The 72,089-nt window shown below is 38.0% G+C and overlaps 2 protein-coding genes and 1 long non-coding RNA gene across 4 annotated transcripts; 1 reads left to right on the forward strand and 2 right to left on the reverse strand.

The window, feature by feature from the left end:
• Positions 1 to 23,403: 23,403 nt before the first annotated feature.
• LOC110696560 (probable protein phosphatase 2C 12) lies at positions 23,404 to 29,171 on the reverse strand. 2 transcript variants are annotated; one of them, XR_002506326.1, is made up of 11 exons: positions 28,946 to 29,171; positions 28,542 to 28,850; positions 28,120 to 28,291; positions 27,695 to 27,848; positions 27,544 to 27,607; positions 26,432 to 26,539; positions 25,149 to 25,274; positions 24,609 to 24,841; positions 24,291 to 24,490; positions 23,937 to 24,199; positions 23,404 to 23,833 (listed from the first exon to the last, which is right to left on the reverse strand). XR_002506326.1 is itself a non-coding variant. In XM_021873899.1 (10 exons), the coding sequence occupies exons 2-10, from the start codon at positions 28,737 to 28,739 to the stop codon at positions 24,174 to 24,176; spliced, it is 1,281 nt and encodes a 426-aa protein (XP_021729591.1). In that variant the 5' UTR covers positions 28,740 to 28,850; positions 28,946 to 29,171; the 3' UTR covers positions 23,404 to 24,173. The 2 variants fall into 2 exon arrangements, 1 of the variants encoding a protein (XP_021729591.1); XM_021873899.1 differs by having other exon boundaries at positions 23,404 to 24,199.
• Positions 29,172 to 32,658: 3,487 nt separating this feature from the next.
• On the reverse strand, positions 32,659 to 35,367 carry LOC110696774 (B3 domain-containing protein At5g42700-like). The gene is made up of 6 exons (XM_021874116.1): positions 35,231 to 35,367; positions 34,977 to 35,075; positions 34,858 to 34,889; positions 34,583 to 34,745; positions 33,636 to 33,842; positions 32,659 to 33,544 (listed from the first exon to the last, which is right to left on the reverse strand). Exons 1-6 carry the CDS (start codon positions 35,354 to 35,356, stop codon positions 33,500 to 33,502), a joined length of 672 nt encoding a protein of 223 aa, XP_021729808.1. The 5' UTR covers positions 35,357 to 35,367; the 3' UTR covers positions 32,659 to 33,499.
• Positions 35,368 to 61,187: 25,820 nt separating this feature from the next.
• On the forward strand, positions 61,188 to 64,549 carry LOC110696561. The gene is made up of 3 exons (XR_002506327.1): positions 61,188 to 61,563; positions 62,494 to 62,581; positions 64,093 to 64,549. It is a non-coding gene; the product is annotated as an uncharacterized LOC110696561 (long non-coding RNA).
• The last annotated feature ends 7,540 nt before the right edge of the window (positions 64,550 to 72,089 follow it).

Raw genomic sequence — 72,089 nt, forward strand, 5'->3', positions numbered from 1 at the left:
TTATGCTCCATACTAAGTTTGAGAGAGTGACTATGAGTTAACTTTGGTGTTACTCAGTCGTTGTCACTCCTGTTGAGTGGTAAAGTACCAGGCGGCGGAGGCCGGCTGAACCTTTTGATTCGCCAATGTTTGTTGGTTATTAACTCAAGAGGTACCCCCTGCATTTATCCCAAGTAATACAGGCGGTCATCTGACTCAGATGTCAACTGCTACCACTGGTTTGGTTAGTGATAGAGTTATCCTTGTCTCAAAAACGGCTACGTGGTTGCCCTTGGGGACAGTCGTATAGGTGCCGTGTAATTAGTTTATAGAGCAATGTTCCACCCAAAAGGGAGCTGCTCTCTGCGACGAATTTCATCCGGAGGATGCCGCCGGACGCCTGCTATGATGTTGGGACAGGTCGTATTAGTTTTGAAGATTGGATCAGTTGGCTTGGCGCCTGGTCTGATCATTCGGCCTGTGGCCTTGGTTAGTTCTTGGTGAACGTAGGTGCTAAGTAAAAGAGGTAGCCGCCTGTTTAGGCACAGGGTCGGCCAGGCCCTGATCATTTTTAGTTAAGTATAAGGGGGGTGGCTGTGTGTTTGGAACCAGTCGGCCCTCTTCTATGGAGAGTAGCCGACTATATGTCCAGACGGCATGCCCCTATGGTAAAATACTCAATGGAGAGTAGCCGACTGTAAAGGTACAGGCGGCATGCCCCTCTGAAGATAGAGTAAATACTCAATGGAGAGTAGCCGACTGTAAAGGTACAGACGCATGCCCCTCTGAAGATAGAGTAAAATACTCAATGGAGAGTAGCCGACTGTAAAGGTACAGGCGGCATGCCCCTCTGAAGATATGAGTAAAATACTCAATGGAGAGTAGCCGAGTGTAAAGGTACAGACGGCATGCCCCTCTGAAGAGAGTAAAATACTTAATGGAGAGTAGCCGACTGTAAATGTATAGGCGGCCTGCCCCTCTTAAGTACAAAATTAAACATGGAGAGTAGCCGGTTGTTTGTTAGTAGGCGTGCCCCTCTTAGTACAAAATTGAATATTAAGTATGCAAACTTTTATTAAGTAGCCCTTGACTATTTACATCATTCAAAAGAAATATTTCTTAAGATTATCTACATTCCAAGTTCGAGCAACGGTTGTCCGTCTGGTATTCCCAGACGGTAGGTACCGTCCCTGACCTCTTCACAGATTCGGTAGGGTCCTTCCCAGTTGGGAGTTAGTTTTCCAGACTCATTAGCCCTTACCAACTGCTTCCATTTTTCTAAGTACAAAGTCCCCCACTTTGAGTGGACGCCTGTGTACTTTTTTGTTGTATGATCTAGTCATTCTCAGGCGGTAAATTTCATGGCGCAAGACAACATTGCCCCTCCTTTCAGGAAGTGAGTCTAATGCCAGGCGCATGGCTTCCCAGTTTGCCTCTTCGTCATATAGCATTACTCGAAGAGTCGGCTCGCAGTGTTCTATTGGAAGAACAACTTCCGCACCATAAGTTAGGAGGAATGGAGTTTCTCCAGTCGCCCCTTTTTCAGTCGTCCTAATGCCCAGAGAACATGTGGTAATTCATCCGCCCATAGGCCGCCTGCTCGTTCAATCTTTTTCTTGAGACCGTCTGAGATGATTTTATTAAAGGCTTCTACCTGGCCGTTTGCTTGTGGACGGCCGACAGATGCAAAGTAGTGTGAAATTCCTTGGTCACCCAACCAGCTTTTGAGAACAGACGTCTCAAATTGGGACCATTATCAAAAACCATAGACATGGGAACCCCGAACCGAGTGATGACATTTTTCCAAATGAATGAAATTACATCCTTCGTCTTGATTCCCTTTACAGCCTCCGCCTCTACCCATTTAGTGAAGTAGTCGACAGGCAACAAGTATGTACCTCCTTCCGCCTGTAGCAGGCGTATATGGACCCAGAATATCCATGCCCCACTTAGCAAACGGTAGTGGGCTATGAATGGTAGTGAGGTCAGTAGCCGGACGGTGAATTAGTTTGCCAAACCTTTGGCACTTGTCACATTTTTTCACCATCACCATCGCATCTGCTTCTAAAGTAGGCCAAAAGTAGCCCTGCCGCCTTGCTCGTTGAGCAAGCGTCCTACCGCCTATATGGGAAAGCACAGTAACCAGAGTGAAGATCGTCTAGTATCTCTCGTCCCTTTTCTGGAGTAACACACTTTAAGAAGGGTTGAAGGTACCCCCTTTTGTGAAGTTCTCCCTTTATTATTTCAAAACTGGTTGCTCGTTTTTTCAGTGCTGTCGCCTGTTGATGATCATCCGGCAGGGTACCGTTTGTCAGATATGCCCTGATTGGATCCATCCAGGTTGAGCTTCTGTCTAGGATTCCAATAGGGTCTTCCTCGATGCTTCTCTTCTCCATTACTTCCCAACAAACAGTTCGAGGAGTATCACAGGAGGTGGATGATGCTAATTTTAAAAGTGCATCCGCCTGGATGTTTTCCGATCTAGGCACTTGGGTCAGATGGAAATCCTCAAGGGAGCCGACTGCTTGTCGGACCGCCTGTAAATACTTGATCATGGCCGGATGGGTTGCTTCGTATTCTCCATTGTACTGACTCACTATCAATTGTGAATCGGAACAGGCGTCTATTTTTCTTGCTCCTGCCGCCTTGCACATGCGGATTCCGGCTAGTAAAGCTTTATATTCTACCTCATTGTTTGAGGCCTGAAAAACTGAAGCGTAGAGCATACTCGTACCTGTCGCCCTCTGGCGACTGACATATGACGCCTGCTCCACAACCATTTGAAGTAGAGCTTCCGTCCACATATACCTTCCAGACTTGGTCTGTAACTTGAGAGTCCGGAGGACGAGTCATCTCAACAATAAAGTCAGCAAAAGGCTTGCCCCTTCACTGCTTTTCTAGGCTCGAAAGTAACTTCGAGGCTCTGTATTTCTATGGCCCATTTGATCATTCGGCCTGACGACTCCATGATGGTCAGTGGCCGCTTGATAGGTTGGTCTATATACACGACGACTGCATGTGCCAAAAAGTAGGGCTTCAATTTTTTAACAGCCATGAAGAGTGCAAGACCAAATTTCTCCACTAAGGGATACCTACTCTCGGCATTTTTCAGTACGTGACTGACAAAGTAGACCGGGAGCTGCAGCCGTCTCTTTCAGCAAGGAGAACAGCGCTTAACGCATGATCAGAGACGGCCAGGTACATGTAGAGTACTTCTTTGGGCAAAGGCTGACCAGCCTCGGCAAGGAATGCAAGTGAACTTTCAATTTCTTGAAGGCCGCCTCAGCATCCGGCCCCCATTCAAACCTTGCCTTTTTCTTAATTGCCTGGAAAAAGTATAGGCAATTGTCGCCTGATCGGCTTAGAAATCTTCCCAAGGCCGCCAGACAACCTGTTAACTTCTGAACCTCTCGGATGGTACGAGGCGACTGCATGTCAATGACCGCCTGCACCTTCTCACGGTTCGCCTCTATTCCTCTCTGATTGATAAGGAATCCGAGAAATTTCCCAGAATCAACTCCAAAGACACATTTCTTGGGATTGAGCATGACATGGTGCCGCCTGAGTGTGGCGAAAGTTTCTCGGAGGTCCGACAGATAATCTTTTTGAAGTTTTGACTTGACAATCATATCATCAATATATGCCTCGACATTTCTCCCAATCTGATCAAAGAAACACAGTGTTTATCATTCGCTGGAAAGTGGCCGGGGCATTCTTAAGACCAAACGGCATGACCGTGTAACAGTATAACCCCTGATCAGTGACGAAGGCCGTCTTCTCCTGGTCTTTCTTCCATAAAGGAATTTGATGGAAACCAGAGTAGGCGTCCATAAAGCTCATCAAAGCATGGTCGGCTGTTGAGTCGACCAGGTTATCAATTTTAGGCGGAGAGTAACTGTCTTTGGGGCACGCCTTGTTTAAGTCTGTGTAGTCTACACACATTCGCCAGGTGCATTCGGCTTTTTAACAAGCACCACATTTGCAACCCAGTCTGGGAAGTAACATTGCCGAATGAACCCTGCATCAAGTAATTTTTTAACTTCGGCGGCTGCCGCCTGACTTCTTTCTTCACCATGGTTCCGCTTCTTCTGCCGTACCGGCTTCTTTTTCGGATCCATGGCCAGTTTATGTACCGCCAGATCAGGACTAATGCCTGGAATTTCGTGGACTTCGAATGCAAAGATGTCCTTGTATTCTTTCAATAGTGTGTGAAAGTCGTCACCCAGGACTCTCAGAGCAGTCGTCCCAACTTTGACTATTCGCTCAGGACGTGAATCGTCTAATATCAAGTCCGTATGCTCACCAGCCGGCTGAGGGCGGAATTCATCCGACCGCTCCTCTGCCAATGATTGCTATTTTATGTCTTTTCGTGCGGCCCCTGTCTAGGATGCCTTTCTCTTCTTGCCGCCTGCTTCTTGAACAGGAGCACTCTCCTTGACATTGTCAAGGTCTATTTTTCCACCACTCGACCCAGTGGCCATAACAGTGGGCTTGACATCCGAGAGATAGCACTCTCGGGCCATTCTCTGATCTCCCCTTAGGGACCCGACTGTTCCATTATCCCTCTCAAACTTGAGCAACATAAGAGATGGGATTATAACAGCCTTGGAATTATTCAGGGTTGGTCGTCCCAGAATCATGTTGTAGCCGAGAGTTCTTCTACTACCAGGAACCGGACTACCATGTGTCGTCCTTCCCCTTTTTCGCCCAGGCGGATGGGTAAATCCACTCGTCCCACTGGGTGGACGACTCCACCTCCAAACCCTACTAAAGGGTGGGATGCCGGATGTATGCAATCAGTCTGATATTTTAGTTTCGACAGACATTTGCTACTGATGAGATCTGAGGAGCTTCCGGTATCTATGAGGATTCGGCCAACTCTCTGGTTGGCCACTTTACATTCAATAACGATAGGGTCGTCATGCGGCCCTCTTACCCCTCCTAGATCTTCTTCAGTGATGACAATCTCAGGAAATGAATATTTGGAGGGCCGTTCTTGGTGAACGGAATTTACAACTAACCGTCTGATATTGTCTTTGTTGCCCCTAATAGTGGGGCCGCCTCCTGAGAAGCCGCCTGCAATGGTGTAGACGACTGCATCATCTATATCGGAGCTGTCGGCCTTTTGATTCTTTTTTTGCCGACTGCTTTTTTGAGGAAGTGATCCTTGTAGATTTCTTGACATAAGTGTCAAGATCACCTTGCTCAGCCAGGCGGTCCAGATACCGCATGAGACTGATGCATTCATTGGTGTGATGAACCAACATCTTCATGATAATCACAGAATTTTTCTTGGTTCCGACTGTTTGCAGAACCCTTCATGGGACCGGCTTCTCAATTGAGATCCGTCCCTTGATTTCCTTTAGGATAAACTGGTTATCCTTGTTAAACGCATACTTTGGGGAGTATGGTTTGAATTCTTTTTCTTTTTTCTAGGCCGGCTGTTTAGAGGAATCAGCCGCCCAGACCTCTTTTCTCTTCTCGTCTTTGTTTGACGACTGTTTCTGTCATCCTTTCTCTTTGTCGGACCTTTTCCCGTCTGACTGTTTTACCGTACTACAAAAATCAGTCGCCTGTATATAGGCTTCCGCTTCAATCAAGGCCTCTTGAAGAGTCGCCACCCTTTTTCGGACCAAATCAAATTTGAAGGTCGACCCGTCTTTGAGACCTCTGAAAAAGTCAGTATAGGCTACTTCATCCGGTAACCCTTGAATCTGTATTCTCATCAGGTTAAACCGCCTGATGTAAGAACGAATCCCCTCCTTCTCGCCCTGCTGAATTGTTCCTAAATCAAGGGTCGTCTTCTTCGCAGGGATGTTCATGGCGAAGTTGGAGGTGAATAAGTAAGCAAGCGTCTTGAAGCTATTTACACAACCAGTCGGCAGGTTGCCGAACCATTGTTGTGCGATTCCTTTGAGAGTCGCTGGGAAACACTTGCACCAAGTGGGATCATCTAACCCTTGAAGGTACATCAGGTTGGTGAATGCCATCAGATGGTCTTCTGGGTTAGTAGTGCCGTCATAGGCGCCTACTAATACATTTTTCACTTTGGCCGGCTGAGCGGCTTCAGTAATTTCCTTGGAGAAGGCCGACGGCTGTTCACCAAGTCTAAGCAACCGTAGCTGCCAGTCGATAGGTTGGACATTTTTTGCTGCATGTCCACCAAACGGAGGTGGCTGTAAAAAATACTGTTGTTGCGGTACAAACTGTAAGTTTGGTACCGCTTGGTCGCTATGAAAGCCGGACTGACGGGAGGTGCCGCCTGACTGACTCTCATGATACGACTGAGTATGCCTCATTGAGGTATTTCGCAGACTGTCTTGGAAGTTTGAAGTAGAGGCCGACTCTGACAATCGGCTACTCTTCTTCTGCTCTAGCAGTAGCCGAGCGTCTGTGTATGTTTTCCTCGACTCGTCCGCCTGAATATGACGAACAGGTTTCCTATTTCCTGGAGTAGGAAAACGGTATTTTGTGAAATCAAGGGCAGGTGGCTCCCACTTCCTAGATTTAGGATGAGGGGTCGCCTCTCGCCCTTGAACTGGTTTCCTCTTCAGTGATGTGGAGAGTTTCTTAGCCGACTGCTCCTTATCCAGAGCAGGCGGCTTCTTGTTGATCAACTCTTGAATTTCTCCCTTGAAGTCCTCATGAAGGTCATGAGTTCGTTCCTTGTGATGGGAGCAGACCCATTAGTCGGCTGCTTCCGAACACGCGGTGCGCCTGCTGGCTCACTTCCAGTTTGAAGATGTTCCCGTTCCCTCCTTTCGGTATGACGGGTACGTCGGGCCCTTAGGGTCCCGTCTGAAGCTGTGTGAGCTTCAACTTCAAATTCATTCTCAGTATCGTGGTCCGACTGAACTTGAGGGTCGTCTAGGGGACGCCTCTCTTCAGGAGTCGGTACAGACGTGGATGCCATCTCAGAAGTACTCTCCCCACAGACGGCGCCAAATGTTTCGGGGTTTTCTGATTTCCTGCGGGAGAGTTACAATTCCGAGACTGGAACCGGACGCCTGTACCTGCAAAACAAACGGATGCTCCGGATGGTTGGAGATCCGCCTCCGACGGTCAAGTTAGTACTTGATTAAGGAGTGAATAATGCGGATATTAAAGTGATTGGGTCTCTCTAGGTGAGAGTGTTTAATGAGTGTAATCTGCTTTTTAGCGTGTTCTCTCCCTTAATGAGGATTAAGGGAGGTATTTATAACCTCGGGAAACGTGTCAATCTAGGTTTAGGTTAACCTTGGGCTGATTGGGCTTCCCTCGGAAGTTGGGCCTAGGTGACCGGTTATCCCAGGTGTCATGGGAAGGACACGTGTCGTGTCGTAATTGGTCCATAGTGGACGGATCATTTCTTGACACGTGGCAGGCTCCTATTGGCCCATGTGACGGACACATGGCGGAACCTGATTGGTCCACTTGTCAGATGGTGATTGGTGGGGAAAAATCCCCTAATCAAAAGTCACCTTTTCTTTTTTTGCACATACATTTACAAGAATTCATGCATTAATTCCAAGTCACACTAAACATAGGGTGGATAATCCATTAGAGGGTGTCATTTTTCTCAAAAAAATGATGCCCAAACCATGTTACCTCACAGTAAGTGCACAACACTAAAACTGGAGTAAATCATAGTTTGGACCAATCTTTTAATCAACTGAGTCCCTTCATCATATGGATTATTAAAGGGCATGAAAAAAATGAAATAGGGACTCATTCCACTAGGGACAAATACCCAAAAAAAAGGGACTGACAAAGGCAACAAGGAGGTACTGATTAAGAACTTCAGAGGGACACAATGCAATGCATACTGTCTTGAAAACAGAGGGACTCAATGCAATGCATACTCTCTTAAAAACAGGGCGTTCTCTCAAATATTTTCATCGAGAACAAGAATTAAAATTGCTCATACACATCATTCAGTCAATTACAGTCCCTCATATGCAAGGCATCAGGCATCAGGCAACTAACATTGATCACATTGATCAGGCAACATTGAACACTATCAGGCAACATTGAACACTACGTAACATGCATTCAACAGTAGGCAATGAAACAAAAACGATGCTCAACATGCAACCACAACGCCAGGGGACTCATTCATTCAACAATAGGCAATGAAACATAACCAACCAACAACAGATTAATCCAAGCATAACAGCAACATCAGCATAATCCAATCATAACAGCATAATCCAATCATAATAGCAACATCAGGATAATCTAATCATAACAGCAACATCAACATAATCCAATCATAACAGCAACATCAGCATAATCCAATCATAACAGCAACATCAGCATAATCCAATCATAACAGCAACATCAGCATAATCCAATCATAACAGCAACATCAGCATAATCCAATCATAACACCAACAACAGATTAATCTACCACCCTGGCCAGCTTAGCCTATGCGCATCAATGCGCCTGTAGTGCGAGGCTGCTTGTGCAAGGCCTAGCATCATGCTGGCGCCCAGGCTCTCGCATGTGGTGCGATGCTTGGTGCTGCCACGCGAAGGCTAGCACACAAGCATCCACGCACATGGTGCGCCATTGCCAGGCAGCCAACCATGCTAGCACTTGGTGCTTGCGATGGTGCTGCCATGCCAGGCACGCACACACGCAGCACCCAGTGCTTGCCATGGTACGCCTGGTGCCTGCGATGGTGCTGCCATGCCAGGCACGCACGCACGCATCACCAGACCCTGCGATGGTGCGCCTGGTGCGCCCATTGCTGGCGATAGGTGTCATATGCACCCAGGCACCCACGCTAGCACGCTGCTAGCTGCGATGGGCTGCCTGGTGCCTGTGTGGCTTGCGATGGCTACCATGCGCACCCAGGCACCCATGCTAGCATGCTGCTAGCTTGCGATGGGCTGTCAGGGCGCGCCTAGGCTGCGATGGTGCCTAGCACACCATGGTGCGCCTAGCACACACATGGTGCGCCTAGGCTTGCTATGAGCTAGCCTAGCCTAGCTACGGCTACGCTCATACTTGTTGCTTGTGATTTTGCGACGCTCGGTCTCGACGCCCTAGGCTCGATTTCCGACGTCTGTATTCGTAAAACTCTGTCGACTCATTAAATCCTTTCGGATTAATTCGTCTTCTCGGATCGGCAATTCGATTGGGTTCGACCCGAAGGGTTCAGTTAAGATTAAGCTGTAATATCAATTGTACCTCGATATTACTGATCGGAAGCGGCCTCCACCTAGGCATTCCGATCACTTGACCTTACTGAAGAATTAGCTCTGTAATAATTTTGAACCCTCTATCGGAAGAATACACCTGTTGGAAGGACACCATTCCTTTCAGTAACAACACACAAACAACAATCCAAGACCAATCTTAGGAACTTGAACAGACCATAATAAAGGGCAATCCCCAAAAGTACCCGAACCCAAACACCAATGCACTGTAAGAGGAGGCTAACACACCCCCTAGCTCCCTTAAAATCAAATTAAACAACTTGAAGTAATACAACTAGACCCACCCAAATAGGGCAACGACAAGAACATCGAAGAACATCAAACTTCTCAAACTTACGACAGAGAACCAAAAAAGCAAGGAAACCCCAGGACTTACTAAAACACGAACCTACCTCCTTTAAACTAAATATAGAAATACTAAACACAAAGGAGCATAACATGGCCAAAGGCAGTGTATGATAAAGACTAAAAAAACCAAACAAGAAATCATAACCAAGCCTTTACCTTTACCGTATACTTTCGTTTAATGATCCAAAACCACACACGGCGGCGACGTAGTTAGCTTAAGTATTAAAGCCCCAAACCCACAACAACCAAATCCTAAATCAAAGAAGAAACCCTAACCCTAACCTTTACCTTTACCGGTGAAGTTATCAACGGCGGCGGTTGAGGAAGCTTGAAAGTGGACCCCCAAGGTAGATGAAACCCACGAACCTCCTTTGCGATGATAAAACCGGCGAGAAAGGGGCTAACTCGAAGTGGTACCTCTTCACCGCCGGGAAAACGAAAACGTCTGGTTGTGATCTGATACTAATCATCAAGTAGAAATAGAAACCGTTCCCAAAATTGAAACCCTAACCCTAACTTTACTCCACCGAAGCGTTCGAGATAGCTTTGGGAAGCCAAACCCTCGACTAGATCTTCAACTTGCGACCTTAAACGGGTGCTCGTTGGCGACCGTAGATGAACAACAATGCCCTGGCAACCGGCGGCAGGAAAAAACAGAGAAAAGGGGAAGCGGTTTTGTAGAGAGAAGGAGGAGCCTTTAATTTTTAGAGAGAGAAAGTTTCAGTTTTTTCAGAGAAAAGAAAAATAAGAGAGAGGAAGAGAATTAAGTTTTAGTGTGAAGAATATGAGGGGTAAGAAGTAGGGATGGCGGTGGGTTATGTTAAATGGGAGACTTGCCCCGTCCCCGCCCTATTGGGGCGGGTATGGAGGGAGGTTTGGCAGGTAATGGGCGGGGATGGGTATTAAAAGTGTAGCTGCCATGGGTGATGGGGCGGGTATTAATTTTAGAGTAGATCAGCTCCAAACCCGCCCCGACCCATACCTGCCTAATAACCGCCCTAAGAAGAGTCTAGAATTTATGAAAGGCCCAAGCTCAACTGCCCAATTTCCCAAACAATAAGAGTTCCTACCCTAATTTCCTTATTCATTCATTCATCTCAAATAGCCGCTCTCTTCTTTTTCTCTCTAACCTACAGAGTCATTCACTCATTCTTTTTCTTCCTCAGGTTTAAGTCGGGTCAATAACAGGTTAGGTTTTAACGGGTTAAAACGAGTTAGGGTCATTCTCAAGTTCGAGTCGGGTTCGGTTCAAGTCAATAATTTGCGGGTTATAATCAGGTTAGGTCATTTTCAAGTCGGGTCATTTTCGGGTTCGGGTCTCAATATTGGGTTAATCGAGTCTCGAGTTGATTTCAGGTCCAGTCATATTGACGTTCATGTTTATTCATTATTAATTTCTTCATTTATTGTAAGAGAAATAATTTCAGATAAGTTCATATTCGAGCTAATAAGTTTAAACTACGTTTTTTCACTTATTTTAGGATAAATAATTATTTCATATTAGTTCAAATTTGATAAATAAGTTCATATAAATTTAATATAAGACCTCGATAAAAAACGTTTAAGTGTGTTGCCTGCCTCAAATTGTTTTTTGTTTTTTTGTTATATTACTGTCTTTTTCAGAATTCTAGTTTAAGCTCTTAACTTTGTTTAGATACTTGTTCAAAATTCTTTATTATTAGCTTTATGATTCGGATTACAATCCTTCTCAATTAACTAGTTTCATTGAGGAAAACATTTTAAAGTATTAATGTGCTAAACTAGATTACTAGCTATATTAGATAAGAGTATAAGAGTTAAGATATGTGTGTGGTGTGGGAAAGTTGATTTAAGAAATCAATGTGTAAGCAATGTTAAAGGTAGATTTGTCAATTTGAGTGTGGTCGAGTTATTAGTTCGGTTCAGGTCAATTTGAGTTAATTGCATTACTATTTGGGTCGGGTTACATCAAGTTTCGCTCGGGTTAAAAACAGGTCGGATTGAATTCGAGTCGGATCGGTAACATGTCGGGTTGAATCCAGGTCGGGTTTAATTCGGGTTAGGTTAGTAACAGGTCGGGTTGATTTCGGGTTAAAACGGGTTTGGGTCAATCTTGGGTTCAGGTCGGGTTTGGTTCAGGTCAATAATTGACAGGTTATGTTCAGGTATCAGGTCATCTCAAGTCGAGTCATGTTCGGATTCGGGTCACGAATCCTAAGGTTAACTCTGGTCTCGAGTTGGTTTCGGGTTGGGTCATATCGGGTTCGGGCCACCAATTTCTCAGGTTCAAACAAGTCAGGTCATGATCGGTTTCGAGAAAAAATTTCGGGTCGGGTCAGCTTTTGACAACTCTACCGCGACCTTGCCTCAAATATTCATCTCAATCACCATTTTTGTTTAGTTCATCTTCTTCCCTAGATATCTATATATCTTTCTGTCTCTCTTTAAATTGTCGAATTTATTTTGATTTTGTGATTTATTTATTTGATAATTTTAATTTATTATGGAACAAACTCATTTAAATTTTTATTCTAAAATTAACTCATGATGCTGCACTTTTTTTTTTTTTTTTTTTACGAGGTTAAGACCTGATTAGTATGAATATATTTGACAAATCTTTCCTGTACAAAGTAATAAAGTTGGTAAATACAGTAGATATTTGTTGCCCATTTTAAACTTTCGCAGAAGCTTGTGAAAAATCAGTAGCTAGTGATTCAAAAATTAAGGAAAACCCCATCTGAAGACTATTTCATTCTTTAATTTGTTTGATTTTTGTTTTGTTATTTTGTAATTATTTGGTGGAATATATAATAATGAAAGTATGAAAATCAGACATTGTTTTGTAGGTGCTTATTCGTAGTTGAAGGAAGTGCAGTGCTCTAAATGGTTGGAGGAACTAGAAGATGAAGTGATACAGAATTAATCAGAGTGACCGATTTATTTTCATGCATTGAGAATTTTGTAACTTTGTATAATTTATTGTATTTGTGGATTTTCTAAGTAAGAATTTGTATAATCAATGAGTTTGTAATTTTGTTGTGGCATACTTTGTAGTGTTTGTGATATAATTCAACATTATGGCAGCGGGTTTAGGGCGGGTATGGGGCAGCTATGGATATCCAAGTGGGTGATGGGGCGGGATAGATCTTAAACTATACCCAGCTGGGCGGGTATGGATGTGGGTATTGTACACGCCATAGGTGGTGGGGAGGGGATGGATATAAGATTTTTAGGCGGGTACGGGTGTAGAGGTACCATCCTCTGCATCTGACCCGCCCCATTGTCATCCCTATCTATTTATAGTTGTAGGATAACAAGAATTATAATAAGCTCATGAAGGAAGAAATATGGAAAGTTTAGATTTAAGGTAATTAATTGGATGGAAAATAAAATTAAGGCATTCGCTTGCTTGAAAAATAAGTAGGAACTAGTTATGGGAAGTACTAAATTATAAGATGATCATGAAAACAGTTTGAGGAAATAAAAGCTTGCTTGGAAAATAAGTAAGGAAGGTTTTTTTTTTTTTTTTTTTTTTTTTTTTTTTTTTTTTTTTTTACAATAGCAAAGACAAACACCAAACTAACTACTCTACTAGTAATCAGTGAGGTTCATACGGCATTGCCTAGCAATATCGTGTGCCCTTTGTACCTGCTTTCTTTGAACTTTAATTATTGCACATTTCTGAAAAGTCGCCCCTATTTCCTTTACCTCCTTCAGAATCCACACGATCAAAACATCTTTACCTAGGTCATCTTGTAGGTTGTTAAGGAGCACCACAGAGTCACACTACTAGAAAACAGGTGATTTTCGACAAAAAAAATTTGTCAAAAATACCCTGTTTTCCGTCAAGATTAGCCCACGCTTCACAATGCAAAGTTGAAGAAGCCGCTCCATACTTGCCTCCACCATTGAAGGTGTCGGCCTGCTCATTGCCATCTACCACCCAGCCAATGCCAGCCCTTGTAGTGTTATTATCCCATGCTCCATGCACTTGTATAATGAAACTATCATAACCATTATTCTCTCTTCCTAGTTGTACATGGTGAAAACCTGGTGGGATAGTAAAGGAGATTTAATATCAAAATATATATGATCAAATATAAGTAAGATATTATTTAATAAAAATAGGAAAACCTAGGAATTTAATTAATTATAAGTTAAGATAATTATTTTATATGAATCCTAACAAAATCTATTTATTTACTCAATTATGGCCGAAAATCCAAACTTTCAAAATCATTTTATTTTCTCAAAATTCCGAACCAATTAAAATCATATTTTATTTTTCTTGAAATCCGAAAATTATATATTAATTTTCGATTTTATGAAAACATTTAAATTGAGAAATAATTAATAAAATTCAGCCAAACTATATAATTAAAATCAGATTTTAATATTATATGAAATATTCAAATATCTTATATTATAAGTATATATGTAGGGAATATTTCAAACATCAACTTTGAGCCCCTCTGTGATCATGTATTTAAGCATGGTGGCGTCCAAAGGGAAAGAAGCTAGAGATAAAGGAGTCGCCAACAAGTTTTAGGAACTTGTAAACCGTTCACAGGTGTAACCTTCACACCCCATTCACCCCATTGACCCCATTCACCCCAACGGGTGTGAAGGTTACACCCTATTCACACCCCATTCACCCCATTCACCCCAACGGGTGTGAAGGTTACACCCCATTCACGATCACGGAGATCGCTAACTCCATAGTGGTCCGGAACCATGACTGGATATACGGGGATGATGGTACGAATCCAACCTAAAAGAGATTGAACCCCACCTAAATTGGCCTCTACTTAATTCTTATGATATTCATGCGCGCTTTCCGATCAACATACATACAACAAGTTAGCCCTAAACATGTTTAATCTACGTTGGTTGATTATTAATGCAATTTATCTATTATTGGCGATCACTTGAATTGAAATCATATTAAGCCTAAATCAAATTATTAATTATCTTATTAGGCGTGATTTCAAGTATCAATTCCCTTTAAACCTGCAAAAGAGGGCGTGATCAAGCAATAACAGTAAATCATGAATAATCAAGCAACATATGGTTATTGACACAACAGTCATCATCATAATAAAATCATCATAATCAAAATAATCATAATCTCATCAAAACTTGATTAATAGCAAGATCCTAGACATGATACTAAACGGATTAATAACAAACCCTAATATGTCACTAAAAAATAAAGATCAAAGTTTTAAACTAAACATGATACTAAGAATCAACATGATATTAGGAATATTAATTAATGCCCTAACATGATACTAGGAAATTAAAATAACAATCCTAACATTATACTAGGACTTAAAATAATATTCTAAGCATGATTTCTATATCATAGGAGTAATTAAGTAATCGAATTACTTATTTTGATGCCTCGTATCTTTTTCTATCAAAAAAATACACACGTTAGTAACTTCAAGAAAGATATAAATCAAACAAATAAATCAAATATGAATTGAAATATAGATTTGGGACCAAACCCTCAAAACTATCAACCTTTCACGTCGAGGTCGAAGGCAACTTCGAGATTGGCTAGGAGTATTCGAAGCTCGTAATGGAGGTATGATGTGTGATGTCAATAAGGTGTTGGGATGTGTTTAGGCTAAGTCTAGAAAGATAGAGAGAGAGAGAGAGAGAGATAGAGAGAGAGAGAGAGAGAGAGAGAGAGAGATAGAGAGAGAAGCTTTTAGCTTGAGAGAGAATAAGACGATGATTGTTGGTGATCAAGCTTGTTGATGATTTAAAACGGGGTAAAACGACCTCTATTTATAAGAAAAAGAGAGTCCAAATATCAAAAAAGAGTCTGAATCTAACTCGAAGTAAAACAGGTTCCATCGCGGCGCGATAGACGGCAATTTTTTGCGGGTTGTTTTTTATCATAACTTTTGATCCAGAAATCGGAATAAGATAAATAATATATCGTTGGAAAGCTATGGAATTCTAATTTCCAACCCAATTAGAATCAGATTAATATATTTTAAAGAATAAACTATATGGCCGAAATAGTGGGACAGTGTCAGTTTTGGATAGAGTTTGGTATTTCATGCATATCGTTTTTGTTATAGCTCGGAATTGGGATTATGATATATTCATTGGAAAGATAATTTCAAGGGCTATCCAACCATTCAAGATTTGGATAAAAATTATGAGGCACGAAAATCATATCTGAACATATTTGAATCCGAATAGAACAAGGACTTTCAAAAAGAGGAGTTTCTTTCAATTTCAAACTCTTTGATCTTTATCTTTCAAAAAGGATAGATTAGAACCTTCTAGAGGCTTTCCAAATGAACCCAAGTTGGTTTAGGATTGGGATTAAGGTTAATGGACCCTCCACATGATCATTGGGTTGTAGGTAAGGTGGACCTAGGTTCGGTTTGGGCTTGGTTTAGTATTTTGGCCATAACTTATTAGTGTTAAGTCGGATCTGGGCTTATATCATTTGAAAGCTCTTTTCAAGCCTCATCCAACTAAACAATAATTGGACTAGGATTATGGACCAAAACATACTGGTTTGGACGTTTTTATAAAGAGGACACAAAATGAACGATTTTCAAAGACACGAAATGAATGATTTTGGGTTTAAAGGCACGAAATAAATGATTTTGGATTAAAACTCTTTAGAAAAGGTTAGAAATGGTTAAGGCTAAAGGGAAATTCATGAGACTCTTCAACTCTTTACCTACCTCGATAATCAAAGACGTGAAAGGTACTCATCACTGAGTTTGGTTTTTGGGGAGACACAATCAGGATATTTTTGGTTTTTTTTATAATCAATGGAAAATTAATTTTATCCAAAATCCAAAATAATAATTAGGTTTGAAAGTAGACTTGGCACCAAAATTCGAATACTCTTTTGGCTCCAAAATTCGAATACTCTTTTGGCTTCAAAATTCAAATAACTTATTAAATTATCAAAATACCCCTTTTAGGAATTAATATAATTAATTAGAAAATACTTATAAAAACGAGGTATTACATTTAGGGGGAAAATGGTCCGATTAATTGACGAAAAACTGATAAATACTAATAATACAAATCACAGAAAATTTTAAATAAATAAACCATCAGTCCTAGAATAATTGACACATTTGACTTTTTTCACTATTTTTATATGAACTTTGACCATTGGTTTTTTAACCTATTAAAAAACAAATTTCATCAAGAAATAGGTTATTAAATACGTATTAATGTAAAATTTTATAATACCAACTTTTTAATATTTGTCTATATGTAATTGTATGTATCTACAATCAAATTAGGCCCAGTTCATTTCACATTAAAAAACAATAATATTCAGTAAAAATAATTTCAACTTAGTAAAATTAAGTTCGGTTCAGTAAAGATCAGTAAATTTAAAGAAGAAATATACTAGATATTAGTAAAAATAATTCAGTTCAATGTATAAAATTAATTTCAGTTCAGCAAAAATAAGGTGAAGTGAACAGGGCCTTAGTGCAATGGTATTGATAGGTTGTCATACACCTGTTAGGGTAGAATCTACAGGGATATGACTATCCAATCTAACTTCTAAAGATTTGGAAAAACTAAACAACTTCATGAAATTTAGGAAAGAAAGTCTAAATTAATGAAAATAAGATTACAATTAGTAAGCATGAAATAAATAATAAAAACTAGATCTAAGAACGAAACCATAATAGAAAGAAATAAATGGAAATAAAATAGCTCAGTATAAAATAATAAACTCAAGAATCATCTAGAAAAAATCAAAACGAAGATAATTTTTTTTAAAAAAAAAAAAAAAGGGAAAATAGCCTTGATTATTCATAAGCCTCCTAAATTCTAATATAAAAATTATTAAAGAATAGAAATAAGAAAATAAAGAAGAGTACATATGCATAGCGATTGGCTAACGATGATGATGAAGCGATGATAATGAGCAAGCACACGAGGCATGGGTGTTTGGCGGGCTGCAGGCACAGCAAATGTTGTGGGGGGGGGGGGGGGGAGGAGGGCAAATTAGACTTGGGCATTGCTTGCAGATGTTGCGGGCACAACTCCTCTTACGGGCACATGACAATTTTGCACATGCTATATATCTTATTCTAAGAAGCGTATATGGGCGTGTGACATATCGTTGGAAATCTCTTCAACTCTAATTTCCAACCCAACTTGAATCACCTCAATCTTATATGTATAACTCAAGTTATGATCAAAAGAGTGAACAAAGGTCATATTTGACACTTCATAAACCATCGTAGAACTCAATTCATAACTCAAATTCATTCCCGAAAGGTCCTTAGCAACTCTCGTCAATGATATTTTCACTTTGTATGCTTATATATCTCAACCTAAGCTTTTACAAACACATATCCTTCATTGAACGACATCGATTCATCGACATTTCATCCTTTCATCGTCTGATTCTTCCAAAATCACTCCGAAAAGCGTCCAAATTAAATAATTATAATATTACCTTAAACAATAGACAACACAAACGAAGCGTATAGAGAACAAAACGGTAAACTTATGCAAATGTGACCCTAAAAGCGACTAAAAATAATGCAACTATAAAAGTAGCATAAACGTGCTTATAAATCCTATAAAATATGACTCATCGGGTATATGTGTCATACTTGACCGTGTCAATTATTTTGAGGAGGGAGTATCAATTGACACGTTTGACTTCTTTCACGTACTATTCATATACTTAGTTTAATTTTACCATCGTTTTTTTTAATAACATATAAAAAAAAAATTATCATGAAATATATAGTTAAATATGTATTAAAAATAAAGTTTCATTATATTAAGTTTTTTATATAATACGTAGTTTACTAATATTTAATCATATACATCTAAGGTCAAACCAATGATGCATTAGCATGTATCATGTTAACCATGTTAATTATTCAAATACGGAGGGAGTACAAATTTGCTGCTCCGGACTATATTCGTTAAAAAAACTACTACAATCACCATTCATAAGAGTTGTTAGTAACTTTGCATACTACAATCACCATTCATCTGTCTTAAAATAATTGAAACGTTGACTTTTTTTCACTAGTCATATACCAACTTTGACCATATTTTTTAAGTAATGTAATACTCTATATAAACAACTTTTACCGCGAAATATGTTGTTAAATATGAAGTAGGTATTAATATAAGCTTTCATTAAATCAACTTTTTAATATTGTGGGATAGAGGGAGCACAATAAAACAATCATATAAGAAATACTGGAATTTCATCAAAAATAACAACCCTAAATTCCTTTTTATTTTAAAAAATTTATTAGAATTTTGCTTACTTGACGTTATATTTACATGTCATACAATGTTGAGATGTCATCAACATAGTGCGACATTTGGTGAAAAATTGAAATGACATCGGATATTCGAATTTATTTTACGTGTTAGTGATATGGTAAGTGCTACGTAATGTGGTTTTCTCAACAATTGACATCCAAATGTTTCATCCAATAATCCTTAAAAAAAGAGAGAAAAAAAAAAAAAAAAAAAAAAAAAAAAAAAAAAAAAAAGAAGAAGAAGAAGAAGATCATCAACCAATCACTTAGAATCAGGAGCATGTTTATTAATGGTATTGTTCTACTTTGAAATGGATTGGAATGTTTTAATTTGTTAGAAAGTTTGGGTAACAATTAATATTACCTAGGTATATGTGTATATATATATATGGCTCTCGTGAGAAACCTTTCTTTATGTGAGAACTCTTATCTGAGAACACTCTGTATGTTCTAAATTTTTACTCATATGTTTGAAACTTTAAATCCATTGTTCTATATTTTTACTCAAGTGTTCTAAATTTTAAATTAAATCAAATGTTCTAAATCTTAAAGTTAAATCAAATATTCTAAATAATTACTCTTATGTTCTAAACCTTAAATGCGTTAAATTTGATGTTATAAATCTTAAATCAGTTATTTTAAATTTTAACTTATACTTTCTAAATTTTAATCGTGTTCTAAGATTCTTAACCATATGTTCTAGATTTTAAAGTATATGTTCTAAATTCTATATCATATATACTTGTATGTTCTAATTTTTACTTCTATGCTCTAATTTTTTTACTCGCATGTTCTATATTTTATATTAGGTGTTTAATTTGTATTAACATATTCTAAATCTTAAATCAAATGTTCTAAATGTTACTCATATGTTCTAAATTTTACTCATCATATGTTTTAAACTTGATAAATCAAATTTTCTTAATTTTTACTCACATGTTCTAATTTTTGAAATCAGATCTTCTAAATTATTACTCATGTATTCTAAATTATGAGTCAAATGTTCTAAATTTGTCATCATATATTCTAAATTATAACTCATGTATACTTTTTTTTTTGGTGAACACTCATATATTCTAAATTATGAGTCAAATGTTCTGAATTTTTAATCATATATTCTAAATAATTACTACATGCTCTAGATTTTAGATTAGTTTTCATATAAGTATGAATTCTCACATAAGGACCTATTTTCATGGTCTGATCCAAACTTGCACTTAAACATGATGCTCATGCAATCCAAACTTTACAATAGTTGTATGATGCACCTAGATTAGGTGGACCACGCCTATAAAATGAACATGTGGTAAAAAAACAAAATATATATATGAGCACGTTGAAAAAAATGAACATTTAATAACAATATATGAACACATAAAAAATTAAAAATTAAAAAAAAATAAGCATTTAATAAATAAAATGTAAACACGGAAAAAATGTAAATCTTTAAAATATTAGAAGTGAACATAATTATCATACAGTTATAAAATGAACTGGACCTTTAATTTTATATGCTCATTTAATGTTCATTTTCAAAAATTATAATTTAAATTTCATTTGTATAATTGTTAAACAAAAAAGGATGAAATAAATCATTTTAATTCATTATAAATTCTTCTATGTTCATTAAACCCCTTAGTATTTTCTCGATTCAGACAAACCCTTATGAATAAATTGAGGTTCATATTTCATTAGCCCAAATTAGCTGATGTTCATATATGAGATATCGATCCAACTCAAATGTTCATAATTACAATTTAAAAAAAAAATAATTAACTTAAAAATACATATATCGGAACAAAATAAACTTTCATATGCAAAGAATCAAATGTTCGGATATAAATTATATTGTATAGAATTCCAAAAACTTTAAAATGATAATTAATACATAGATCTAAAACAAGACAAAAAAACTAAATAAATAAATAAATAAAATAAAATAAAAAAGGTTCATAAAAAAGTATCAAATGTTCATATCTATAATTAAGATGTTCAAAATTCCAAAATATATGTTGGTATAAATATATATTTATAGCAAACGTATCATATGTTCATATTTTTAACTTTAAATGTTCAAAATACCAAAATATAACCAAATACAAAACTATATCATACAAACTTAAGCATTGATTAAATTTAATTAGATCAATACATCATAAATAATTTTGACTTAGCTACACCAACTATATGAAGAGGTCAAAGATGAATTTGGCATATCAACTAACAAAAAAATCAAAAAAAAAATGAAAACAAGATATTCAAAAACTCATCCTCTAACCTATCCATGATGATTTAAACAATGAAATCTCATCAAAAAAATTATCTTCTCACCATCTTAAACACCTTCTCGCCGAAATCGTCATTTTCAACTTCACTTTATTGCAAAAACTCCATTGAAAAAGCTTCAATTTTTCAAATCAAAGGTTGAACAAAAAGAAATTTATATTTGATTTCTAGAAATTTTGGCGATAGAAAGAAGAGAACAAAAAAGAGGAAGGTTTTTAGTAGTGAGGGAAGGAGAGAGAATTGAGGTATGAAGGTGTAAAAAATCTAGAATGTAAATTATCAGGGTGGAGGAGAAGGAAAAAAAACCCCAAATTATTATATAGTGTAGTTTTGGAGTGGTGTACCACATAGAACTAGATGAAGCAGGATTCATCTAAAAATTTGCGCAAACCTTATCCATGTACAATATAAATAGATTTTCAAAAATATTCTATTCTCAAACTGGTGAAAATCAAACCCGAGAGTGAACTGTATCAAATGGATCCGAACATTAGCAAACTCGAGAAAAAACTTGCGTGGACGTGGTCCACAATAATTTATTGTGGACCACTTATACGCACGCTACTAATGTTATATTGAACATAGTGACTCTAATTTTAACATAGAAACCCCAATTTTTACATAGTAACCTTCTTAAAATTTGTGTGACCTTTAATATTATTGTGGACCTGAAGTACGACGTTATATCAAAAATAGTGGCCTTAATTTAAATGTAATTACCTTTATTATTCATATTGACGAATATATAAGTAATTTCATTTAAAAATAATAATAATTAATCTCTTATAGCCTTTATAATATCAAAATGACTTTTACTACATCCGTTACATATTATGTGCAACTTTTGGGTATTATTTGTAAGATATAAAAAATTCAAAAGTTGCACATAATATGTAATAAATGTAGTATTTCAACATAATAACCTTTATTTTAACATAGTGACCTTTCTTATTAATAAAACAACCATACTGTCTATAATATCAGTAATCCACAATAAATTGGTGTGAAGAAGGTCCATTTAAGTATTTGTAACAAACTCGAATCCAAACAATAAGTTATCCAATACCATCCATATTTAAAGTGACCCAAACCGATTCAGATCAACCCAAATAGATACAATGTGACATTACCTGAATTCGATGTTACCCTTCCGTTCCTAATCCCAACCCAAAACCCAAACCACGAATACAATTTGACAGTTCTAATCCATCACAACTTCTTAATGGATAGTTTCACTGCCTTGCCTGGCATTTTGCAAATTTGATAAGCAACATTTCACTCTTGGCTTTCTTGCTAATCAAAACAATGACTCTCATGGCCCGGTAATTAGTAATAAATTGCAATTATATAATGTGAATTCTATCTATTAACCACATTTTAATTACAACAATTTATTACCATCCATTACCAAATAGATCAAATTATTATGGTTGCTTTTAATTTTATGAACACCTCAAAACAGTATTTTTATCCGCAGCAAACTGCAAAGATTCAGGTTGTGAGGAACTTGATACCGCCAAAGATTATTACGTATGTTCAAAATTCCAGAAGACAATGTTTTATTAAGTACTTCATGAAAATTGCTAACCCTGCTCTATTTTCACAACGTAAACAAAAAAAATAAATTCTAAGATGAATGACATAGGTTTAGAAGTCTAATAAGAGGGCGTTTGATTCAAGTAATATATGTATAGGATGGGTTGAAATGAGTAAAACCAATATTACCTGGTGCTTGTTTAAGATAAATTCAATTCTCAAACCCACAATGTACGGGATTTAAGACCACACGGAGGAGTCCTATAAAACATTAAAACCTATAGGTATCAAATAAAAGAAAATTGTTCAATTTCATACAATACCAAAACATATTATTAAGTACTACCTCCGACTTTTATTAGTTGCAACTTTGGGGTATTATTTGTGAGGAATAAAATATTCCAAAGTTACAACTAATAAAAATCAAAAGTAGTATTAAGTTTTAACTCCTTACCACCTTGATCTCATTTCTAATTCCAAACCCACGCCACTCTACAAACCAAATGACATCTATATCAATGGCAGACATTAGAGCTAACCAATAAGCTGGGCCAGAGTGGGTCAATCTGGCCAAATTTTCGAGTAATGGTTGGTACTCGACTACTTGTTCTCCACAAGAAAAGAAAGAGGGAAAAAAATATTTGTTACAGCTGGCTATGTGTTATACATGTTGCCAATTAACAAGTTAGCTACTTTGTCTTAGATGTCAAACATTGAATTAATTCAACTAAAAAATAGAAGGGGGGAAAAAAATCAAAACCTAAAATTTCAATGGCTCAAAAAAAATTCCATAAATTAAAAATGTTTGATTAAATTATTGCACATGTCTAAGCTGACTGCCACCTTGCATAACCCAATTGATTACATTAACCACAAATGATTTAACTTTCAGAAATACAATAAAAACAAGATCAGTTGACAGAAAGAATATGATAAAACCATGAGCTTTCTATTTAAAAATTCACCACTTTCCTAGTTGCTTAAGAATCTTAAAGAAAGAAGCTGCTATATTTCAACAAATTGGTTGAGTTAACTCAAATAATTAATTTTGCACTATAAAGAATCCTATGTGTACGTCCGTATAGATAGTACAACCCGAATGACCCTTTCGGAAATAGTATACAATGGGAATTCTATGTATGGATGTAGTATACAGCTGAATTGACCAGAGAAGCAGAAAGAAACCTGAATACTCCCTTCAGCTGAGCGACGGAGAGAACAGCAAGCAGCAAGCAAATAGGTTTATCAGACCATCCACTAAACTTCCAACGGAGGCTCACGTAATCGAGATAATTAAACACTCACCAGTCAGGGGAAGATGCTAAATTAGGTTAGCCACTTCTAAATATGAGATTCTGACTTGAAATAACACGAGGGAAGAGGTCCAATCAGCAACGCCATACGAACCTAGATATATGCTTCAACTCCTTTGTGAGTCAAAGAAATAAATTCAAGCAACGGAACAAACCTCCAATTTTCAATTCTTCCATCATTGGCATGACCTATCAGACTTTGCCAACCACATTCCGATATTACTGCCAGCTAATCACTATCACTGTTATATCTATCTGCAAGGTAGAAATGCAATAATTCAAAGATTAGGTTCATTTACAACTACTCGTGAATTATAAGCAGATATCTAAAGACAGCAAAACATACTTCCAGACGGTCTTTTCCCTTCCATTGCTTCTCTCTTTTCTTGGCAACTTTGGCACAAGAAAGGGCCATCCCAGGGGCGAGTTTTTCGATTGGAAGAGCCGGCATGTATTGAAATACCGTCTCCGGGTTTAATCTCGGCTTGACAAATTGCACACATGAACAACTTGAACATATTGCAAAGTGGATATTTGGTATCAAGCCTGCAAGCCAAAATTTACTACTAAAAACAGTGCTATAACACAAAAGTTCACAATTGTTGAGTCACAAAGGAACAAGATGGCTCAAGTCACAATGAGAAATGATCAAAAGAGATAAAACCTTTCTGTAAGACATGCAGATCCATCTTCAAACATCTCCTCAACCACATCTGGTTCCAAGTACTCTCGTTCCGCTTGAGATGTTGACTCAGCTGACTTCTTCCGGAAAATGGCCTTAAAAACTCCTTTTCCTGGTTTTTTTGGGGCAGGAGAAGGGAGATTCTTCTCTGGTGGAAAAATGTCAACCACAATACAGGTTGTATCATCCCTGATACCTTTAACCTGCACTGCTTCCTGAAATTGGTACACAAAATATAGGAATAAAATGCTTTATTAGATACAGTCACAGACTCACAGTTAAGTAAACACAAATGGCTTTTACACCCACTGATCCATATAAAGAGGCAACTTCCAGATCTATTAAATTTTGGAAAATTATCCACTGTATCTAATTATTTTTCTACATCATCTATAAGGTTTTAAAAAATAGGGAAAAGGAATTCAAATAATAATAGAAATTAATAAATAAATAATAGATTACTACTCACAAAACACTATTTTTGTATATGGGAGTGACAAAGCACACGACTGCTCAGCATACCTTGACAATTTGGACAGCTGCCGTCTCTGCTGCCATTGTTCGACTACAATCAAGTGCTGCTTCAGAACTTATAATATCCCACACACCATCACTGGCGATAATAAGCCTACCACCAGCAGTCGACAGCTGCAAAATTCACAAGCAGATCATATCAGAAACTTAATACACATAAATATCCAGATAAATTAAACAGATAAAAAAAAAAAGTCTCATTGAGATTGCCTTATGCACTTAATACGAACATTAGACATAAAAATAAATAAATATATAAATAAAAAGCAGCCCCGAAAAGGTAGCAAACATCTCTAAAAAAGGAAGTAAGTATCATCAATGTCTCACATTAAGCATTTCTGAGGTAGTCTCATACTAGATTAAGCCCAACAGATGTACATAATAGAGTTGACAACATTCACAAAGGGTAATGAAACAAGGCAGTTTCAGCTTTGTCCACAGATACCCACCCTACTCCCTCCATCACATTTTAATCTTTATGCTTTTGACCATTTCTCTCTCACAAAAACATTCCAATGTAAAGATTAAAGAGTGAGAGAGGAAGTACAAAACTACATAGATAGGTAGCCAGTTACAACTTGTATACCTTTTGTTTAAAAAAAAAAACTATTTTAAAAGCAGTTTCAGGACATTGATGGCTAAGGGGGATGTGAGTGTTTATAACCAGAAAGCTTGATAATTGCAGATAATTTACATTTGCTACTTATAGTTGTAGACATGTTGTCATGATGTACTAGAACTGACAGCAGCAATAGCTATAGTTGTATCACAAAAGATCTGAAAGACTGCATCATTGTCTTGGTGACTCTTTGAAAGCCAATAATATCATATTAAGCAAGATGAGTGCCAACTGCCCATCATAACCTAAATAAGTACATTATCTGAAACTTTGATTTGACTGAATGTCTTTGTTTGTACTCATACTTCATATAAAAAGGCATCTAACAAGATAACAAGAATTCAGTGGACTTTATTTCTCTAAATTTATCTATCATTAACTTTGCTCTAATATATGATTGAAATCATCTCAAAGGTAGTCAAGAAAGTCTAATTTAACCATGTCTAAGATATATATACAAATAAAAAAGGAAATGTGAACAAATCTCAGGAACTTCAACATAAGACAAGTAAATTATTATTGACCATTCATAGAGGTCAAGGATGTGCATTTCATAAAAGCGTAATTAAAAACATTAGGATAAGCAAGCTTTTCCAAAACAGTAACGATAATCAAGCAAAAAATAAAAAATATTGGTAAAAAGTCTACATACCCTCACTTGTTTCACATAAGGGACTGGAACTATAAACTCGCCAACATCCCTATCTCCAAGGGATCGAGATAGGCAAAGGCCACCAGGCCAACATCTCAACGGACCAATCTGTATATGCATTAAATAACATGCTCCAGTTAGTAACAAAATAGAAAAACAGTGAAGCTGAGGTCAAAATGCTTAAAAAATATGCATAACACATAAGATAAAATCTGGTGCACAACATGCTCCAGATTTTAGTACTAATTCACTTCACTGGAATTTCCTGTGAAGAAGAGGCATCCGGCAAGCGTTCAATAAGCCTTAGGCATACATTCAGCATATCCATTATTGAATGATAAAAACCGATGGGGTAGACCAAACAATGGATTGTCCACTTTTACAGTCAGTTATAAAATGATCTATTGCCCATGAAGACAGGATTGTAAGCAGATGATATCCAGCACTGTATCCCTTTATTACTGCAGATTTACCGGAACTTTTTCATCTTTTCATTGAACAACCACACAATTTAAAATGTAGATAAACAGTTTACAGGTAAAAGAAAATTTTAAGTGGTTAAGCATAGAGATTCACTTATTCAAGTTCGAAGTACCCCTACTCTTCATTTTTGCCATAGAAAACTATTTTGGACAAAACTTAAACAGTAACATCTTATAATAACAGAGGAATATGTTTTCACCAAATCTCTCTAAAACCTTAATGGTGTATATGTGTTCAATCTATCCAAAACTCTTCATATCATACTTTTCAAAATCTAAAATAGCTATAACAAAAAAAGATAACTACCCAAAATAAATATCGGACAAGTCTCTGCCTAACTACTGTATCATTTTTTATGTTTATTTGGATTTTCGATATACCCAGTGCACTAACACGAGAGCATACTCTGGTATATAGGATAAAACAAAACAAATAAAAAAACATTAACCTCAAATACATATATCAGGCATATGTAATAAGTCTGACACATTAGGCAACAAGATGGATTCCAGTGAAAAAAGATAGATTAAAAACACTATATCAATTCAAGCAAGAAGATGCAGTGAATGACCAGCAAAATCAAAAGAGAGGGAAAAATAGGTTTCCAAGAAGAAAAAAAAAAAAGTTACCTCTGTTCCACCACCAGTATTGAGACGGCCAACTTCACCTCCACAAGCTGTAACACGATCTCTCCTGATAGAAAGTTGAACTAATATGTTAACCTCGACAGTAGCACAGAACTAAGATGACTAATAGAACTATGTTGTGCCTACGACTTACTCTTCCTCATTGCTCTCAAGCCTGTGATCAGCAGATAAACAAATTATCTCACCCTCAGCGGATTCAAGTATGCAACGTGAGTCCCCTACTGATGCTACAGTTATAGACCATCCTTCAATAATCGCAAAGGTAACAGTAGTTCCCGACGCTTGTCCTGTAAACAAAACTACCCACTCGTTACTTATCACGCCTCATCACGAAATCAAGTCTTTTAAAAGATTACAAAATACACTCTTTCAATTAGAGAAAAAGATTGTCATATCAGTCAGCCAAGTCATAGTCAAGGCGTCAATATCCAACTTACCAACACCCAACTGCTGAGAAAATCGACCCAAAATAATTGTCGAATACTAGTCAAACTCTTCAAATTTTAAATACATTAATCTAGAGCCAAGTAATAACAAAATTCACAATCATAATTTCACCTTTCTCCAAAAAATCTTTATCCGTTTTGACAAATCCAGCAACCAAAGCCCTTGGCAGCGCAGCAACCCAATCGTCTCGATTAAGATCCGTTGGCATCGCGCTTAAAACATTACTCAAAAGATGTTCTTTGGCATAGATAGCAGCAGCAGATCCATTATGTCCATCAAACAGCTGCAATTACAAACTTACTCCCATCAATCAACCTCATTCAACACAACAGTTTGAGGCCCACATCAAATACCAACCAAATTGACAATAACAAACTTACTCCCATCAACCTCATTGATTCATAATCAACAAATCAATCAATCAACACAATATCAATTCAATAAAGATCATAAATTCCATTAAAAAAAATCAAAAAAAAAAATCAAAAACTCGAAAAAAATCGACATAAATCATCGAAAAATCGAGAAATTACCCCGAAAACGGAGAAAGTGGTAACACCATCACCAACAATACGCTGGCATTCAGTCTTCAAAAGGGTATAATCTTCGCCTTTCTTACTTTGATTAGCTTGACCATAAGAAAGTTCTGGATTCTCGATTCTCTCACTATTCTGCTCCCTCCTTAACAACACCGATAAAGGAACCGTTTGATGGTCGCCTCTCGACGACATCGTTTTGGGTTTTCCCCAATTTTCACCCCCAAATCAAAAATCGAATCAATCAACTCAAAATCACAAACACCCTAATCTCTAAATCGCTCAACAGTGCACATAAAAAAACCTCTGCATTAATCAAACAACAATGTAATCAAAACATTAACAAAAAATAATCAAACAAAATGATTTTGAACGGATATTGAAGAGAGAGAAAGACGTACAGAAAAGGGGGAAGAAAGAGAGAGATCGAGACGGCGGTTAGACGGAGAAAGAAGGAGGAGAAACGGCGGTGAAAATGGCGGTTTGAAGTGATCGAGAAACGCGGATCCCGGCGAAGAGCAGAAATTCCATTGTAGAGAGAGAAAGAGGAGAGAGAGAAATAAGGGGGGAGTGCGGAAATGGTGGTGTTTCGTTTGTTTTTGTGTGTTTTTTTTTATCTTTTCGTCTTCTTATTTGGATTTTTTGTTTGTTTATTTTTTTATTTTTTTATTTTTTTTGGAGGGTTTACAGATGATTATTACTCGGTGTTGTGGGTAATGTGTGATGTCTAATGTGTGTGTTTGGTTTTACATTTTCTTGTATGGACCAATTCTTCACAATTTGATGATTGTCCATGCTAAATTCTCATTCAATTTATTGCTCAATTTGATATCTGGATGATTAGCTAATTTAGTTGGTTAAAATTTTGAGATTTGATATCTGATATTCAAATAATATGACTGGTTTTTGACACAAACTAGGAATTGACGGATTGTTATTATAAACTTAGGCTAACTCTTGTCCTTTTAGATTACTACCTTCGTAAATGTATATTTGAAATTGCGTATTTGGAATAATTTTTTCATCTAACAAACGTCCGGAGGCTAGATAAGATAACTAAAACTAGAAATATTAGATTAAAATGAATATTAATTACACCAATCGACGCGTGATTTTGGCATGCATTCCCAAATTAATACCAATTTAGGAAGTATTTTAAATGTAACACCCCGAGGGCATTCGTTAGCATGATCCTTTTAAAAATATCGAAAATAAAATTTAGACAAGTCTCTCTCTCTTTATATATTTATATATATATTTTTACAATTTTTGACGAATCAAATAAGACCGCATATGACTACATTTTCATTACATGTAACTAGAAAACAATAGTCGAAGTGTAGATTATGAATCCCTACCAAAACATTTAACAAAACTCTAATGAATAGTGCATGGACATTCATATCCCTAAAAATGTTCTTTTAATATTTGCCCCCATTTGATTTCAAAAACCCTAAAATTGTCTTTTGAATCCCTTAAATTAATTATGTGTAAATAAAAAGTTGTGTTTATTTTAATATTTAAAGCCATCTTTTACTCCATTTCTTTTTGTTTTTTTTCTATTTGGAATTTAAACACTATTTAATACAAAGTATTCTAAAATTAATTTTAATGTATACGGAGTACAAAATTTACGGAGTATATAATTGTATATATATATTTTTTTTTAATTATGTATGATGTCTTGTTTAATTTATTCTATTTCGGTTCAATACGCACTTAAAATGTAGACATTTATATTTCTAGAACTCGATTTTTTTTTTACCATTCCCTCGCTAAATCAGAGTAGCTTTACTAAAAACATTGCACAACTACACAACATCCAATATAAGTATCACCTATATGCAAATAAATATAATAAAATATCATGCAAACATGCATAGGGCATAAAGGCTACCGGTTATATTTCTTCTCAAAGGGCTAGCCATATTGCGCACATTGCGCGTGGTAGAATCCCTAGTTGTTTTAAAATTCTAAATGACAACATTAATATTTTATTGAAATATTTAATGACTTACATATTACGGAGTAACTAGTTTTGTACTCCGTATTGCATTTATAACTAATACTAAAATAACAACCGCTGATATCATTCTATCATAAAATTAGACACATGGCATATTGCCATTAAAATTTTTCCCTCTAAAACTATAAATGATGTCATCATTTTATGTTTTTTTTTTTTCAAAATTCTGGTTAGCTATATTATTACTCTGTATTAGTATCAATTTCCGAAAAACAATCTAATTCTCTCTAATAATAATAATTTAATTATTTTTCCTCAGGTATCCATTTCATCGTTCAATTTTTCTATGACCTCTAAATTTTTTTTTAATATTTGATGTTATTTATTTTGAGATTTTTTTTTTAATTTTGATAATAAAAAAAAAAATTATTTGTTCAAATCGTGCATCGCCACGAAACTAATCTAGTAAGGACACTAAACTTTACTACTCCGTAACCATGATATATTTTTAATAATTAAAATTGATTTTTTTAATTTTTAGTAATTAGAATTGGCTATGTTTTACACCATTCTTCACTTCCCATCAAAAAATAAATAAAAAAAATAAAACCAAAAACAAAAATACACCGTTTATTAGTAATAGAGTCTCTCATTGAAATTTTTTCATGATCACCAATACACATCTTTAAATACTTTGAATTTCATATACAAATAAACATACTAGAATAACGTACTCAAAATTAAAATGTTAGCTTATTTGATAAAATTCTAAACTCAAATTCCATCAAAGTTTTAAATCTAAACATACAAAATTAAATGGGTTAATCTTTAAGGTATGAGTGAATATAATGCGTGATGCAAAATTACATTAGTTTCCAAATCTTTCCCTTTAATAAAGACTTTAAACTTCTCTCTCATAGTCATACAATATCATCACTACTATGAGAATAGAGATGTCAAAAAAACCACAACGACAACATCGAGAATTCGGCGCTAAATCCAGCCGTATATGAGCCGGTGTTTACCTTGCAAAAAATGGGACCTACACCAAACATACCATCATCCTTTTTTTTTTTTTTTTTTTTTTATTCTTCAATATCTTCATCTATATATCTACTCTATTCTTACTCTCTTGACTTTCTTATCATTTGCATGTTCATGGTCCTAACTTATAGCGTAGTCTTAGGGAATTATTGGGAATTATTTTTTAAGCTATTCGAAGAATTATTGTAGATAATCTTAATTATTTTGTAACAAATTATTAATTAGGCTTAATAATAATTATAGTGTGTTATATGACTAAATATATAAGTATCATTACCTAAATTGAGTGCTTTATATGATGATTAGTGGCTTTATAACAAAAGGCTAGAACATGTCAATGTTCTAGATTTAGATATTAAGCAAAATTGATTTTGTAAAGAATGTGGAAATTGTATACACGTTAAGTATTCTTTCAACCAAAAGGAGATAATTTTCAATCTACTTTACCACTTTATAGAATATCATCATTAATTTAATAGGGATACCAAATGGAGGTTGGATTTTGCTTAATATGAGACATTTTTTCTATATTTTATTTTAAAAAGCGTATACCATAGTTTATTGATACTAGCTATAGAGTTTTCAACCACCAAATTTAAATAATGGCCGGTAAGCCCCTGTGTTAACTCATGTTTGAGATGGCAATTAGGTCATTAATTAAGGTCATTTAGGTCGGGTTTAGATCGGGTCATTAATGGTTAAGGTAGATTTTGGGTTCAAGTTTGGTCAGATCATTTTGATTCTATTGTCGCTTTTTATAAATAATACTAATATTAGGAACATTGATTATCTGATCAGATTAGGTTGAGCATGATTGGTCAGGGAAAGACATGATTTCATGTAAAGTGTGAGTCTCAATTTGGGTATTTTAGGTTAGATAATTAGGTATGAGTCAGTTTTACCAATGTCTAATTTAAGTGACAATAAAAATTTATTTTCTCACTATAGTTGGTGACTTTTTTCTTCCGATTTAATGCTAATGTGTAACTTTAAAAAACATAAAAATTAAGAGAGCATATAGATACAAATTGGAGAAATGATGAGAGAAGGCCGGATAAAATGAAAGAAGAAAAAGAATAGTGATTAGTTGTTTACAACTTTTTTAAGCCAGCATTTGTTGCTCTTTTGAAACCAACGTTGCTTAGTTAAAGATGACTTTGGGTCGGTCAGGCTAGACCATTAACCCAAAGGCTACTCAATGTGCTAGGTCGACCTGAAATTACAAAACCATGACCCAAGCATGGCCCATGAGCCTTGTGGACGTGCCAGATAAGGCCACATGCTTACCCATGACAAAGCCCATGGGCTATCCTAAAAAAATCCAATAATCCGTCTGCGGAAAAAAAAAAAAAAAAAAGTCATGAAACTCACTTTTATTAATTCTCGTGCTTAGGAAGCGAAGCTTATAACATGTTGCAAGTCAACTAGTGGTTAGTTCAATGTTTCTTTTATACTTTGGTGTTATAATATTCTTGTGTACTTAGTGTTTGTTTATACTTCATATTACGATTTGTTGTTAGTTTATGTCTTTCACGTGTTAGTTTATATTCTATAGTTCATTATGCCATGAAGGGAGTAATAAAAATGTGCAATGCAAACCAGAATCACTATGTTGGCATTCATATTAATCATCTTCAGCAAAAAGGTTTCACATCCATGTTCAGGTTTTATAACAAAATTATGATATGATTTCATAGTTCATGAAATTGAAGTACTCCCATCCGTACTAGACTAGCTCAGCTAAACGCGCCTAGAATATTAACAAGAAAAACTTTGATTCATGGTTTACACCTGATATCGAAAAATTGTTACATTAGCTAACAGCCTAGAGTATTAACAAGGAGATGCTTCAGTTTTTTGATCAACTTTAGAAAAAGACTCAATCTAAGCACTAGACTATAAGAGCAGATTTGTTTTTCTGAAAGATGTTTGCAGTTGCAGCTAGTTATCCCTCTAGAGCGACATCGTCGCTTCTCCTTATAATGTATACCTGCAGCCCCATATCATACAAAATTACGCATCAGACATAACAAGTAAAGTAGCTGAGAAAATAACGAAGCAATCGTAGATAAATTCTTCACCTTAAAAATCGAGTGACTGATCACTTGGAAAATGACAGTATCCCCATCAACAAGTTCATGAGCCATAGCAAAGCCGCGCCAACCTCCACTTAGTCCAGTTTTGCGTGCTAAGTAAACAGTTGGGTACTCATCGCCCTCTTCGTCTACCAGTGTTATTGCTGCATCGTTATTAGGTAAGCTCGTCCTGCAAAAGTCACTAGGAAGACCCTGCAGCTCAAATTAAGGGGCTCTGATTAGGTACAATGCTTTAGACAATAGTCAGAGAAATTTACATGAATATAGCTATCTGGTGAAATAAAAGATCAAAATCCGGATTGTAAGATTAAATGTAATAATTAACTATGAACTATTTTATACTCCGTATGAAGTATACATATAGCGTATAAATGGGATATATCATGGTGCTGACATTAATTTTTTAATTAGAAACTAATAAAGCTTAATTAAGCTACTCAAATGGGCATGGTATTATTAAGTACGATATATGAACCATAATTCTTAGGCTTGTTATGGGGTTAAAATTCGAAAGTGTTTCTTAACCACTCGTATCAGGTTGAAACATGTTAATCAACTATAAAAACATAGATTAAAAAGCAAGTGAAAAATTCCTGAGAAGTTAAATTGAATTTAAATACTTGTCATTTCCCTCTTAAAAAAAAAAATATCCTTGTCATTTCCAAGTAAAATAGTCAAATTCAACACAAGGACATATTCGTGTCGCGTTCGAGTAGTTGAGTTAAATTACCAAAGCTTGTCACCTATCAAATTTACCAATTCGAACTAAAATGATCAATATGGAAATTACTAGGCAATTAGACACTTGGACCCATACTTGTCTCGTTGAAATTTCAAGTCCGAGTAAAACAACTCATCAGCAACCCATTTACCATAAAAGACTAAATTTTTCTATAATTAGATACATATAATGACAAATAAAAAGAAATTACCAGCCAAAAGCAGCCAGTGACATGGGAAGGAAGCATTGGTCTAATGACAGTAGGGTAGCCCTCCTCCTCAAGCTTAGCAACCAATTTCTCTGCTTTCTCAATTGTAGATGCTCTTTCTTCTTCTGTTGCTACTCCATAGTTCCCCCTTACTACTCCATAGGTCCTACAACCCAGCAATTTTTCATCCGAAATTAATAGTCACGTTGATAGTCATAACATGACAACTACATTTGAACAGGTTGGGTATTTGAATGAATGATTTAAAATAAACTCACTTTCTAGGTGAGGACAATCTAGGCAAATGAACCTGTACCCAAAAAAAAAAAAAGAAGAAATTTAATAAATGTGAAGAATAAAAATTAAGGGAAATTAAGGTAAGGAGAGGAGAACAAACTTCAACATAAACAGGGGCAGGATTTTTAGCAACTCGAGCGGATCGTCTAACGGCCACCATTTTCTTCTCTACTGTCCGAGGCTTCCAAACCTTCTTCATCTTTTCATTAAAATGTTATAAACATCACATTAGCTAACTCATTCTGTCCGACATTAATAGTCACGTTGATAATGTAATTTTTAACGAGTACTAATGTATTGTGACAACTAAACCCGAACAGAAAGAATAGATAAGAGAGAAAGAGGGGTAGTTACCGGAGACGATTTGGGGGAAAGGTTTTTGAGAGATTGAGAAAGATGAATGAGATTGAGATCTTCCAATCGTTTCTTATTTTCTTCAACTCTCTTTTGGCGACTTTCTTCATACGACACTTTTCCCATTTTTTTTGTAATTAGCTATTTTTTTTAGTATTGAATTAGGTATTTGTAGACGTTGTACTGTATTTCAATGGTGGAAAGGAGAGGTTAATGAAATTAGGGAAGGGAGATGAATTTGAATTAAATAGGTGAGAGGAAAGGACAACAGTCGACCGTTGGAATAGCACTGTGTTGGAATAGGTGTGTCAGCTGAGAAGAGTAGTCTTGGAGGAAGATTTTGAGGAATGGGTTTTCATTGCAAACCTTCTAAATTCGAATAATACTCTGTCCAAAAAATCTGACACATCATCTTTTCACACATAGACAATGCATCAATTAAATTAGTTAAATTCCCGCGCAATTGCACAAATTTTACTAAATTATATAATGAAATACAATATTAATTCCTGTACAATAGATGCACGGTTGTTTAATATAGAGTAATTATAATACAACAGAATAATAATACAACAGAACTATAAAACGACATAAAAAAAATACTTTTGAAGGGAAAATACTCAATACAAGACTGCCAAGTGTCAATTTAGGTTCGCCTTTAGTAATATGTAATAGATATCAATGAAAATTATTTTAAAAATTGTATTATGAAATTTATATTAATACCTATTTAACAACATAATTGGTTTAAAAAAAATTATGATAAAATATGATTTTATTATATTAGTAAAAATTATGGTCAAAGCTAATACATGAATAGTAAAAAAAAGTTCAAAGTCTCAAATATTCTATTACGAAGGGAGTATTTGAGTTTCAGAAGTATTACTAGTGTGTGGCCCCAGGTGTTGCAGCGACTTGCTACTTTGATTAACCTTTGTGATTATACATGTTTTTAACATTTATGAGGTTTTTTTTACCCCCTTATGTAATTAGACGTGATTTGCAATTATATTTATTTATTTTCATGTTTATAACATGGTTGATTATTGGTTTATATGGTTAAAATAATCATCCTTGTTCAAATCTCCGTATCCTTATATTTTTATGCGGAATAATATTGATTGATTGGGTGACGTGGCATAATGATCAAGGTTGATTGAATAGTAATGTGGCATAATGAGAGGTTAAGTAGGTGACGTGGTGCAATAAAAGGGGTCTACGTGGCATGTAATACCCCGTATTTTTGAAACGTATTTTCTAATTAATTAATAATTATTTTCTAAAAAGGGTATTTTAGTAATTTATTTTACTATTTGAATTTTGGAGCCAAGATGAATTTGAATTTTAGCGCCAAAAGTATTTTAAAACTTTGTTATTATTTTTGGATTTTGGATAAGATTTATTATCCATTTATTTTATTTTAAAAACCAAATTATTTATATATATTTCAGATATTTTAACTAAGCAAAATTATATTTTATTATTTTATTAAAAGGTCCAAAAATTCCTATTGATTTGGCTATGATTTTTGGATTTTCCTAGTGTGGAAAAGATGATTTTCTTAGCTAAATTATTTAGTGAATAATTGGTACTCTCTTAATTAATTATTTTATACAAAATATATTATTTACACAATTATTTTTAATCCCTTAAATCTAGCAAAATATTTCCCTAAATACTACATAGGGTGTCCGAAATTTTGAGCTATGGAAGCTTAAAAATTTCGGCCACCATGATGGATTTTTGGGTGAATTATTTTGGTAATTTGTATTTTTAATTATCTCCCTTAAATTTGTTATTTTCTTTAATTCTTATTTCTTACCTTCTAAATATCTGATCATCTTATTTCCCAACTTTATTTCATCCTTGATTATTCCCCAAGCAAACTCTTTTTGCCATATTTATTTTCATGACAACATACTTTCCTTAATTATATTATTCTTAGTCACCTTAATATTAAACTTTCCATAATTCTTAATTAAGCTCTCTTCTCCAAGTAATTTTTTTAATTCTTTTTACCATAATTCTTCCTACATTCTCCTACCATAATTCTTGCATGAGCTAGCCTATAAATACCCCTTGATTCATGGCTAAACACTCACACCAAATCCTCTAATTCTCTCTTAATTTCTCTTCTCTCATTCTCTTGTTCTTGCGCCAATCACCACCACCAAACACCACAACCACCACCGATCACCACCCTCGGCCATTGCCACCGCCGGCTGCCACCATCCGCCAGCTGCCGCCTTCCTTGCGCCACCTCTCTTCTTCTTTTTCCTTGGTTTTCTACTTCTTCTTCTCTTCTCTTAATTAATTAATTATTATTATTATGGGGGATTTATAAAAATTATTAGGAGTAGTTTTAATTAAATAAAATAAGATTTTTATTGAAGTTTATGAAAAATAATTTAAAAGGTTTGTTCCGGGGTTTTCTGTGTCCCTTGGGAGAGTTACAACTTCGAGGCTGGAACCACGCGCCTGTACCTGCAAGATAACGGAGACTCCTTGGGTAGGGAGCTCCGCCTCCAACGATCAAGTTAGTGAATGAAGGAGTTGTAATGCGGAATGTAAATAGGTGCCGGATGCTAGGACGGGTCTAGCAGGCGGTACCGAGTGGTGTGTGATTGTCTTGGGATTTGTGCAATCCGTGTGTTTCTTGTGAACAGTCTCTGTCATAAATGAGCATTTATGACCGTATTTATAGCCTAGGGAAGCGTGCCAGGTTCTAGGGTTTTGGCCAACCCTAGGACTGACTGGGCTTTCTTGGGATTTGGGCCCAATCTATTACATGTTTAGGCAAGGCTGAGAGGGCCACATGGCATGACATAGGAGGTCCATGGTGGACCAGCGGAAGCGTGCCACGTGGCAGGTCCTGATAAGTCCAACTGGGTGACACTTGTCAGGCCCTGGCTGGTCCACATGGCGAGAGGTGATTAAGGGAAAATCCCCCTAATCATTTGCCCCTCACAGGTGGCACGTGACCTGGCACGTGTGACCTGTGAAAAGCGTCGTCCAATGGGGAGACGATAGGTGTCGACGGATAGCTTGACCGAGCATTTTTCCGCCCAAGCTTTTGAATTTGAATGCTCTTCTGCTCATTCTCTCCCTATAGATAGGGCTGGTCAACAAGTCTTTTGTTCACATTTGTTCACATTATTTTCAGAAAGAGATCTCTCGGACCTAAGCTTTTTGCGATTTTACGGAGCAGTCGTACCCCGCCGCTTACTTTCTTCTCGGGCGCCTACTTCCAGTCTACTTCAACTTTCGACTTCAGGTAAACATCCATTCTTTGAATCTTTTCCCTCTTTTATTTTACAAAGTATGGTGTCTCAAAGACACTCGGCACGACCTAGGTTGTCGATTAGTCGGTCACCGGGGACGGCTGAATCCAGGACTAGGAGTGCCGACTCCACTTTTCTAGGACCACCCTTGTCCTTTGCACATCATCCGACTGTTTCCATGTCTGTGCAGGACGTCATGGCAAGAATCAAGACTACTGGCCGAATAACTAACTCAGATGGATCTTATACACATTATGACCTTCCTGATCACAGATCGGGTACCACAAGTACACCTGGCGACTCAATCTTAAATGACTTTGGGGAGTCGTCTTCTGAGAAGGAGGCGGTCCCTGCTGGACCCTCTCAAACCCCAAACAAAACTGAGGAGTCGCCTTCTAAAACAGAGGCGGCACCTACCGAACCTTTGCATTCAAATGACTCGTCGGACTCTAGCGACGAGTCGAACGCCAGTAGCGAGAGCCAGAACTCTCTCGACTCTAAAGAGCTGTATTCTAGGATTCACACAGCTAGAGAGTCTTTAAGTGTGTCGATGGGGGAGAACTGGGCCGAGCCCATGGCTTCCTACCGAGACTTTTACGCCCTTTATTTTCACCATGTGCCTGAAGGGAGGCGGAAGGTCATGATAGAGAGATATGGAGAGTTCATCTCCAAGCATGTAATGGGGGCCGACTACTTAGTGACGGTCCCTGATAGAGAGGATGTTGTAGTTTGGCCGACTGGTTCTAGCTATGGGGACTAGTGCTTTGGTTGTTATGAGGCGGCTATTAAGGCCGGTCTTCGATTTCCTCTTCACCCGGCCGTCGAGGCCATTTTAGACGGATACCAAATTGGGCTGTGGCAGCTGGCCCCCAATTCCTGGTTCAACATACTCGGCTATGTGGCCGGGTGCAAAATGCATGAAGTAGACGCCAGTTTTGAGGCGTTTGCTCAAATGAATTACCTTAGTCGGACTCCAAAAGCAACAGGGTCCGGGTGGTATCAGCTGACATCCCATAGGGGATATGCCATGGCAGAGGGTAAGGAGAACAAGTGGAAGGACTGGCGGACCACCTTCTACATTATCACTTGCCCTGACAAGGCCAATAATGCCAAGTACAATAGGTGGAATAGGGATCCACCCTTCCTAGCCTGCAAAGACCTGCCGCCTGTTCCTTCCAAGGCCAAGCGCGAGATTTTTAGACGCTGGCTTGTTTAAGGTTGACATTCAGGAGGACCCTGAATCTGGGAAGAAAGTTTTTGTTCCCCAACAATATGTTCCCAAATACAACTGGTTGTACGATGGGACGTACTTGGCCGCCTGTGGGCTAAGTACCGAGATGTCTGAAGGTAGCTATCCGCCTGCTTCCCGTACTAACTTTGTCACTTGTCTATTTTTCTAATTCTTGATTTCTTGATGCAGCTGAAGTAATGGAGAAAGTTTCTGCTTCGAAAAAGGCGGCAGCACAGTACCGCTCAGCGGTTTTGGGCAAACGCCCAACTGAGGAGTCGCCAGCCAACCAGCCGGCTGGGGTAAGACTTCATGATGGAATCCAATCTCTTTATCTCTTGTTTTTTAGTGAACCCTACTGACCGACTGTGATGTTTGCTTGTAGAACCGGTCGACCCCTCAACCGCCGCCTGAGAAAGCCAGGAAGCAGACGGGAGGGGACATAAGCACCCCTCTTCGTCCACGAAAGCATGCGGTGCCCAAACCTGGGTCGTCCCCTGCTGCCAACTTCCCCTTAGAGAAAAATAAGGAGAAGGCCAGGCAGCAACAGGAAAAGGACAAGCGTCCTACCGAGAAAAACAAGGGGAAGGCGTCTGATGGTAACTTTGTTTTCACAAATTCTTTGAAAACTTCTCAAACTTTGTCAGTCGGATATTAACCATCCGCCCCTTTTTGCAGGCACTCATCCTCCTCGGCCAGACCTTGCTGCCATAGCAAAGACTATGCTGTAGGCCGTCCCTTCTCAAGAGAAGGAGACGGCTAGAGGGTTCGGCACCCTTAACCTGGATGACATTGTCGCCTTGTTGGCCGAGGTATCTTTAAGTTCTCCCAAACTATTTCATTTTGAGAGACAATCCTTTAGCTGACCGACTGCTCTTTTGTTTTTGATTAGTCGATGCTGCGAGTGCACGGTCTCCGTCGGCCCATCCAAGAAAAGAACAAAGAGGTAAAGTTTGCCAAAGAGCACGCTGCCTCCACCATGGACAAGGCCATGTTTTCTATTTTTCAAAAATTAGTCTTGACGAATGACATATTGCTTGCACAGGCGGCTGCGAATCAGCAAGTCAAGGACGACTTGGAGGCGGCCAAAGAAAAAATAAAGGAGCTCAAGCTCAAAGTCTCCGAGAACTAGGGGAAGGTCGACGCCCATGACGAGGCTGTAAAGGCGGCGGAGGGCCTGAAAACCAGCAACGCCCGCCTGAAGCAGCGCCTGGCCAACCAGGAAAGGCAGCTGGCCAAAACGTATAAGTCGAGGTTTGAAGAGGAGAAAAAGGCCCTGGTCGCTGTCATGATGGAAGATTGTAGCGCCATCATGAAAATGACCTGGGACCGCCTCTACCTAGACACCGACTACTCAACATGGGGGAACCAGTTTTCCGCCTGCACTCAAGAGCATGACGAGGCGGTCATGGGAGGAGGCGACGGCCAGGAGGAGTCCGAGTCTTCTTCTTCTTTTGAAGAGGAAGTGGCGGTTGTTGGGGCTGAAGGGGAATCTTAAAAAAAGGCGCCTGAACAGGAGACTGTTCAGAGCAATCAAGTGTCCCCTCCCCATCAAGAGAAGGCGGGTGCTGAAGGTGAGGTCCCTCCAACTGTGTAAGCTATTCTGTATTCAAACTTGATCCGACTTGCGTGCCGTGTATTTATGTATCTTTACCCGGCCAAGGGGCCGGGGCTTCTGAATATTTTTCCAGCTTGTCTGGTTTTAACTTAACCTTGCCAGCTTGTCTGGCTTTAATCTGATATGAATTGGCGACAGTTGAGTCGTCTTTTGCTGTTGCATATGCTGTTGTCTTTTGACTTTTGTTTTTGTTGATTTTGCCAAACATTTTGCATGTCGCGACTTAATAGCCACTTGTATGGCGTATCCATGTTAAACTTTTTTAGCTGAAATGTTGAACCTTGATGCCGACTGCCCTTGCCCCTGGACGACTAGGTTACTTCTTGAAAAGAGAGTAATTAGTCGGCCATAGACAGTCGGACCTCAGTAGCAAACATAACCAGTCTTGAGTGAAATGCACTTAGTCACAGTAGTAAGGTACCGACTGAATTAGCCAACTTATAGTGCATTTCAGGACACAGGGGTCGCCTAGTTCTTAGAGAACAGTCGGCTAGTCGCTGCTTTATCGATTGTCGTAAGTCCCTTGGTATGTTTACGAGAAACATAGTAGGGTACTTGTTGTTTGGACGACTGTCAATTTGAAATCCCTAGCTTTAGATTTGAGATCTTAGATCTGAAATCCACCAGCAAAATCCACCAGCGAAATCGCACACCTAATCCTCTTTCTCTTTCGTTTCGATATGAGATCCTTAATTGAGACGAAGAAGAATGCGGCTGGTGGTGGTGGTGGCGGCGGTAAAGAAGATGAACCCTAAATGAAGATGAAGAAGATGATGTTGGTGGTTGTAATGGTCCGGTGTCGGAGGTGTTTATGGTGGCCTTGGTGTCGGTGGTCTGGTGTGAAAGGTGTTTGTGGTCTGGCACGGTGGTTCTCATGGGTGGTCGGTGATGATGGTGGTGGAGGCAGCTGTAGGAAGGGGAGAGAAGGAGTTTTTTAATTATTAATGTTAAGTAATCTAATTAATTTAAATTAGTAACTAAAATAATGCTATTAGTTCTTAAACAGGGGGTATTATAGTAATTTCATTAAAAAAAACTTACCAAAAAAGGAAAGAAAAAGTTTGTTGCACATAATGTGTAGTTTCCCTTTTTGGCAAATGTTGCACATAATACGTAATGGAGGAAGTAAGTATTTGTTTTATGTAATGCCCAAAGTTGAAATTATTGTATTAAATGTCTAAAGTTTACTTTACAGTTGATAATTTGTGATTGTGATTATAGTGTTACTAAATTCAAATATTGTGCAGCCCATAGATATTGCTTATAACGGGGAGTCGTATCCCATGATTCCAAGGGAAGGCGAAGGCCACGAAGAAAATGACATAGTTTCTAATGTTGTGGACAAGGTACAATTAATTTGTTGATTTTATTCTTTGGTGTGTGTTTATTAATATTTTGGAAACATTTGAATCCTAAATGGTATCCTAAAATTTGTGTTGTTAGGTTCTGACACGGCTCGCTCCTAGACTGGTTACCCTTGTTGAGGGTATTGTTGGGAAAGCCATGAGAGTTAGTGCTATTGGTGGTGGGTCATATGTGACTGATGGTGTTGCTAGTGGTTACCGAATTGAAGAGACTAACACCACAAGCAAAGGTAGCCTTTATACCTCGTGCCTACCAAAGGAGGTGGTGAGAGATGTTGAGGCGGAGCCGCACGAACAAGTTGATAATAATCCAAATACAAGTGATGATGACAATGGTGTTAATTGTTTTCATATTGTTGGTTTTTTGTGTAAAGTGATTGATGTTTGTAGTCCAGGGCCGTCACTGATCGAATGTCAAGCTATGGATGCTACCCAAAGAGATTATTATCGGCTAGTTGCAGGGAGAGCGCGACTTAGCGATCAATATGTTCGCATGGCCTCTGTGCTGTACACAACAGAATGGAATGAAACTGATTTTCCGCTGTCGGGCAAACGCATTCTGATGGACCCCACTTATGCGGTTTGGAAATTTCTATGTTTTTATGTCGATTTGGAGATTTCATTCCTTTTTCTGTCTTGGTGTTGTTGTCTTGGTGAATTGGTGGCTTACAATTGTGTACGTTATTTTCTTTCTTTTGGTTATTTTGTGTGGCAGACAATGTTAATGCTCAAGAAAAACGAGTATGAGAACTTGGCTAGGAAGCATGGGAAGGTCTTCCTTTCATACCCGGTGGACCAGATACGCGTTGTGAGGATATCTTACCTCAAGTAGTTTGTTGTAATTTACTGGTTTCTAGTCAACTGTATAAGTCTAAAGCGAAAATGTGATTTGTAGGTATTCATGCTAGTCCTCGAAGTTTCGGAGAAGGAAGGGGAGCATTGGTGGTGCTTAGCAGTGGATTTCAAGGAAAAGCAGATTTAGATGCTTGACTCTTTGGTTAAAGATCCCTTTGCAGCTCACGCAGACATAGTTACTGAGTTGGTGAGTGTGGATCTTCAAATTCAAAACCTATTTCATATTTATTGTGCACATTGATTAGTGAGTTGCGGTTGTGTGTTACAAGTTCAGGGGCTGGATGTGCTTGCGGGTGCCCATCCGTAATGGGTACCTGATCAGATGCGCAATTGGCCTAGAAGAGTAATGGAAATGGCACAACAAACAGACATGTGTGTTTGTGTTCGTTTAAAGTTATGATTATTTCACTCTTGTGATTATATATTCGAGTTGTTCTTAACTATTTATTGTTTGTTGGTTCTTTTCTTTGCATATTTATTATTGTGGTGCGTTAATGCTTGCATGCATCAAACATTGCGCCATAACTTTTGACACTCCTTTTACACTGATATGATGTTGTGTTTATTTCAGTGTCTTTAACTTGAAACCTACAGGCCTTACTGTATGGTGACTAAACACAAATTCACTGCAGGAGAAGTCTGTCAACCTCGGGACTAAGGTATTCTTGGAAGATGCATACAACTAGTTCAATGCTGTCAAAGGCAAACTGGAGGGGCTTATTCCTGAAGAACGTAGAGCACCGAAGAGGAACAAGTCTGTAACAACTTAGTGGTCTTCATGCTGAATAATATTTTCATTTCTGTAATTTGACTTTTATCTTGGGTTCCTGTAATAAAATGTTCAAGGATTTAAGGATTTTCTTAAGACATTGTGTATTCATGTAGGGGGCCAGTGCAGAATTTGGGCCAGATTTTTTGTGAATTAGAGTAACTATTTAAGTTGGGCCACTTTGATTATTAGGCAACCTTCAATAGCTCTCTGTATTTGTTTTTCTTGTTTTTGTTGTGCATTTTTCTTACCTATTTAACGTTTGAGTGCTCACATGCTATGGTTTGTGTGATTTGCTCTTAGATTAGAATATCACAAACATCATTAATCATTACATAATAGGAAGACAATTAGAATCACTCGGAAAAGAATGCAATGTTTAAAACTTAATATCTAGGAACCTAAACTTACAATCGAAACTATAAACGTAGCAACCTAAGCATACATTTTAGGAACAGAATTAGAATCACTCGGAATACAAGTAATTTCTGAAACAAAAACTAAGGCTTTCCGAAACGCACAATTTTGCTGGTTTAGAACGCAATATGTAGTTCATCAACATTCATCACTGCTAGCGCTACTCCAACCACAACTAGAAGCTGTTAAGGAACCATCCTTATTCTCGTACAAGTATTTTGCATGCTCTAAACGTTGGACATAAGCTGGTGGGTAGCCTGCATACGTGAACGGTTCATCAATGACAACTGACAAGTTAGCCATTTCGTCATATCCATTTTCAGACAGCATCTTGCTTCTAAATTTCATTATTTCCTCACTGTCATTGCTGATGAGGTATATCGGGTCTTCAACTGAGAAGTTAAGCCAATTAAGTGTTATCTCCATTTTCACCTTGTTCGGTTTGTTTAACCTTTTAGGAGCAGTGAATCTCCTACCAAGAAGGGCCAAACCATATTGCTCTCCATATAGGCACTTGTACTTTATGGCATCCTCCACTGAGTAGTACCAGTCTTCTATGTGGTCGTTAAACAACTCGAAAAACCACCTCACGTATTTACAATACTCTGGGTATGCCATACATTCCAGGATGGTTTTCCTCAAGGCCCGTAAGTTGAAGCTAACAACAATTTTGGCAACATCTACCAAGTAAAACATAAACAATATGCCTCTTTGAGAAAATGTCTTACCCTTCCAAACTGAAACATTGTTAAGAAAGGATAATCGGGATGAAAGTCAATACATGTGACTAGGTCAACTAAACCCCCTCTTGCAATAGTTGCTAGTTGATGACTGTACATCATAGCCATGCTCCTTTTAAGCATGTGGAAGTTCCTAATAATAGAATTCACGTCATGATTTCCATTGTTTTTGATTTTCTAAACCCTTTTTAAGAGTCTCTTCCTCCTCCTCTCTTATTTAACTTTCCTTTTTGCTGCAATAACAATACAATAAGTTAGTTTCTAGTAAGTAAAAATAAAAATACGCCTATTAAATAACAAAGTTGTGATTTTTATGTGACCTTTGTTTCCCATGTTTGAGAGAAAATTTTCAGTTTTGAACAATATTAGATGAAAAATTTTGTGTTATCAATGGTGGTGGTATTACTCCATATATCTGTAGTACATAAAAGACAAAAATGGAGAGGGTAGTACATAAAGATTTGGGGGGATTTGATTGTAGAGATGTGCCTTGAGCCAAACGTTAGTAATTTGGTTGTACTTTGCGTTAGTTCTTGGGTCTTGTCATTACTTGTTCAAAGCAGTAGGTTTTACCCTTTAAATTGTGTAAAATGTAGCTCCAACAATAGCCTGACCACACTCAGCTGCTGCAGCCTTTACATAAAAGTAGGAGATGGATTTTAGTACGCATCTTAAATTCTTTGTAGAATTGCAATGGTTATTCAAAAGAGTTTTGAAAGCAACAATCTTACCCTTCCTTTTTCATATAAACCCTCTTACTCTTCACTCTCCAATTACACACCTCATTTCAATTCCCTAGTTTCAAAATACAACCTTCTCTCTCAATTCTCTTGCTAAGAAACCATGAGCTACACCAAACAAATTTTTAGTATTTCTGGTAAGCCCGTGCAACTCCACCCAACTGAACCTGTTTTTTTTTTTTTTTTTTTTTTTTTTTTTTTTTTTTTTTTTACTTTTCTCTATTTATTTCAACACTTACCCCCGAGCTTGATTTCAACTCAATTTCATACTATGCTAACCACATGGAATTCTATCAAATGGCCTCCCCTTTACCAACTACTTTACTTCGTGACCAACTGGTGGATTCTCTTGACTGCAAGACTACCACTTTCATTCCTGAGAGTCATGGAAGTTGGTGATAATGATTGTCAACCAGCTTACTACCCCCTCATTTATGATTTGGAAGGGTACCTCCACAAGGGGGTAGCTGCCTTCACTAAGTGGTTCTGTGAGAAAACAAGGAGCGATGATTGTCCTTTTGTTCCACAGGAGGTCATTCCTTTCTTTGATATGAAGCCATTTTTCAACACTACCTACTTTCCCATTTACATGCTTCCTGTTCGAGAAAGACACATCTTCTTTGGGGAGAACAGTGCTAACATTCATGTCATGGAGGTCAAAGGGACTATGAAGCTGTTGAATGTGGATGTGTTCTCCTGCATTACCGCCCTCCGAAAAGTAAGGTACTATCGCGTTTCTCTATATGGCCAGCAACATGATTACGTCCCTAGTTCTGCTAGCTTTCGTATAGGGTCAGTTGTAATTGCTTGGAACGGTAGACACATCCATCGACCATCTTTCAAAGAGACATTTGAAAAACTCTTCTATGCTTACTCACCAGAAGTTGTGATTATTACTGAGGTTAGGGCTAATAATTCAATGCTCTGATACATCACTGAATAACTCCAAGGGGTGTACAGTGTTGATGCATTTAGGACCGTGAACGGTTACAGTGGAGTTATTCTTATTTGGGCCAAGAAAGATGCCTACCCATGGGTTCTCAAGCGGGGAAAAGGTTTATTTGGTCACCAGATGGGTGTCTCCATTGAGGTAATTTGTCTAAAATTTCAGTTTTCGTTTTAAGTAATTATTTTATTAAATATGTTAAGTATTTCATTAATGTAGTACGTGATGTGATCTATATGTACCTTTTACCTGGTATTACTTTGATTTGTAGTGATATGTGGCTTCTTTTTTTTTTGTTAAATGTTTTAGGTGGTATAATATTATATTACAGTAGTATAATAATCATGTTATTTCGTATCACATTAAAAAAGAAATAATAGCACTACATCATGTAATTTTGTATCCCATTAAAAACAAATTGCACTTCGTATACGTCATTTGTTAGTAAGTTAGTAATGTGTTAAGTCGTAAAATAATATTTTAGAGTGGTTTATTTTTATTTTATAGTGGTTTAATATTATGTTACAATGATAAAATTGTATTTTACAGTGGTATAATTTTTTGTTACATTGGTAAATGGAGCTGAGCATAATTATTTGAATCACTGTAACACAAAATTGTTTCTTTATACCACGATAATGTGTATTTGGCCTATTTCATGTCACGTATATTTCATGTCACGTGAAGGTATTAATATGTGTTACAGTGGTATTATTATCATATCTACCGTAAAACCATTGAACTATTTATTGTTCCGTTAAATTATAAATAGGTGCTATTGTGTGTTACAATTGTATATAATTTCTATACCATTTGCATAGTCATTTGTACTAGTGAGTTAAAAAAACAAAGCAGATTTGGTTATAATTTTTATAATTTTGAACTAGTAAATGGTGTAATGTATATCCTTTGGACTTAATAATTTTTCGTTTAACAAATATTAGGCTGGAGCAAGGTTTCGTGAGTGGGATGAGGATGAGGATATGTTCAATGCTTCTTGAGCTTATTGAATCCAGATACTTGCAGCTCAGACGTTGTTTTGTCAATTGCTGGTGCTAAATCATTTGCCGCCCCCCCCCCCCCCGGCGTATTATTTCTTATGTTGTAATGGATTTATTATGTTACATTGTTAACTATGTATTATGAGGTGTGACTAGAATGTTTGTTTAACCATTTTATGCATATTAGTACTTATCTTTCGCCCCTAATTATTAACATTGTTATAATGCTTGTGAATGTACTCCCTTTCCCATGCGTCCTCCTAAATTTCCTTGCAATTGTGCATTCGGTTACTTTTATTTTGTTAGGTAATAGTATATTTCTTGAACTTGTTAGTCAAAGCGTACAATTATTAACGTTATAATGCTTGATTATTTTTTTGGGTTTTAAAAAATTTGACAATAATTAATTGCATTTTTTTCAAAAAAAATACCAAAGCATTTATACAAAATTATGTAGTGGATATTTAACAAAGCGTTTAAATTGGTAAGAATCTGGAGTAAGTAAAACCATTAAATTGATAATGGCATCGTTAAGCGTGAATGGTTGCTTCGTTTCAAGCACCAAACGTCACACTTCAATTAACATCAGCATTATATCATAAATGCATGTGTTGTATTAATTCCCATTTTAAACCCCTTCATTTTTAATTTCTTAAGTAAATTTATGCAAATTAAAACTATAAACTTTTCCCAAGAATGGTTAACAATGGAGGTTCAAGTTTGAAGAATCAGCCACACGAAGAGGCTTTGCAGCGTTGTCTAGAACAATTAATGGTGCAGTTGCAATGGATGGAGGCCCACCGTGCAGAAAAGGAATTTCGAAAATCCAATCTCAACTCAAGGACATGAAACAGAGTGCAGTGAGAAAGAGGGAGAAGATTACTCTAAACGCTTCAGAAGAAGGGGATAGTAAGAGGCGAAGAACAAAGGAAATCGAAAATGTTGAAGGCGGAGATGAGCAACAAGAAGATCAAGGGGTTGTAGCACCAGAAGATGAACAAGTTGGTAACGGGGAATTCGTAGTCATAGTGCCTGCTGAAGAGTCAGAGGAAGAGGAGGGTTCTGAAGAAGGGAAAGTTGTTTCACCAAAAGACGAACAAGTGGGTAACGGGGAAATCGGAGTCATAGTGCCTGAGAATGCTGCAGAAGAGTCAGAGGAAGAGGAGGACTCTTAAGATGATGGCTCGTCTGATGATGATGATGACTCTAACGAATGATGGTGGTGGTGGTTGGCAAGTCCCGCCACATGGTTTTGACATTGAGGATGACCAGGAGCCAGATGACCACATTCTTCCCCATTACTTGTCTAGTTCAGGTACAGAGGATGACTCTTCCACTAGTTCAAGTGATGATTCTGATGCTTATGGTCGCTCTCCCCGCAACTACTATAACATGGTTTAGGCCTCCTTCTCTTTGCTTTGCTTTAATGGTTTATGAAAACAATATTTTGTGGATTTAATGTTGTTTTGGAATTTTCTAACTTTGATGTTGCTTTGGTTTTTTTTTTTTTTTGGGATTTTAAACAAATTTCAAGTAAGGTTTGGGTGATGCTGTGATGATTAAACAATTTCTTTTGGGTAATTTTATGTTTTTATGTTTATGATGCTATGATGATGTTTTTATGTTAGATATATTATGTTGATGAATGATGATACCGTGATGAATGATGATTTCACTAATGAATGATGATACCATGATGAATGATGATTTAACTGATAAATGATGATTGAACGTATATTTACTTGATTAATTTAGTAATTTTAATTGTTATACTGTTTAGTTTGGGATGATTGAACGTGTATTTGCACTATAGTTTATAACTAATTATGATGATTCGTACTCAATGATTGAGACATACCATTGTTGTTCATAGATAAATGAATAAAAAGAAACCCTGTTTTCTGAAAATTCTAAATATTTATTCATAGCATAAAGTTAATAACTAGGCATAACAAAGACAATAATTTGTTACAAACTGCACTAAACTGTTGTTCTACTTCTTCAAGTGAAACCACTAAACCTTCAATAGCACAACAAAGCCACCACATGTTTTCACCCCCTAATGTAGAAGATAAAGGCCACAACCGCAAGAGTCAGAGAGATCTTTATAATTTTTGCAATAATTTGCTCCAGTACCTTAACCCTATGCCATATTATGTCGAACCCATTGTTGTTGTTTGCTCGAAGGATGTCCTCTTCCCTTGCCCATTGCCAGAAATTGCAGGATTTGCATTTGTAGTAAGGCCTCCTTGGGTTTGCCTCCGATAGGGATATTCGGAATTCTGCTAAAACATCCCCCCCCCCCGCAATTGCATCTCTTCCCAGCAATCCATATTATGTCAGTGTTTGAGTGTTGAAATCTGTTTCCCTTAACAATGGATGCAAAATTCGACTCATGATGATTTGGTGTTTATGGTTCCTTAAAATTGTTTCCTCTGTTTTTTGTTTTTTTTTTTTTATTTTTTTTTTTTTTATTTTTTTTTTTGGAATTTATGCAGACACAAACTAGGGGTGTGGATAGAGCCTTAAGGAAGCCCTATTTATAAGGCTGAACAAATCTGGGTATGGCGGTAATACCACAAAAAAACTCCTGCCACCCAACTTTGAATTTTTAAAAAGTGTTAAAAAAAAAGGCTATGCTTGTATGTAGTTTCAGTAGAACTTTACCATCATGTAGCAACACTGGAAAGGACACTAATTAAGACCTTTGAAAGTCATATTTTACAACTTAGATAAGTAGGTAGTCCTCGTATCAAATAGACAGTATAATGGTATCATTTCTGTATCACTTACTCCACTACAGTGTAAGGTAATGAAACCCTTCTAGTTGTCAATGCGATTAATTTATAAATCAAAGAAACATTTACAATATTCAAAGGACCCCATCTATATTTTAAGTGATTATCTAGATGTTTCAAAACATTAATGGCAATACTTGTTGCCTCATTTACCTTTGTGTGACTATAATTGATGATGATGATAGTTGTTTAACCTAGACTCCCTAATGTTGCATCAACATTGATCAAAACTGTGAATTCAAGTGAGGAAACTTACACTACAAGTAGTATTCCATTATACACTAGAATGGTAATTATCCCTTTACACTTACAATACGATTTGATTTAGAGTATTGAAACATTAAGGTAATTATCCCTTTACCTTACACATGTAATCAGTTAGTCACCCAATATTGATCCATAAGTTCAGATAACTTGTTGTAACCTGTTGTAAGTGTAATAAACAATGAAGCTACATTTGGTTACTCATAGCCTTAAACTATATCGGTAGTATGAATGTGAGTGTATTAATAGGGTGTAATAACTAATGATTTTTGTGGTACAATTTCATAACATTATCAGTCCTAGTAGAAGTTACTTCCTTCCCATTTAGTTAAGGTATTGGTACCCATGGCATACATAGGTGCTCTATTTATATTAATAATTATACCCTTCATTACTTCAGTAGTACCCTTAAGGCTTTAAACACCCAAATCCCTTCCTTAACCTAGACGAGTGGTACCCTTGGAATAAATAGTTGGTCTATTTATATTAATAGTGGTACCCTTTGCCCATTCGGTGGTACCCTTCACTTTTCACCACCCTCCTAAAACATGAAGCGCCATCTTTACTTTAGATCACTGGTACCCTTGGAGTACATAAGTGGTGCGTTTATATTAATAGTGGTACCCTTTGTCAATTCACTGGTACCCTACATTTTAATCACCCAATCCCATCCTATTTTTTAACATAATTATGTCATTCAACTTATAGGGCGTTGACTAACCTCCTATTATCAAACAAACTTATGTCATGCATTCAACTACATCATCAATTATGTAAAATAATCTAAGAATAGCAACCACACATCAGAATCACATTCCCACTATAACGATTCCCACTATCACACATCAACAACTAATGCAGCATCAAAACCTAGCTTAAATCAATGAAATAACACAACATCTATGCATATAGGGTAACAATTCAAATTAATATGCAACTAAACCGAGATATAAGAATAATTAAACGAGATCTAAACTAAAATTAACTAACAAGTCATAAGGACTATAATAAACATGCAAAACATAAACATAAAGTTTATAGTATTGAATTTGAGGATTGTGGAATCAAACAAAGTAGAATAAAACAAAGTGTCTCTTCGAATATTGTAGTTTATATGTGTCCATAACCAATAATATTATAATAAACAATGTAGTTTAAGGACCCTAGTACCACAAAACCATAATATTAACAATTATTAACCCTTAACTTAATTAGACATTTCCTTTTACTATTTCAGTAGTATGATTCACAGTCTAGTTAATCTACCATGACAACAATAGTACATGAAATAAGGCATATGAGTCCCACTAAGACTCACTTCCTGTGCCAACAACATAAATCACAAATTCAACGGTACCCTACTTTTTATAAACTTTAACCTCTCCTTCAACCCTAGACCCTACACATGACTTTTACCTTGAAGACAAACCAAATACTTTACCATGGGCATCCACTAATAGGATTAAATATACTTATAGTGGTACCCTTTTCCTTGTAATGGTTATACTGATCCTCTTAATGAAACCCTTCTAAATGTCAGCGATATCCCTGTAAAGATCTTAATGGTGATAACTATGCTCATAATTTGTTCAGTGGTACCCTTGTAAGTCATAGTTCTATTTTTATTTAGTTCGCTGGTACCTATAAAGGAGTAAGACCTTTATACTTTCAAATGTACAATTATTTTAAATAGTTGTACCATTTTACTATTAGTGGTATTGAAGAATGTACCATTGTATCCATTTAAATGATGTACTTAATGTCCATTATAACTATAATGATTCAGTCGTATAATATTGATTGGGTTTTTTTATATAGTAACCTTGTTAATTTCGTTTTTCTACGTTGTGCCTCAACATATATCACTTTCCACACTATAACTCAATATACATTTTGTTTCCATACGGTAACCTTGCCGTTATCCCGCCGTTAATAATTTCCGTTAGAGGGGCCCACTCTCCATTTATTAATATTTTTTATCGATTTGCGCGTTGAAAAATATTTCCTTATAGGTTTTGGGCTATTTTGGCCCTTATTGATCCAAATTGAACTCAGATTTCACAAAAAAATAACGTAAATGCCTCGTTTTGCGTATAAAAATGTGAACACGTAAATCGAGGCATTTTTTAATAAGCAAAACGAGGCATTTAAGTAATTTTTTTACCAAATCTGAGCTCAATTTGGTCCCTTAAGACCTAAAATAACCCCCAAAACCTTTAACGGAAGGTTTTCCAACGCGTAAATCGATAAAAAAAATATTAATAAATGGAGTGTGGGCCCCACTAACAGAATTTTTTAATGGCGGGATAACGACAAGGTTACCGTATGGAAACAAAATGTATATTGGGGTTACAGTGTGGAAAGTGATATATGTTGGGGCACAATGTAGAAAATTAAAATTAACAGGGTTACTATATAGAAAAACCCATATTGATTTTAGTAGTTTTAGAGGCAACATTGCACATTTTTTTTCCTTAAAGAATTTAATTGAATATTACAAAGTGCCAATTCTAAAAGGCTCTAATTAAGGTAACACTAGTTAAAATCAGCAATAAATGCTAGATCATTTACAGACATCAGTTCAAAACAATGTGTTAATTCTTTTGTGGTGCGGACGGAGTTCAAGTTGGAGTTGTAGGCGGCCGTGGTAGTGGAAGTATGGGGACGAAACCTCCTTGCCTTGATGCAACTGATATAGGAGACACAGGGATTCTCCACCCACCTGCGGGCATCGGATAAGGACCCCTAACCTCTGGAAGTTGCGGATAAGGAAGGTAGCAACCCTGGGATGATATCTGGGAACCATGAAATTGCTGAACACCATCACCAACGGAAGTAAAGTACCCAATGGACCCATCCATATCCACCATTTGTATACCTCTAGCGGAATGAGGGCTGTACTGATAATGAGGGTTGTACTGAACCATATTGGAGGGAGCTGCCTGCATAAAAAGAGTGTCAATGTGAACTAATATGGAATGGAAGTATTTTTAGGTTTGAATAAATACATAGCCAAAATAGATTACCTGCATGGATGATGAACTCGGAGTAGTCAAGGCTGCCTTTGAGTCTTTGTTCTTTTTTCCTTGCGTGGTCTTTGCTATTTTAGCTGTCTTTCTAGGTTTCTCAAGGCATGACTTATACCTTGAATCGGTGGTGCGATGAGCAGGCCTCTTTGGAAGGGGAGGGTCTTTGGGTATTATAGGATCTTCCCCTTTTTGGGGGTCACAACTACCTTGTCTTTGGGTCGAGGGTGTACTATCATTTCCCTTCTCCATGCAGACAAATAAAGGTGTTCCAACTAACCCCTTCTTACTTACCACTGCGATCTTTTCATCTACTTGTAGTTCCAGAAGCTGTAATGCTTGCATGACCACTACAATTTCTTCAAGGTAAGCCGACGCATTGGAACATAGCGAACCAAACCTAACCATCATTTTGCCAAACCTACAAACCTCTTCTGTTTTACTAGAGTCATGGTAACAAACCTTCACCCGTGTGTGCTTTCTTATGACATTTTCCTCCACCTATGTAAAATGTATTTATCAGGTATTACATAATAGTTGCTCATCTCGTACACCTTCATCATGTGTCGAAAAATAATGCCATTACATTTGAACAACCGACAGTCACACGAAACTACAAGCTTGTACTCCCTCTTTCTCTTTGAAGGTTTCTCCTTTCTACAGTTTTTCTAGCTTATACCACACTCGATCCTCCACAATGTGTTCAGTTAAAGTATTAGAAGTTGGTTCCTACTAATCTCACTGACATACATTATGCGAATGCACTATCTTTGCACCTCCTTGAATTTGGCATCGATGTATATTTTCTGGAAAATCAATTCAGCTGGAAAATCAGTGTATACTTGTCGAACATAACTCTCATTATTGTCGTCAGCCCTTTTCTCACTAGTGGATCTTACCTCTAAGGCATCAACGTACCGCTCTACAAACTCAGACTACAATGTGTGCTTTCTCAAGTATCCATTAAAAAACCTGTGAATACTCTCGACACGCTGCGTTGTTTTCATGTCAGCCCAAAACAAGTGTTTCACAAAGGCAGGCACCCACATATCACGCTCCTCATATAACCCTGCCTAAATATTGCCCATATTCATCAGCATGTATTATGCCTAGTTAGTTGACAAAGTCATAACCAGAACCAAGGTAAATCAGTCCTCCCCCAATGAGAAGGAAATATAGCAACCCCAGGCACCTAATAGGCACACACAAACTAGAACCACAATTAGAACACAATACCAACACAGTTGCCAGGCTAGAGCACATACCAGGCAAAAAACAGTCATGAAATACTAAACAACCCTAGTGGGTGCAAAGGTACAAAAAACATGCAAGCAAACAACTGTAGGAACATATTAGATGCACTTAGCGGAATTTTAAGAAACTATTTCTTAGCACCTAAAACAGGATCTCATGCATATAATAATATGAATTATAAGATTAGAATATCATACCCTCGATGCGTGATGTCCACAAAGCAAGAGGGCACTTCTTTCTTCAATTATAGATCTTTAGAACGTTAATTGTCGTTCCTCTAATATTGGTCCACGAGCAATGGTTGAATTTCCACGTATGCTAGTACGGAACAAGGAACAATTCCTTATTGCTTTTATTGGTGGTTATGTGTGAGAGAAGCTTTTTGTGATTAATGAAAGATGTCTTATTTCATTTATGTCACTTAGTCATATTTATAATAAATTATCGCAACTCTTCACATAATCGCATCTCTTGGGCTTTAATGCCTTTTCATGCATCTTAATTCAATCATATACTCATATGTGTGACCTCATAGGACCGGATTATTATTAGTAGTAAACTAATCGCATTAGTTCACAAATCATAGTTGGTTTCTAGCAAAACATTATGATTACCTAAAATAACCGATTATAATAATCTCCTTAATTAAGCCTATATTATATTTAGTAATTGCTGTACTTGATCGAGGACACTCCTTCAATCTCCCACTTGTCCGAGAATAAGTGGAGCAATCTTGAATTCACTTAAGTCTATTAATGTCCAATCTGATAATATGACAACATCTTATGTCATCCATATTAAGATTCAAATTGTTTCTTGAAATCTGAGTTAAGAACTGTAGAAACATGTAATCCACTTGAGCACGGCCATGCATTTTCATTTTCTAACTTTTCAAGAGGCCAAGACACCAATCCCATATAAAATAGGAGGACTTATCCATTCTTGTCCAACCAATACTCCTACTAAACTTTTATCATTCCTGATTGCTGCCTTTATTACCTCCTTTTACGGCACGACGTTTGACATCATCAAGGATATACTAATTATTTCAGGAAGAATGTTATTCTCATGTCTGAGGAATCCACTAAATATAAGTTTGAAATCTTATTTCAATTTTGGTCTGTTCCATACACATCACAATGCATATCTATGTAGTCGACTAAACATCTCTATGTCCCTATAGCTCATGAAACTGAGCTATCAATCAATCCACATACTAGTCTTTTGATTGAGGCATTTATGTCAATTAATGTCTCAGACTAGGAACACTAGTAATTTATAATTTATGTTCTCCTAATAGGGTTTCATTTGTCAAATCACGCATTTGACAACCTATAAAAATTACAGTTACTTTGAACATTTTATTTAATTCTAAACCACAATTAAATAAGAATAATTTATTGATAAACATAAATATTACATGATTCAACGTCTTTACAATTATGAAAATCAATTTACATAATCTAAAGCCATTCTCCAACATGCTTATTCCTATAGCTCTAGCGTGACTTTTATGCTTTGGCTGTGGTAGGGGTTTAGTCAATGGATCAGAGACATTCTCATCCGTATGAACTTTGCAAACTCTGACATTTTTCCTAGCAACAATTTCTCGGATTAAATGGAATTTTCTTTCCACATGCTTAGATTTGTGATGTGATCTTGGTTCTTTTGCGTGAGCAATTGCACCATTATTATCACAATACAAGTCAATTCCATTCACAATGGTAGGCACAACTCCCAATTCAATGAGGAATTTCTTAATCCAAACTCTTTCTTTGGCCGCTTCAACTGCTACCAAATATTCAGCTTCTGTTGTAGAATCTGCTACAGTGCTCTGCTTTGAACTTTTCCAGCTGACTGCACCTCCATTTAGACAAAAAATGAAACCATGTGATCGGTAGTCATCTTTGTCGGTTTGGAAACTTGCATCTGTGTAACCTTTAACAACTAAGTCACTCTCACCTCCATACACTAGGAAACTATCCTCAGTCCTTCTTAAGTACTTAAGGATGTTCTTAGCTGCACTCCACTTCGCGTCGCCCGGATTTGATTGGAATCTGCTACATACGCTCAAGGCATATGAGACATCTGGCCTTGTACAAATAATAGCATACATAATTGATCCTATATCAGATGCATACGGAACATTTTTCATTCGCTTAGTCTCATCAGATGTCTTTGGACACCGAGTCTTGTTTAGCAATGTGCCATGTTTCATGGGAATGAATCCTCTTTTAGAGTTTTCCATATTGAACTTTGTAAGAACCTTATCTATATAAGTTTCTTGACTCAGTCCAATCATCCTTCGAGACCTATCTCTATGGATTTTGATTCCCAAAATGTATTCGGCCTCTCCTAGGTCTTTCATAGAGAAACAACTTTTCCACCATTCCTTGACAGATTCAAGCATTGGTATGTTATTTCCTATGAGAAGTATGTCATCCCATACAATACCAAGAAAACTATGTTGTTCCCACTTTCTTTCTTGTAAACACAAGATTCTTCTTCGCTTCTGAGAAAATCAAACTTTTTTGATTGCCTCATCAAATTGAAGATTCCAACTCCTAGATGCTTGCTTAAGCCCATAAATAGACTTCTTAAGCTTGCATACCTTCGTAGGATTTTCTGGATCTACAAAACCTTCTGGTTGTGTCATGTACACATCCTACTTTAAGAAACCATCCAAGAAGGCGGTTTTCACATCCATCTGCCAAATTTCATAGTCATAAAATGTAGCAATCGCTGGAAGTATCCGAACGGATTTAAGCATCGCTACCGGTGAAAAAGTTTCATCATAGTCAATACCATGGATTTGCTTGAAACCTTTAGCAACCAGTCGAGATTTGAAAACACTTACATTTCCATCCTTGTTAGTTTTCAATTTGAAATCCCATTTGCATCCAATAGGTCTTACCCCATTTGGAAAATCAACCAAATTCCATACTTGGTTCTCCGATATGGATTCCAGTTTGGATTTCATGGCTCCAAGCCATTTTTCGGAGTCTGGACTCGTCAAGGCTTGTTTATAACTAGTAGGTTCTTCCTGGTCCAAAATCATAATTTCAGAGTTTTCCGTTAACAGAAGTTCAACAAACCTCTTAGGTGGTCTTGTTGGTCTACTAGATCTACGTACGGGCTGAGCAACAGGAGAAACGTTCTTCTCAACTATTTGAGAATTTTCGCACGAATTTGATTTGAGTGGGATGATAGGAGGTTCTTGCGTTGAATGCAATTCCTCCATCACATTGTTAGTAGTGAGGAGAGTATCGTGCGTTTCAAGCACTAACTCTTCCTCATTTACTAATGGCCTAATCGGTAAAAAATAGCCCTGTGATTGCATCTCTGACGTGGTTCTATCCACATCCATTTGTTGCTCCTCTCGAATTTCTTCAAGATAGATACTACTCCCACTTGTCTTTTTGGAAATAAAATCCTTTTCCAGAAAGACACCATCTCGAGCAACAAACACTTTGTTCGCATTTCGATTGTAAAAGTAGTAGCCCTTTGTTTCTTTAGGATAACCTATGAAGAAACATTTGTCAGATTTGGGAGACAACTTATCTGAGAGTAAACGTTTTACATAAGCTTCACAACCCCAAATTCGTAGAAAAGATAGTTTTGGAACTCTTCTTGTCCATAACTCATATGGTTTCTTATCTACAGCCTTTGACGAAGTCTTGTTTAGTGTAAAAACAGCAGTTTCGAGGGCATGTCCCCAAAAGGATATTGGAAGATCTGCAAGACTCATCATTGATCGAACCAGATCAAGTAAGGTGTGATTCCTCCTTTCGGATACACTATTTAACTGGGGTGTTCCTGGTGGAGTTAGTTGGGAAAGTATTCCACAACCCTTTAGATGATCATCAAATTATTGGCTTAAATATTCTCCACCACGATCTGATCGTTGTGCTTTTATTGTTTTGCCAGGTTGATTCTGTACTTCATTCTGAAATTGCTTTAATGCCTTTTCATGCATCTTAATTCAATCATATACTCATATGTGTGACCTCATAGGATCGGATTATTATTAGTAGTAAACTAATCGCATTAGTTCACAAATCATAGTTGGTTTCTAGCAAAACATTATGATTACTTAAAATAACCGATTATAATAATCTCCTTAATTAATCCTATATTATATTTAGTAATTGTTGTACTTGATCGAGGACACTCCTTCAACAACAAGACCACAACAATCATCACCAACCATCCCCAAACTGTAGTAACACAATAACAACATAATTGCATGACCCAAGCTAGGCAAGATACCATAGCAGAAAGAATTCTGGCCCAAAGCAGACTCAATTTCACCAGAAAACACTAATAAACAACAATAACCATCCACATCCCCAAATACAGCAAATAAAATTTTACAAGAGTAAATACAAAAAACCCACAAACCTGTTAGCCATTCATCGTCTTCTAATTTGTGTTTCTGGATCACCTCTTGCCAATTACTCTCAAACTCTTCACAATCTAGACTGTCATAAATGGAATTCTCAAGGTCATCATGAATATCTGGATAATCAGGGAGTTTCCCCAACTTCTTGAAAATTTCTGAGTAATGTGCCAAATGCACCTCGGTGAGTGCTTCCTTTCATGGTCAGCTTTAACGCTTTCCTCATGGACGGGTCCTAATCTGTTAGAATCCCAAAGGGTTGTTTTTCGCTCATACACCGCAACTAATTAGAGAAAACCCATTCAAAGGTTTCCGAAGTCTCACGGGAAACTAGTGCACAACCAAACAAAATGGTTTGCCAGTGATGATTCACACCAACAAAGTTACAGAAGGGTAACTTATATTCGTTAGTAAGGTAGGTAGAGTCAAAACAAACGACATCACTAAACTCCTCATACGCCATCCGACTCCTTGCATCAACCCACAATACGTCTTGTAAGCGACCCATCTCATACACACGATGGGCGTGGGAAAAATTGGCATTGTCATCTACCATCCGCTTAAAGTAATCAAACATAGCCTTGGTATCACCCTCCTGAAATTTCACTTTCCTTTGATTCGCCACTTCTTCATGCAATCTTGTTGAGTGAATTGCATCTGTTCCTGGCCATTTCTTTGACGAGCCATACAATTATAAATCTGAGAAACAAGAACTCCGGATTTCCGATCATTGAACAACTGTTGCACAAGGTGGGGGTTGTCAGTAAGGAACTTCTTCCTAAACTTAGTAATGTTTTTTGACTTGCCCAGTGTAGGTTTGTGACCATCATGTTCAAGCTTCATTCTCTTAATTAACCACTCACCAGCCTTATTCAGCGTAGCATTCAAATTCACACCACAATCAACTTTTTTGCTCTTCCTCTTAACCAATACTTCATCACATATCTGTGAATCAGAAACAAAAGTCCAACTCGTTTTCTTCCTCTTTCTACTTGGAAACCCATAACATTCACATGTCCAAGTGATATTCCGCTTATCCTTTGCATTAGATCCTTTCACAACTGCTGCTCCACATGAGCGCACTACACCAAAACTCTCTTGTTTCCCATAATTTCTAAAGTACTCGTCAATTTTTTGCCAACTATCAAATACCATTCCCACAGCTTGGGGGGGGGGGGAGGGAAGTGAAACCTCCACATTCGCAAACTCTTCCACTAGTAGAAAAAATGAAATAGGCACTGCAAAATGCGCACCGGTTTTTAAAAATCGGTGCGAAAAAAAATAGGCGGGATTGAGGGGATGATGAGTTAATCGCACCGGTTCGGTTTGAACCGGTGCGAAAGCTATTGGAAAAAAAAAAACCCCGGCCATTTTTATTTTCTTTCTTACTCTTTCTATCTTCTTTCTTTCTCTTTCCTCGATCTCTCCTCCTCTCAACAATGGAAACCCTAAATTCCTCCTCTCTCCTTCGATCTCCTTCTCTCTCCTTCGATCTCCTTCTCTTTCCTCAAACTGAAAAAAACCCTAAAGCTCCTTTGCTTTGCAATCAACCATTAACGTTTCCTCGCGTCCTCCTCCTTAGGCAGTTCGATTCTTGAACACTATTGGTTATAATTGAAGCTCCTGATGCTAGGTAAGATGTTTCTCTTTGTAATCATCGAAAATCAATTTAGAAGTTTTTTCAGTTTGAATATTGTAAATGATGATTGTTTGAGTTGATTTAACTTTATTTTTTCAAATTTATGTAGTTTTTAGTTGATTTAAGTTTCCAAGTAATGGTTTTTTGGATAGTTTGTGATGAATTTTTGCGGATTCAGAGATAATTTTTTTTTTCTCGATCTGAAGTTTTCGAGTTTATTCTAATTCTAATATCGATTTTCGTTTTAATCCTCAATCATTTTAGCCCTTTAATTGTTTTCATGTTTAGTTTTGTTTTTAATTTTCAATTATATTAGATCTAATTTTTCCGAGTTTTATATGAAAATTAATCTAAAGTTTCTGTTTGGTGCGATTTGTTCTGATTTTGTGCGTTGATGGTGTGGTTGTGGGTGTTTGGTGCGGTTGCTCTGATTTTGTCAAGCGAATGAATAACCTGCACATGACAGGGATGTTAGATCTTGAAACTACATAATTGTTTATCAAATAAAACCTCTAATGATACCTGAATGTAGGGTCTCAAAGCCACCTACAAGAACGCTCTAACACCACCTTAATTTAGATCTCATTGATATTTTTTCTTCTCCCGGGAGGAGCTGGGGGTGTGGACAAGAGGGGTCAATTATTGTGAGTTATACTTCATCTTAAGATTGGGGTTAATTATTAGTTACAAGGTTGAGTTGCTACCAATTTCTTCTTAGCTTAAAAAGTTATATCTTGAGGATACTTAGAATCAGAAACTTGATCCGCCTCTAGTTAACATGTGAGATTGAAATCAGTTAAGATGTGTACAATTGCCATGCTTTGTTTGCTACCAATGGTCAGCCTATAGTTACCTCGTGCTCAGTATTGGGAAGATTTGGACTTGACTGACCACAATTATCTGATGCTCTGTTGAGAATTGCAGGTGAATTCTGATCTTGACATAGAGTTAAAGCATCTTGCACAACCACAACTCTACCAGGAAAAGAGTCTCAGTAAAATGTTTGGCAAAGGTAAAGCCTTTGTGGTTTGTGTGATTTATGTTTCTTGGTTTCTGTTTTCCTTTGACGAAGGTTTTAGGCGAATGAGCAACGCTTTTGATGCTTGACACACGTTTAACAATGTTGGCATTACTAAATATATATGGGTCAACTTATCGACACTCTTATGAGATTCTCGTATAGTATTTCAGAACTAGTCTTTTACTAAGCTATTATTGGTGTATTGGATAAGGCTACATACCTCTTAGCACTAGCAACAAGAGCATCCATGGTTGCAATTGTTGCTGCTCCACTGGGGCTTTTGATATCCTATTCCTGTGTCTAAGATCTGGATGATACTAGTTAATATTTGTACTTCTATTAGTCATCTCCCCTGTTACCCCCTCAAGATTTATTTATTTATTTATTTTATTTTTATTTTTTTTTAAAAAAAAAATAAAAAAATAAAAAAAAATTATATGTGCTGTTTTCAGTGTGAATTAACTTTGACGGTTGACATGGTTTGCTTGAAAAATTTGGCAATGAGGAGTAAAAGGCCGGACTTACGGCTGCCCTCAACTATGAGCTGGTAGTAGGTTGATGATAAATTCCAAGTAAAGGTTACTATGAGCCTAGCATGTATGAAAATATCTGTTCAATTTTTCTTCATCACCACTCGCATGTTTATAAGAATTTGCTACTTTCTGCGTTATTTTAGCATGTAATTACTATTTTCCAGAATGTGATTGCATATACACTCTTGTTTTTTAATAGATTGGTTTTGTTCATTGAGAATTGTGGATGAGTCACATAAATATCCGTGGACTTTTAGTTAATATCTTTGCTGAAACTTAAGAGAAGCTTCCTCAGGTTAAGGCATCGGGAGATATCATCCAACTTTCCCAAGTTTTGAACTTGCAGACTCTTTCTCCATGGAGCTTCTATTCCCACTCATTTCGTTTTATGGTGACTATAGTCTCTATTTATAAAACATCTACCGTTATTGTGATAAAGTAAATTTGGTCAGATTTACAATGTGCTTATTGTAATTGACTGTGTCTCTTTTCTTTTCTTTTTTTCCCTTGCCCATTTTCGTGTACATTTTTAACCTTGTAAAGGTGGAAAGATCTCCTTGCATTTTTTACTTCAATTTGACTGGACTTAAGAAATACTTTGTCACTATATTTATTAATCAAGGTGGTGTCAGGAAGCTCAATTTTTATTGTCATCATTTTGTTTAAATATATTTGGAACTGTATAATCTTGAAAATTTTGTTTCTTATTCACATCTTCTTGACTGATGAAGAGCTTCATCCTTTATCTTGTCTTAGCTTATGTCTCAATAGCAACCCAGTTAATTAAGAAACACCAAGTGAGTTGTAAATTGATTTTCCCAGTTAAATTTGCCATTTTTCACTTTTTTCCCCCCTGTTTTTCCTTATCTCTCGTTTTGTCTTCCTTTTCCTTTTCGGTTTCTTTTACTATGTGTTGACTGTTTTCTTAAGCTGTTAATATTCTAAATTATGTTATGCATATTTTTGCAGATGAAAACTCATAATAAGGAAACCTATGCCCTTTTCAACAAAAAATTCTCTTCATTTGCGCTCTACGAAGGGAAACATGGTGAAAACTATAATCCCTATCAAGTCTCATCTATGTTTCAGCCAAGAAACCAAGACACGACATTTGTGGATAGATTAAGAAAATGGGTAGACAGTTTCCAGCTTGATTCAGGTAGAGTTCTGGCAATCTAGCTACTGTTAAGTACCAATAGGCCACTTTTTGGTTGAATGTTGCACTTTTATTGTTTTTCTCTTAAATGTTTAGCTCCGCTATCTGGTCTCAAAGTGATTTTTTGAAATCACATAAGTATAAATGACCCCCTTGTATGTAAGAGTTGACCAGACTATGTTTATTAAGTTGCAAAGAATTTCGTGTTAGAGATTTATTATTGTAAATGTATTTTTCTTGAGATAAATGGAAGAGTAATTGTTACTGTTAGCGATTTCAATTTTTTTATGTGATCGAGAAAATTTTTAAGGCTTCCATGATCAATGTTTTTGTTAGGGTTTCTTTCCCATTTCTCAAAATAATTTATCCTCGTATAAGTTAGTGTATAATCTGCTACCTTTTTTGTTCACTTCCTTTATCCCCTTTGATACAAAGATTCCTTGGCCGTGTTATCCTATTACTAAAACACTCCAAATTACCACTATTTTGCTCCTTTTTTAGATCTTCTAAGACAAATGAATATGTATTAAATATAATACTTCCTCCGTTTTTTTAGTTGCACCATTTTTCTTTTTGGGAAGTTGCTTATTAATTGCACCATTCCCATTTATGGTATGATTTCATTAACTTTTGGCATGTCTTCACACACCAAATACCCATTATACCCTTTTAGACATTTGATAATAACTATTACCCCACTTTTCTTCTCATTTGTTCGTAGTTACATGGGGATTTTTGGGATCGCCCACCTTTAACTTCCTTTCTTAAATCTTGTGCCCAAAGCAAATGCTGCAATTTAAAGAAAAAAAAAGAAAACGGAGGAAGTATGACACAAGATTATTCATACAAATTGTCATTTTCAACCAAAGAAATCAGGATTACTCTGGCTATTCACAAGAGAACTTGCTGGCTGTTTTTTTTTTCTATATATAAAGATGTTGTAAATGGCAAGCACTTACTGTGTTTACTAGGCTGATGCTATGTTCAGTTAGCTCTTCTCCTAGCCATTTCATCTTTATTTGAATCATGTCATCATTTGTTTTGTTAACATTTAGTTATGCAAACTTATGGAACGTACCCCTTTTGTCATGGTTATGATTTTCTTCAGTCAGTTTCTTTTTTCATTTGATCTACTGAATATGGAAGCTGAGTGATTATCTGTAGTTGGTGATTCCTTTCCAGAAGTTAGTACTACTTGTTTAGGGTTAAAATACCCTGTCCACGTGGCCCTATAGCATGCTGACACGTGTCGGCCTCAGAGAGGTCTTAGAGGATCCAATCCTCTACTGACACGTGGCAGTTTAACCCTAAAAGGGGAACTGATCCCCTTCCACTATAAATAGAGGAAAATCCTCATTTATTACACATTCATAAATATACACAAAAAAACCCGAGCAATATTAATTGCAGTATTCTCTCGGAATCCGAGAGAAAAACCTTTACATTCCGCACTTTTATACATCCGGAAACGTTCTAACTTGATCGTCGGAGGCTGAACTCCATCCAACTGGAGTTTCCGTGGTTTTGCAGGTACAGACGACCGACGCGTATTCTGGGAATGGTAACTCTCCCGAGGGACTCCAAAAACCCCGAAACATTTGGCGCCGTCTATTGGGAGAGTACCTCCTAGATGGCATTCGAATCTGTACCGCCTGTTGAGGGCAAACGGCCTATGGCCAAAATCGAGGTCCACACGGACGAAGATAGTGGGGACGACTTTGAGGTCGACACCTACGTGGCCTCAGATGGGTCATTTAGAACGAGACGCACCCGTTCCAAAGAAACAAGGGAACGGGGCGAAGACAAAGCTCGTCCTAGCAGCCCAACCGTCAAGCTGGCCGGGCGACCCCAGGCGGCGGAAGGTGCTTCCCCCGTAACTAGAGACGAACTCATGTAATTCATGACGAGTTTCAAAGGGGAGATCAAGGACCTGATAAACAAGTCAACTGGCACTAACAAGGGTCAGTCGGCCAAGAAGCCTTCTCCCTCCGGGAAGAAGCATATCAAAGATCGTGTGCCTACTCCTCACCCTAAACCAAAGGGGGCGGACGGGCCCATGATCGACCTATCCAAACTTCGTTTCCTTGAATCAGGGCAAAGGAAGGTCATCCGGCAAGTTCAGCCCGATGGGTAAAAAAAGACTTACTCAGATGCCCGGATGTTCATCCAGGAGAAGAGAAGTCAACAATTTTCTGAGTCGGCCTCAACGTCGACGTACCCAAACAGTTTCTGGAATACTTCAATGAAGTATTCGAAAACAAACCGAGAAAGTCAGTCACGCGACATGTCCGCACGTACTGGCCCTCAGATTATCCAGCCAGCTCCGTATGTGCCCCAACAACCATACATGTCGTATGGATCACCATACATGCAGCCGGCCCACTTTGGGGGTCAGGGGGCACAAAATGTCCAGCCCATGGACTGGCAGCTCCGGCTGCTAAACCTTGGGGAACAGCCGTCAGCGTTCTACAGGGAGATAACCGAGGCAGCTCAGCCGGCCAAGGATAAGAACGTGTTGGTTGGTACCTATGATGGTACCACCAACCCGGAAGACCACCTAATGGCTTACACCAACCTCATGTACTTATAGGGGTTGGATGATGCTGCCTGGTGCCGATGCTTCCCGGCAACATGGAAGGGCATAGCCCAATGATGGTTTAGCAATTTGCCAGCTGGATGCATCAACAACTTCAAGACGCTGGCATACCTGTTCACGTCTAACTTCTCCATGAACATCTCTGCCAAAAAGACAAGTCTCGACTTGGGGGCTATTCAGCAGGGAGATAGAGAAGGACTAGCGGTTCAATTTGATGAGAATTCAGATTCAAGGGCTGTCTGACGAAGTTGCCTACACAGACTTCTTCAAGGGTCTGAAGGACGGGTCGACCTTCAAGTTCAACCTGGTCAGAAAGAGGGTTGCTACCCTCCAAGAGGCATTGATGGAAGCCGAAGCCTACATACAGGCGACGGAGCTTTATGCCATCAAGCACCCGTCGGACCCTAAAAAGTCTGACAAAAAGGAGAGCCGGTCTTCTCAGCCGGCTAAAAAAGAAGAGAGCAAGAAAAGAAAAGAAGTCTAGGTGGCGGACCATTCTGGTCAGCCTTCCCAGAAGAAAAAGAGAGAGTTGAAGCCGTACGTCCCCAAGTACGAGTTCAACAAGGACTGTTCCTCCATCCTCATGGAGATCAAAGACCGGTTGACCATTGAAAAACCGACAGCAATGAAGAGTCCCATCAAAAGTCGGGACAAGAGCAAGTACTGTCATTTCCATTAGGATATAGGCCATGACACCAATGGCTGCTATAGCCTCAGGCGGCTACTGGACCGTCTGGCTGATGAGGGGGCTTTGAAGTCCTATATGCTGAAGTCCAAGGGTAACCCCAAAACAAATAATGGACAACTGTCCAAGAAGCCGGCTATAAGCTCTGACACGGATGAAGAGCAGATCTTTACCATAGCAGACGACTTCCCGGGAGGGGGTCCTACCATCCGGGGTACCAAGGACAACATCAGGAAGTTGGTCAACTCAGTGGATGAGGGCCAGGCGTCAAAAGACACCTTCCCTGAGGTCCTCATCTCTGAGAAGGATCGGGGCAAGGTCAGGCAGCCTCATGATGACCCTATAGTCATCGAATGCAAGGTTGCCAACCAACGAGTGGGCCGGATCCTTATTGATACCAGGAGCTCGTCTGACCTTATAAGCTATCAGTGCTTGGCGAAGCTCAAGTACAAGCCTAGCAGCATGCACAAGGCCTTTCACCCCTTAATCGACTTTGGGGGAGGAGTAGTGCATCCGGTGGGGAGGATTGACCTACCTATCCGGCTTGGAGAAAAGGGGAAGGGACGACACATGGTTGTCAAGTTCTTGGTGGTCGAGGAATTGACCGCCTATAATATGATTTTAGGCTGTCCAATCCTCAACGAGTCCAAGGCAGTCATCATCCCATCCCTCATGCTGATCAAATTCGAGAGGGATGATGGGTCAGTGGGTTCCCTGAATGGGGATCAGAAGACGGCAAGGGAGTGTTATCTCTCAGACGTCAAGCCTATTGTGGCCGCAGCCGGCCAAAGCAAGGAGCCCATGACTTCAAGGAAGTCGCGCCTACTCCCAAAGCAGCCGGCAAAAAGAGAAAGGCGGACCACCTGGTGGCCGTAAAAAAAGAGAAGCAATAGCAATTACTGATCGGGGAACGGTCAGATGATCTCCGTCCCAAGCCGGCTAGTGAAAATATTGAGATTGTTCTAGATGACAGCTGTCCGGAACGAACCGTTAAAGTAGGGACGGTTGCTTTTGCCAAGTTGGGTGCAGATTTGCACCAACTGCTGAAGGAATTCAAAGACATTTTTGCCTTGAAGTGGAAGAGATGTCAGGCGTCAGCCGGGATCTTGCTGTCCATAAACTCGCCGTGGATCCAAAAAAGAAGCCGATTAGGCAAAAGAAAAGAAACCACGACGAGGAAAGATCTCAGGTGGCAGCCGCCAAGGTCAAGAAGTTGTTGGATGCCGGGTTCATTCAGCAATGCTACTACCCGGATTGGGTAGCAAACGTTGTCCTTGTCAAAAAGTCGAATGGTACCTGGCGGATGTGTGTTGATTACACAGATCTGAACAAGGCACGTCTAAAGGATAGCTATCCACTTCCAAAGATCGACAGTCTAGTCGATTCTACAGCCGGTCATGCCTTGATGACCTTCATGGACGCCTATTCAGGCTTCCATTAGATACCCTTGTGGAAAAAAGATCAAGAGAAGACGACATTCGTCACAGATCAAGGGTTATTCTGTTATACGGTGATGCCGTTTGGGCTGAAAAATGCGCCTGCAACCTTCCAGCGGATGATTACTACGGTCTTCATTAATCAAATTGGGAGGAATGTAGAGGCGTATATTGATGACATGATAGTCAAATCTAAGCTCGAGACGGATCACCTTGCTGCACAAGGTCACGCTCAATCCCTAGAAGTGTGTCTTTGGTGTTGAGTCTAGGAAGTTTCTCGGATTTTTGATTGATCAAAGGGGGATAGAGGCCAATGCAGAGAAGGTACAGACGGTAATTGATATGAAGTCACCCTGCACTGTCAAGGAAGTCCAAAAACCTACCGGTTGTCTGGCGGCATTGGGGAGATTCCTCAGCCGGTCAGGTGATAAATGCCTCTACTTCTTCCAGGCAATCAAGAAGAAGACTAGATTCGAATGGGGGGAAAATGCTGAGGCGGCATTCCAGAAATTGAAAGAGCACCTCCACTCATTGCCATGGCTGGTCAACCCTCTAGCAAGAGAGGTTTTCTATGTGTATTTAGCCGTCTCAGATCATGTCCTCAGTGCCGTTCTCCTAGCTAAGAGAGACGGCGTACAACTCTCGGTTTATTTCATTAGCCATGTTCTTTGAAATGCTGAGCTGCGGTACCCCTTGGTTGAAAAATTTGGTCTCGCCCTCTTCATGGCAGTCAAGAAGTGAAAACCATACTTCTTGGCACATCCGATGGTGGTCTACACAGACCAACCCCTCAAGCGGCCAATGACAGCCTTGGAGTCATCCGGTAGAATGCTCAAGTGGGCTATTGAAATGCAAAGTCTGGAAATCACCTTCGAACCAAGAAAGGCAGTGAAAGGTCAGGCGTTCGCCGACTTCATTGTGGAAATGACAAGGCCGGCTCAGCCGGACAATGTTGATCAGGTCTGGAAGGTTTATGTAGACGAGAGCTCTACTATGAATGGCTGTGGCGCAGGCATAATTTACAAGTCTTCGGAAGGGGACCAATATGCACTACGGTTCCAGTTCCAAGTCTCGAATAATGAGGCGGAGTATGAGGCCCTTCTAGCCGGTATCCGCATGTGTAAGGCGGCAGGGGAAAGGAAAGTTGACGCCTACTCAGATTCTCAGTTGATCGTTAGCCAATACCATGGTGACTACGAGGCCACCCATCCGGCTATAATCAAATATCTGCAGGTGGTCAAAGATGAGGCCGGGACACTTGACAAATTTCATCTAAGTCAGGTGCCCAGGTCAGAAAATAATCAGGCGGATGCACTGTCTAAGTTGGCATCGTCCGCCTCTTGTGATGCGCCTAGGTCAGTCTTTTGGGAGGTCATGGAAAAAAGAAGCATTGAACATGATCCCATTGGAGTTCTTGACCGAAGCTCTACCTGGATGGATGTCATCCAGGATTATTTGGCAGACGGCGATTTGCCGAACGCCCCTTCAGAAGCGACTGAGTTGAAAAAGCGAGCCTCAAGTTTTGAGATCAATAAGGGGGAACTCTTCAGGAAAGGTTACCTCCAGCTGCTGCTGAAATGTGTTACCCTAGAAAGGGGGAAAGAGGTTCTAGAGGATCTACACTCGGGCTTTTGTGCATCACATATAGGCGGGAGAACTCTAGCAAAAAGGGTCAGGCAGCAAGGCTACTTTTGGCCCACTCTTGAGGCAGACGCCATGGAAATGGTGAAGAAGTGTGATAAGTGTCAAAGATTTGGCCGACTCATACACCGTTCGGCTACTGATCTGACGAATATCTACAGCCCGGTTCCATTTGCAAAATGGGGCATGGACATCCTAGGTCCATATACACCTGCCACAGGCGGGCGGAGGTACATCCTGGTGGCTGTAGATTACTTCACCAAATGGGCTGAGGCAGATGCGGTCAAGGGCATTAAGACAAAGGATGTCATTTATTTTATATGGAGGAACATCATCACCTGGTTTGGGGTACCTATGTCTATGGTCATTGACAATGGCCCTCAGTTTGAAACGCCTACCCTCAAGAGTTGATTGGGAGATCAAGGGATCTCACATTGTTTTGCATCAGTTGGTCGTCCCCAAGCAAACGACCAAGTTGAAACCTTTAACAAGCTCATCTCAGACGTCATTAAGAAGAAAATTGAAAGGGCTGGCGGTCTATGGGCAGATGAGTTGCCTCATGTCCTATGGGCCATCAGAACAACTGAAAAAGGGGCAACCGGTGAAACCCCATTTCTCATGACATACGGCACTGAAGCCGTCCTGCCTATCGAACTTTATGAGCCAACACTTCGAATCATGCTTATGATGAGGAGTCAAATTGGGAGGCCATGTGTCTAGCATTGGATTTACTCCCGGAGCGCAGGGGCAATGCCGCCTTGCGTCACAAGATATACCGTTTGAGAATGACGAGGGCCTACAACAAAAAAGTACACAAACGACCCCTAAAATTGGGGGACTTTGTGTTACGAAAAATGGAAGCAACCGGTAGGGCTAATGAGCAGGAAAAGTTAACCCCTAATAGGGAGGGCCCCTACCGGATTTTTGAAGAAGTTAGAGGCGGCACCTACCGCCTGGAAACTCCAGACGGCAGGCAGCTAGCCAGAACCTGGAACGTAGAAACTTGAAAAAGTACTACTTCTAAGGACTTGTAAATCTTTATAAATAGAGTATATTAATGAAAGCTTTATTTTCATTGTTTTTTGTGCAAAGTCCCATATGTGCAATGCACAACCGGGCAACCGTCTGCTTTAAACTGAGTAGACGCAGGCTAAGTATCAAACTTAGCTATTCACAAGGCCAATGGTCGGATATATTATTAACCGCCTGCTCCAACATGAGCAGGCAACCAGCGACACCCATTTGGGTGAATTCGTTGAAGAGAGCATCTCCCATTTGGGTGGTACATTGTTCTATAAATCATAACTCAAGCGGCTTTTACCGACTGTCTAGGTTAAAGATAACTCACGGCTGCTTGAATGATTATTTGAAACCAAGATACAACCGGTCGTTGCTCCAAAGCAACACAGACGGTAACTAAAATCTTGGTTGAAGGTAACCGGTCTTTGCACA

This window comes from Chenopodium quinoa, unplaced genomic scaffold (assembly GCF_001683475.1).
Source record: "Chenopodium quinoa cultivar QQ74 unplaced genomic scaffold, ASM168347v1, whole genome shotgun sequence".
NCBI classification, from domain to species: domain Eukaryota; kingdom Viridiplantae; phylum Streptophyta; class Magnoliopsida; order Caryophyllales; family Amaranthaceae; genus Chenopodium; species Chenopodium quinoa.

Coding starts and splice junctions, on each gene's coding strand:
- LOC110696560 (XM_021873899.1), bottom strand. CDS start 28,739: ATGTCGTCGAGAGGCGACCATCAAACGGTTCCTTTATCGGTGTTGTTA. Junction 28,292..28,541: donor CCACTTTCTCCGTTTTCGGG/GTAATTTCTCGA, acceptor TTGTAATTGCAG/CTGTTTGATGGACATAATGG. Junction 24,491..24,608: donor TCTGCATGTCTTACAGAAAG/GTTTTATCTCTT, acceptor TTTGGCTTGCAG/GCTTGATACCAAATATCCAC.
- LOC110696774 (XM_021874116.1), bottom strand. CDS start 35,356: ATGGGAAAAGTGTCGTATGAAGAAAGTCGCCAAAAGAGAGTTGAAGAA. Junction 34,890..34,976: donor CTGCCCCTGTTTATGTTGAA/GTTTGTTCTCCT, acceptor TTTTGGGTACAG/GTTCATTTGCCTAGATTGTC. Junction 34,746..34,857: donor AGATTGTCCTCACCTAGAAA/GTGAGTTTATTT, acceptor GCTGGGTTGTAG/GACCTATGGAGTAGTAAGGG.